At 43.8% G+C, this 50,799-nt stretch overlaps 1 protein-coding gene across 1 annotated transcript; it reads left to right on the forward strand.

Moving 5' to 3' along the window:
• The first annotated feature begins 3,466 nt into the window (after nt 1-3,466).
• Nucleotides 3,467-37,892, forward strand: hpda (4-hydroxyphenylpyruvate dioxygenase a). The gene is made up of 14 exons (XM_078548551.1): nt 3,467-3,609; nt 7,295-7,321; nt 7,420-7,482; nt 12,115-12,219; nt 16,258-16,300; nt 23,085-23,167; nt 24,914-25,003; nt 25,593-25,699; nt 26,415-26,492; nt 27,583-27,745; nt 29,207-29,278; nt 30,746-30,868; nt 32,568-32,684; nt 37,500-37,892. Exons 1-14 carry the CDS (start codon nt 3,607-3,609, stop codon nt 37,617-37,619), a joined length of 1,194 nt encoding a protein of 397 aa, XP_078404677.1. The 5' UTR covers nt 3,467-3,606; the 3' UTR covers nt 37,620-37,892.
• The last annotated feature ends 12,907 nt before the right edge of the window (nt 37,893-50,799 follow it).

Raw genomic sequence — 50,799 nt, forward strand, 5'->3', positions numbered from 1 at the left:
TCCCTGACTCCTTGGGAAGCCTGCAATAGCTGCAAATCCTCTGGAAAATTCTGCCTGGCTGTCCTCGTCTGTCTTGGAATGTATAAAGATGTTGACCTTTCTGAACAATGTATCTGTCACAAGCTTGATGCAGCTGTGTGCTGTGGATTGTGACACTCCACAGAGGTCACCAACAGAATCCTGGATGGGTCCCAAGGTAAAGAAATTGAGGGAAGGAGTCACTTTTAGCACTACTGGGTGCCCACCTACACAGTTGGAAGCTATCTTGGGGCCTATCATCTCATATATTGAGGGTACTGTCTCCCTTGAGAGGCAAATCCTTCTTCAACATTGGACCTCAGAACCCCTCCCGATGTCATCATGCGCTATTGCACGTGATGTCAGGAGTGCCGGGTGCCCATGCAGGTGAAGTAAAATCCTGAATTATTACTAAAACAATAGTGCTGGAGAAATTAATGGGACTGAAAGCCAATAAATCCCCAGGACCCAATAATCTACATCTCAGGGTGCTAAAGGAGGTGGCCATGGAAATAGTGGATGCGTTGGTTGTCATCTTCCAAAATTCTGTAGATTCTGGAATAGTCCTGGCAGATTGGAGTGCAACAAATTTAACCCCACTATTTAAGAAAGGAGGAAGGGAGAAAACAGCAAATTACAGACCGGTTAGCCTAACATCAGGAGTAGGGAAAATGCTGGAGTCTGTTATAAAGGATGTGATAACAGGACACTTAGAAAATATCAATGGGTTTAGGCAAAGTCAACATGGATTTCTGAAAGGGAAATCATGTTTGACAAACCTACTGGAGTTTTTTTGAGGACATAGCTAGCAGAATAGATAAGGGAGAACCAATGTATTTGGATTTTCAGAAAGCTTTTGATAAAGTCCCACATAAGAGGTTAATGTGTAAAATTAAAGCACGTGGGATAGGGGGTAATATATTGGCATGGACTGAGAATTGGTTAGCAGACAGGAAACAAGTCTATTATTTGGCACTTTATCAAATGCCTTTTGAAAATCCATGTACACACATCAATGGCATTACCCTCATCAACCCTATCTGTTATTTCATTAAAAAAAAGTTAGTTAAACATGATTTTCCCTCAACAAATTGCTTTGCTTAATTAATCCACTTTTGTCCAAGTGACTGTTAACTTTGTCCTGAATTACCATTGCTGGAAGCTTTCTCACCACAAAGGTCTAACTGGTCTATAGTTGCTGGGTTTATCCTTATGCTATTTTTTGAACAAGGGTATAACATTTACAACTCACCAGTCCTCTGGCACCTGTATCCAAGGAGGATTGGAAAAATATGGCCAGTGCCTTCACATTTTCCACCCTTACTTCCCTCAGCATCCTTGGGTGCATTTCATCCAGGCCTGGTGACTTATCAACTTAAAGTACAGCCAGCCTTTCTAAAACCTCCAAGTCAATTTTAGCTAATCCTATGACTCAACCTCCTTCTCTTTCAGAATGACTTTGACAGCACCTTCTTCCTTGGTAAAAATAGATGCAAAATATTCATTTAATATCTCAGTCATGCCCACTGCCTCCATGCATTATTGCCCTTTTTGGTCCTTAACTGGCTCCATTACTCCTTTTACCACACTTTTACTATTTATATGCCTATAGAAAACTTTTGGATTCCCTTTTATGTTAGCTGCCAGACTCGTTGCATTCTTTCTCCTTGCATCTCATTTATTTTTTCATTTCCCCCTGAACTTTCTATTCAGCCTGGCTCTCAATTTTATTATCCACCTGACATCTGTCATATGCACCCGTTTCCAGCTTCATCTTATTCTCTATCACTTTTATAATCCAGGGAGCTCTGGAATCATTTGTCCTACCTGGCCGACATTTATCCCTCAACCAATATCACTGCTAGAGATTATTTGGTCATTACCTTATTATCATTTATAGTACCTTGCTGTATGCAAATTGACCACTCCATTTCCCTGCAACGAAACAATGACTACACTTCAACAGTACTGTGAAGTACTTTGGGATGTCTTGAGGCTGTTGAAGGCCCTTTTTAAATGCAAGTTCTTTCTTTATTCTACTTACAAAGCGACTCCAATGCCAAGCACATTCTGATAACATTGTGGGCTAAGTATGACATGAGGAGCATCATCACAATGCCCCTTTATTACTGAAGGTAACCTTAATCAAAGAGATAAAAACAAAAAACTGCGGATGCTGGAAATCCAAAACAAAAACAGAAATACCTGGAAAAACTCAGCAGGTCTGGCAGCATCGGTGGTGAAGAACAAAGTTGACGTTTCGAGTCCTCATGACCCTCCAACAGAACTAAGTAAAAATAGGAGAGGGGTGAAATATAAGCTGGTAAGGTGGGGGGGTGAGGGGAGAAGTGGGGTGGGGGAGTGGTGGTTGTAGGGACAAGCAAGCAGTGATAGGAGCAGATAATCAAAAGATGTCACAGACAAAAGAACAAAAAGGTGTTGAAGGTGGTGATATTATCTAAAAGAATGTGCTAATTAAGAATGGATGGCAGGACACGCAAGGTACAGATAGCTGTAGTGGGGGTGGGGTGAAATAAGACTAAAAGGGCATAAAAGGTATAGATTTTTTAAAAACAGAAATAGGTGGGAAAAGAAAAATCTATATAAATTATTGGAAAAAACAAAAGGGGGGGGAAGAAATGGAAAGGGGGTGGGGATGGAGGAGGGAGTTCAAGATCTAAAGTTATTGAACTCAATATTCAGTCCGGAAGGCTGTAAAGTGCCTAGTCGGAAGATGACCTCCTTCAACACCTCTTTGTTCTTTTGTCTGTGACATCTTTTGATTATCTGCTCCTATCACTGCTTGCTTGTCCCTACAACCACAACCCCTCCACCCCACTTCTCCCCCCACCCTCCCCCCACCTTAAACCAGCTTATATTTCATCCCTCTCCTATTTTTACTTAGTTCTGTTGAAGGGTCATGAAAACTCGAAACATCAACTTTGTTCTTCTCCGCCGATGCTGCCAGACCTGCTGAGTTTTTCCAGGTATTTCTGTTTTTGTTCAGGTTTATATCTAAATTAGGAATGCCTCTATTTGCACACTCACTGACAACTAAGGGTTGTAAGGCAACATTTGTGATGGATTAAATGAAGATCTGAAATTATGACTCTGTGACACAGTGTCGTCTCGCAATGTAATTTGACAGGGTCATACACTTCGCACAAAATTTAAGTTCCAAATCTATTCTACATAATCTTTCTGGCCACACCAGACGAGGGAGGATAAACCGGAGTGAAATTAACATTGAAAATCGGCAGAAGCCTGGGACTGATACTCTTGTTCAGGAGCCTGTGTGGCATGAGAGAAAGCCTTTTCTGATTATGCAACACACTGATTTATTACTTTTCTGATTACTGAGTAACAAAGCACGGTACAAACTCCAAGAGCATATACCTACTACCACAAACACAAATGTGACTGAATTCCATTTGGAAATCTGGGGAGGTACAGGGGGTGGATTCACAGCAGCCAGTGAGCGGCAGAGCTGCATTCCAGCCAAATATTTTGTGCATATAAGATTGAGCCAGGTGGATATTTTGTTCTTCTCCAAATTCACAGAGGTGCCTCTATTAACTCTGTTTCATCATGGTAAGTATAGCCCATTGTGATATATTCAATACAAATGTTCTTGTTAAATGAATTGTTTTGGTAGCTGAGTATAGTAGGAAAGATGGCAGAGAGACGCTGTGATGGTACATTTAGGAATACAATTTCACACAGTGTCTCATCAGCTCAAGGGAAATGGTCATTGTCCATTGTCAAATTCAACTTATTCTATGGTAGAATACATTTCAGTCTCTTTTAAAATAGTGTCTCAGAGATTAATTCATTCCCAAAAACAAAGACGGAATGTGGAAAGCAGTAAAAGGATACAGAGATGGACTGGGTGCAATTTTGAAGTCAGTCCCCAAAACAAGCGCTGAGTTAGCAGAGTGGCCACTCCACCCACCCATTTGTTCGGTGGGTGGCCTCAGCTGATTTAAGAGCTGAGCCCATTAATCAACCGCTGGCACACCGTGAGCACCAAATGTGTTTCCTAGTGCAGCTTGCTGGTCTGTGGAGGCAGAAAATCAGCTGGGTCCCACATTGTGCCAGTCAGACAGAGGTGGGGGTTGGAGGAGAGATCCCCTTGAGGGAGGTATTACGCAGGCCAGTAGCAGGGTGAGAGTTTTTTGGGGAGCTCAGGAGAAGCATTCTTTGCTTGCTCCCATAAAAATTGCAAGTTCCCTGGGCTGTTTGGGGCACAAGCTTCACCCTTTGTACCTGAGAATTACAATATGGGTTCTACAACTGACATAGGACCTACAATGCAAATTAAAACAAGCTCCTGCCTGTTGCAGTGGGCAGGCTGTGTATTAATTTACAGACTTGCTTGAAAATTGTATCAGAAATATCTTGGGTGTCCGGGCAGCCAAGATACCTCGCCAATTTAAATCACTTTATCAGGTGAGAAAGTAGCTGCAGCAATTGAAAATCGCCTCAAAATTCCATTCAGGAATAATTGGATGGAAACAATGTAGAGGATCAGTAAATGGCTAATGTGTCAAATAATTCTTCATGTCAATCTTCACAAATGAAGACAAATTGCATACCCAGTCATTTTGGTTCATAGGTAGACACCATTGAAGCAGGTGTCTGTAAACTTCAGCAAATGCCCACAATGCTCCTGGGCCAGGTGAGATACCACCTGGGTTTCTCAGAATTATAGGGACAAAATAAATTAAATTTCTAACATTTTTAGTGATTCTACAGGGGTTGTACATGACGACAGTGAATGTTATTCTAATGCTCATCTATGGGTAGAAATAAATCCTAGACAGCATTGCAAGGAGTAAGGGAAATATTCTAGACAGCATTGCTCAGGGTATAATGAAAAATTTTGGAAAGCATGCACAGTATGTAAAGAGCATTGCACTGAAGTCTATTAATGCTCATCTTTAGAATACTGTGGCCATAAAGAGTGAGCAACATGAATTTAGAAACACCTTGTCAAATCTCATAAATCTGCTGAAATTCATTGAGGGTTTAATGAGTGAATGAGAGCTAGCCAGTGGATATAATTGATTTGGATATTCAGAAGCTAAATAATAGTGATGATGAATTGTTAAGAAAATTACTCATGGTGAATTTTCACATATCTATATAAATATGTTTATATACCCCAAATGGTGATCCTTGTCTAGATCACTTGACTAAAATGGCTGCACAAAGATACAAGTTTCCTAAAGTAGCATTGCTGTCCCAACCCCCCACCCTGCCCGCCTACAAATAGCTGATAGCAAGGAGCATATTGAGCTACAGTTTAATGTATACAGTTAAGTTTTCCAATGGATTTCCTTCATTTATTCAACATGCACATACAGTGACGGTTGTACAACACTAGCGCAGAAACTGGCAGTGGGACTGAAGGCCCTAACAAAATGCTGAACTATATCGCTAAATCAGTAGTATTCAGTGGAACAAAGGCCAGAATTTTCCGGCCCCAATACAGGCAGGACTTGCCATGTGCGAGGCGGCACTCCAGCCAGAAGTTCATTGACTTGTGGCTGGACCAGAAGGTCACAGCGGTGGGCGGGTGCGGAAACTCCCACCGAAAGACATGGCAGAAGTATTTTAATACCAATTAATGTAATGTCAGGCTGATTGAAACACAAAACAGTAAAAGTGTGCACAATGAAGAAGTGCTATTTTAAACAGGTCAGTGGATATCTGAGATTAGCAAAACCCCACCCCACTGGGATACACAGAAGTGTCTCCCCTAAATGAAGGTAGTAATTATGGAATTGAACTAGACCCAGCGCTACTGGAAGTATAACAAGAAATTGTCTTATTTTAAGGTAGGCTAGCGAGACCATGGCATTGGGCTTGCCCACCACCACTAGGATATATTAAGTGCTTCCTAAATCGAAACACAAGGTCAGTCATGATATTATTGAATGGTGGAGCAGGCTCGAGGGGCCGAATGGTTTACTTCTGTTCCTATTTCTTATGTTCTTCTTATGTTCCTAAAGCGACACTTAAAGTGTCAATATTTTTAGCAGTTTAGGAACGGTTTGAAGGCCACCCAAAATACCACTAATGGGTCTTATTTTAGGACATCAGAATACAAAGGTGGGAGTGGGGCACAATGAAAAGGTGTCCATCAGTAAAGGCGGAGAAAGAAAATAATTTGGGTGCAGTTATCCATCAATTATGAGAGATTTCAATATAAAGGTCTTACAGTTATGAAGGGACAAGACCAAGACTACTAGAATACATCTCAAGGTATTTGATTGGAAGTCAAAACAAACTCATTTAGCCTTTCATAGATTTCTGCTGAGGCCACATTTGTATGCTGCTTTTTACTGGAGAGTGTTCAGAGAAGAGTGACCAGCATGATTCTAGAATTAAGGCCTTGGGGAAAGATTGAATTAGTTTTCAGAAAATATTTTAGGGAGGCATGATTCAACTCATGAAGAGCAAGAGGCAAATAATGTTGATATGTTGGGTTTTTGACTTGAGTTGTCTGTTCAAAATTAGTGAATACAATTAAAACGAACTAGCCTCAAGCAAGTCAAAATATTAGAAGAAATATCAGTCTATATTTTCCATTCATTCATTGTCAATATTGCAGCTACTGTCATACAAAATACAAAAACAAAAAATGCTGGAAAAACTCAGCATCTGTGGAGAGAAAGACAGAGTTACCGTTTTGAGTCCGTATGACTCTTCTTCAGAGCATATGGACTCGAAACGTTAACTCTGTCTTTGTCTCCACAGATGATATTAGACCTATTGAGTTTTTCCAGCATTTTTGTTTTTGTTTCAGATTTCCAGCATCCGCAGTGTTTTGCCTTTATGCCACTGTCATACAGAATAGTTTGGAGGGGACTTCCTGAATAATTGATTGTCTCTGAACAGATCAAAGAGAATATGGAAGGACAACAACTGGCTGAAGTCACATAGGCTATCTCTAATGAATGTGATCAGAGTGCTCTCAATGTTGTAAGTGGGATAGAAATGAAACTGAATAGAATCAAAGAGGGAGTGGTGAACAAGTTGATTATGAAGTTGGAGGGCAATGATATGTTGGCATAAAATAACCAACAACTTATACTTCCATGGAGAGACAAGCCATGGTGAGAGTCCTGGACCTCCAATCAGATATGTCCATCATAGGATGCTCTGCAAGGTGACAGCAATATTGTGACAAACTAGCTACCGAATGAAGGGAAATGGCGTGTACCACTCTTACTTTGTAACACACTAAAACATTTTTTTCCATTTCTTTCAGACATCCTACACTGAAAAAGGGGAGAAGGTATTGTCCAACTGCTAATTAAACTTTCAAACAAATCGTTTTTCTGCATTCTTTCTACATTAGAAAAAAGACAATAACTCAAAACTCTTCTTTTACAGCCAGAAAAAGGTCGATTTATCAGCTTTCATCACCTCACATTTTGGGTAGGAAACGCCAAACAGGTGAGATGTGTAGCAAGGAGCACACCCAAGCACAACTAGCTCTGCGCTCAACAACAATAACGTGTATTCGTGTAGGAACATAGGAACAGGGGAAGGCCATTAAGCCTGTCGAGCCTGCTCCGCCATTCAATAGGATCATGGCTGATCGAACACTTCAATGCTTTTTCCCCACACTATCCCCATAACCCTTTGCGTTATTGTTAATCAAAAATCTATCAATCTCTACCTTAATCATATTCAATGACTGAGCTTCCACAGCCCTCTGGGGTAGAGAATTCCAAAGATTGCAACCCTCTGAGTAAAAGCATTTCACCTCATCTCTGTCCTAAGTGGCTTCCTTCTTATTTTGAAACCATGTCCCCTGGTTCTAGACTCCCCAACCAGGGGAAACATCTTACCTGCATCTACCCTGCTTATTCCTTTAAGTATTTTGTAGGTTTCAATGAGATCACCTCTCATTCTTCGAAACTCTAGAGAATACAGGCCCAGTTTCCCCATCTCTCTTCATAAGATAGTTCCGCCATCCCCGGAACAAGTCTGGTGAACCTTCATTGCACTCTCTCTATGGCAATAATATCCTTTTTGAGGTAAGGGGACCAAAACTGCACACAGTACTCCAGGTGCGGTCTAACCAAGCTTCTATACAATTGAAGCAAGACTTCACTACTCCTATACTCAAATCCTCTTGCAATAAAGGCTAACGTTCCATTCGCCTTCCTAATTGCCTGCCGCACCTGCATGTTAGCTTTCAGTAACGTATGGACAAGGACACCCAGGTCCCTTTGTACATCTACACTTTCTAATCTCTTACCATTTAGGAAATACTCTGCACATCTGTTCCTTCTACCAAAGTGGATAATAACCTCATATTTTTCCACATTATATTCCATCTGCCATGTTCTTGCCCACTCACTAAGTTTGTTCAAATCCTCCTGTTGCTGCTTTATATGTTCCTCACAACACATATTCCAACCTAGCTTTGTATCATCCACGAACTTGGAAATATTACATTTGGTCCCCACATTCAAATCATTGATATATACTGCGAACAGCTGATCTTTGTAGTACCCCACTAGTCACAGCCTGCCAACGCAAGAATGACCTGTTTATTTGTACTCTCTGTTTTCTGCCTCTTAGCCAATCCTTAATCCATGTGTAGCACCCTTAACGTAATAAAGCATCACATGGCACTTCACTGGAGGGTTATAAAACAAAATATAACACCAACCCACATAAGGAGATATTAGGGAAAATGATCAAAAACTTGGTCAAAGAGGTAAGTTTTAACAAGTGTCTTTAAAGAGGAAAGTGAGGTAGAGGGGCAGAGAGGTTTAGGGAGAATTCCAGAGCTTGGTATCTAGGCAACTGAAGGCATGGAGGCATGGCCATCAATAGTTAAAATTGGGGATGTTTAAGAGGTGAGAGTTAGATGAGCACAAATATCTCAGAGAGTTGTAGAGCTGTGGGAGATTGCAGAGATAGAGAGGTGTGAGGCCATGGAGGGATTTGAAAACAAGGTTGAGAATTTTAAAATCAAGTCGTTGCTTAATCAGGAGACAATGTAGGAAAGCAAGCACAGGATGATGGGTGAACACGACTTAATTCAAGTTAGGATATAGGCAGCATAGTTTTGGATCACTACAAGTTTATGGAGGGTAGAATGCGGTCAGCCAGGATTGCGTTGATGTAGTCAAATCTAAAGGAAACAAAGGCATGGATGAGGGTTTCAGCAGCAAAATGAGCTGAGGCAGGAGTAAAGTTGGGCAATGTTAGAGGTGGAAATAAGCGGTGATGGTGATGGTGATGGTGCGGCTATGTGATCTACCACATCTGGGTACAGCCATATCTGCAGACAGCAAGATCCATGCAACTAATTTTGCACACGACATACATGTATGCAAAATGTCACACAACCTTCCATTTTATTGAGCTCCAATGTTTATTCATAAAATTAAAAACCGGGCTACTTTAAATTTCAGAATGCCATTGATATCTAAAGATCTTAGGAATAAACCTAAGGAGAAGATTATATCTAGATATGATGAAAATAATAAAAGAGTGAATATGGGAAAACATGTAAGAAGGCTAAGAAAGAAATAAGGGAAGCAAGGAAAATCATAAAAATGTTGTCAATCAAGAGCTGAGTTTTTAAGCGATCTTTAAATAAGGAAAGAGGGGTGGATGTATGTGGAAAGGTGAAGGTAGGAAGGGGTTTTTCTGGAGCGAAGGTGAGGGATGTAAGCTTAAAAGAGATGTCAAAGAAGCATTACAAATTCTGGAAACACATATTCAATCTGTCAACACCTGAAAGGCGAAAAAACAAGTTCATATTTCATTTATCAGGTCTGTTGGAGAGCTGATACCCAAAAAACAAGTTTGTCTGTGTTTCAGAAGCTGACAGGCCCGTTGAGGATTCTTAGCATTTTCTGTTGTTTTTACCTTTTTGCATGTGTCCTTTCTTTGAGAAAATCTACTGAGCAGCAAAGAAACACAATGCAGGACAACACTAAGGTTTAAAAATGTTGGAGAAAAAGTGGTGTAATTCAAGAATTAGTGGTTAAGTGACAGGATGCTTGGGTTTTCAAGTGAGGTTGTTACAGTAAGATGGGGGATAATGACATCAGAAAACTTGAAGATTCTTGTGGACTGGATAGTGCCACTGCATGCTGCCTGACAATCTGACAAGATTCAGCCCACCCCCAGAAACTTCACCTGATTCTCTTCCCCTAAAGTGCAGAAATTCTATAGGGTCCTGAACCTCGGCTAATCTGACTGTTCCAGTATATAAGTTCATTCACCCTCTGGGTGCTGACATTTCTTTACTTGGAAGCTTATCACGGACAATATGTACACTGTGCAAACATGTCAGAGAGCACACAACATTGCAACACCTGTTACAAACCTACCACAACCTCACAATTCTCTTCAACATTGCCAAATTTACAAAGCTTTTGTTTACCATTCCTAATAAAAAGACAAAAGCTGTATCCACATAGCATCTTTCATGTCCCCTGAATGTTCCAACATGCTTTAGAGTCAATGAAATGGAGTCACTGCTGTTATGTAGACAAACATGCCAGTAAAATTTGCACACAGTAATGTGCCACAATCAGTTATGAGATAAATGACCGTTTTTGGTAGCAATCATTGTGGGATGAACATTGGTCAGGGCAGCAGAATCTTTCATATGCACCTGAACAGGTAGGCAAGGCTTCAGATTAACATCTCATCTGAAAGATATGTCCTACAATGCAACCTTCCTCCTACTGAGGTGTCAGCTTTGATTATGTGCTCGAGTCTTGGTTTGACCACATATTTGATGAATAACGGGCTATCTTGGATTGGCCTGGGTGAACAACATTCCCATAAGTACAGTTAACTTCTGGTGCTGTGGAATAGTTTCCAGACCCTGTTTTACTTTCTCCCACTCATATAATTGTTGGTTTTCTAAATCCCAAGATTCTCACTAGTCTCTGTTTGGCCTCATTCACCTCTAGTTTTTTAAACCTCAGCAGTGCTTTGGCCCTTAATTTTGTCTTTTCAATTTAATTTTTTAATTAAATTATTAGACATTTTATAAATTCTAGTTAATTTACCAAATGTGAAAGGAATCATATTAAAAAGATCTGACCAACACACACATAATAGTTATCAACCCTTTTACCATCAAAGAGCAACAGGACAACACAAGTTACCTCCAGCTCAGTACAGCCTATATAAATTGAAGCCAATATAAAGAGAAGTCAATGAACAGGCACAAGGACAGATTAGAGTAATAGATCTTAGATTAGATTGTCAGAGAAACAGTTAATATTCAATCAAAGTAGCTCTTCTACAACATGATTTGGTGGTCAGGAATACAGTTATAGGTTGCGAGGATAAGTACTGATGACGATGTCAATACCACATGGAACACAAAGGCTGCTGGGACCAGAGGGATGTAAATTGTAAGGCCAGAGTATTCACTCCATCGAAACATTCAGAAGTTGGAAGTGAGTTAAGTACAAAAATCACAAAGTGGTAATAACTGTTATTTTTATATGCATTTTGTAAATGGAAAAAATACTTTGAAAAAAAAATTCACTCTTGGGATATGGGCAGCACTAGCAAGGTCAACATTTATTGTCATTTCTAGTTGCCTTTGAGAAAATGGTAGTGGGCCTTCTTCTAGAACCACTTGGGTACATATAGTATAGGTACCCTGCAATGTTGCTAGAGAAGGAATTCCGTGATGTTAACTCAGCAACAATGAAGGAATGTTGATATATTTCCAAGTCAGGATGGTGCATGACCTAGGGGGGAGCTCAGAGGTGATGGTGTTTCCATGCACCCGCCAGTCTTGTCCTTTGAGGTAGTGGGATTTACAGTGCTAATGATGTGTAGCAAGGCGAACTAATATACTAAAGCAGCTTTAGGTAGGTTGATTCAGTCATCAGGCTATGCAGTGTTATAAGGTGAGTAATTTCCTTTTATATATGTGTTCATAGGGCCAGCTATTGTGGGCAATGTGGAGTGTGAGAATAGGCTCTTATAAATACTGACCTTCTTTGTAATACAACCCAGTTTACTGTAACTAACCTATAGAACTAAACCAATGTCAATCACATGGTGCACATTTATCTGTCACTGTAGGCTGCAGCTTATTACTGCGACAAGTTGGGATTTGAGCCTGTGGCATACAAAGGACTGGAGACAGGGTTTCGTGAGGTGGTGTCACATGTCGTTAGACAGAATAAGGTAAGGATCAGCTTTTTGAGAGGATGTTACTAAAAGCTGCCACTACGTCGTACCATCTTGACCTTGAAATTCTGGGATTGAAAAGGCACCAGATCCAGAGATGGAGAAGAGTCTGAAATCAGGGGTGAAACTTGGATCTAGCAGGAATTACCATTTTGTCAATCCTGTTGGAAATTCCAGTGCCTTAGTGAGTGGTCATATTACAATCCAGTGTAAATGTAAGAAATACATCAAAAGGCTATTTCCTTCATTATGTTCTTAGCATTGCTGCACCTATGAATCCCTGGCCTTCTAGGACTATGGAGGGGAGGTACTGAAATTCTCAGTCTGGTTTTACGGCTCTGTTACATGACTTAGCCCCCGGGGCCTACCTGCTATAGAGCTGATCTTCCAGACAACCTTTCTTAGTGGAAACATTTAACTTTATTTACAAGAAAGCAGTAGCAGCAACTACATGTGTGCATCAAACTCCATAGCTAAAGAAGAATTCTCTCCTAGAGATTCCCCACACTGCTGACACATTGGTTTACACAGATCATGTGATCTTACAACACAGTGGTAATGGCTACCACTGGCAATTTTTGCAGCTGCTGACACTGAACAGTGTTTCACCACTTTTCAATATCGCCGTCCATGCCCGGACACCAAAGATAACTTCATGCTATGGTCTTCATTCAGGAGATCCCTGGATGGGTACTGTGTAGCTTTACTAAGAGTGGTTCCCTTCCCTGTGGGGGAACTACTACCCATGTACCCCATAATAGAATATCATCTTGACTGCTCATCTCGTGTCTTCGGTTGAAAAACGGCTTCATCAGAGACTGGTTCCTGTGACCAACCATGTAACACTTGGTCCCTCACTTGAGACAGGACAGGATCACGATTCATCCAGTTTCTTATCTGCCTAGCACAGACTGGCGAGGAATCTTGAAAATTCATCACTAAGACGAGTTCCTGTGGAACTGGGACATGTTCATCATTCTCTTGCAAAAGAAGGCAACTCAGGGCATCGGCATTTGCTATATGAGTCCCTGGTCTATGTACAAAGATGTATTCGTATGCTTCCAAAATCAGGGCCCATCTTTGTATTCTTGCGGAGGCTATGGGAGGTATAGCCTTTTCTTCATTAAACAGACCCAAAAGTGGTTTGTGGTCTGATATTATTGTGAAATGTCGCCTATGCATGTATTGGTGGAATTTTTTTACACCAAAAATAATTGACAGACCTTCCTTTTCAATCTGAGAATATCCTTTTTCAGCTGTGGTAAGTGTCTTGGGTACATAGCCTACTGGCCTCCTTGTACCGTCATCCATTTTATGAGATTATACTGCTCCCACTCCACAGGAGGATGCATCGCAGGTTAGCACCAATTCATCTGGTCATAATGCACTAACAAATTTGAAGAGTGTAAGAGCTGTTTTACTTTCATGAAGGCTTCTTTTTGGGGTTCCTTCCAAAACCAAAGCTGGTTTTTTCTTAGCAGTGAATGTAGAAGGGCCAGAACTGTGGATAAATTTGGTAGAAATCACCATAATAATTTATCATCCCTAAAAATGATTTAAGTTCAAAGGTGTTCTTGGGTGCAGGTGCCTCTCTTATTGCTTTAACCTTCTCTTCAACCGGGTGTAACCTTGGGCATCTACCTGGTGGCCCAAATAGATGACTTTCATTTGCTTGAAAAGTGCATTTTTCCTTCTTCAGGCACACTCCTGCTTCTAAAAATTGTTTCAGGACTTCCTCTAGGTTAGCCAAGTGTTCCTTTTCTGTGAAGCCAGTTATCAGTGCATTGTCCAGGTAGGCCACAACCTGAGGTAGTCCCTGTAGTAAGATCGCCATTGTCCTCTGAAAAATGGCACAGGCTGAGGAAACACCGAAGGGCAGGCGTGTATATTGGTATAACCCTTTGTGGGTATTTATGGTTGCGAATTCCTGGGAGGCGTCATCCAGCTCCAGTTGCTGATATACATGACTCATGTCAAGCTTTGTGTACATTGTCCCTCCTGCTAGTTTGGCATCGAGGTCTTCAATCTTGGAATAGGGTACCTATCCAGTTTGGCTGCTCTGTTGACCATTAGTTTATAGTCTCCACAGACCCGGATGGTCTGGTCTGGTTTAAGGACAGGGGCTATGGGTGCTGCCCACCCTGAGTAATGAACCGCTTTTATGACACCCAGCCTCTCTAGCCGGTTCAGCTCAGTGTCAGCCTTCTCTCTCAGGGGGCAAGGCAATGGTCTTGCTTTCAAGAAGTGAGGGGTTGCTTCTGGATCCACGTAAATCTTGGCCTGTGGGCCTTGGATTTTTCCCAGTTCATTCTTGAAGACGGTGCCATGATTTTTTTAGCACTTCTGGTGGTCCACCTGCTCTCAACTGGAAGATTTCGTACCAATTTAATTTAATCTCCTTTAGCCAATCACGCCCTAACAGACTTGGCCCTTCACTTTATACCACCACCCAATTGGTAGCTGTGCCAGTTGGTGTCTATAATGAACAGTTGCTCTGGTGATACCTTTTACTTGGATTTCTTCGCCTGTGTATGTTTTCAACATGGCAGATGTTTGTTCCAAAGTTAATTGTTGATCACCTTTATTTAAATATCTGAAAGTGTGTTCTCCTATTACAGCGGTAGAAGCACCTGTGTCTACTTATATTTTTAATGGTTTACCATTCACTTGCGCTGTAACAAATATTGGTTCTGTCTTCCCAACTTCCATGTTGAATAATAAATAAATGTCAGAATTGGTTGTTTCTGGCTCTTCTGCCTATTGACTTTACTGGACTTTGTTTGTTGTTTGGAAGCCTGTTTAACTATCACTTTGCGCTGTCTCATTACGTGTCCACTTCTGTGCCAATCGCCAGAAGACTGATTGTTTCCACATTGACGAAAATTATTTTTTGATTTAGTTGCTAAGCTGTTTCCTCTCATTTTTTGGTTAGCGGGGGCTGTTTCCCACTTTGTGGTGGAGTCCCGGCTTTTTGCACCACTTTCGGCTGACTGTTCCCACCCAACTAAGAGAACGGTGCCATTTTGCACCCCTTAAATTGCTTGTGAATCCTTTACAGCACTTTCCATCGCCAGCATTATTTCTAACGCTTTAAAATCAAGATTCACTTCAGCCAGCAATCTTCGTTGAATAGTGTCTTCCTGCACGCCACATACTAAACGATCCCAGAGCATGTCATTCAGGGTTTCACCAAAATCACAATATTCCATTAGTGGTTTTAACTTCACCACGTAGGTAGAAATTGTCTCCCCCGGGGTCTATTCCGTGAATTGAACCTGAACCTCTGCAGGTTGTGACTGAGGGTTTAGGTTGAAAATGTCCCTTAACGAGGTCCACTAATTTACAGAAAGTCTTTGAATCTGGGGCACTGGGGGCCGTCAAGCTTCAAATTAAAACATAGGTCTTGCTCCCACAAATACTCAGGAGAATCGCTCTCCTCTTTTCCTGCCCTGTGATTTTGTTGGCTTGAAAGTAGAACACAAGACATTCTATAGCCTGTGTCTGTGGCTGGCTCAAAGGGATTGATTATGCCAAACTGTGGCATTTCGGATGAGTATATCTTCTTTTATTTTTAATGAATGTAGATACTCACAATTGCTGTGCGAGGTACAGTACCGAATCTGATTTATCCTCATCGCCAGTCTGTTATAGAGTTGGTCTTCCAGGCAACTTTTCTTAGTGGAAATATTTAACTTTATTTACAAGAGAACAGCAGCAACTACATGTGTGCATCAAACTCCATAACTAAAGAAGAACTCTTAAGAAGCGGTTCCCTGCGCTGCTAACGCATTGGTTTACACAGGTCATGTAATCTTACAACACAGGATTATTCTTGATGCTACTGTCCTATGTTTATCCAAACTATAATTATTACACTATCTGAGATAGGCCCTCCAGTTATGATACCTGAGCTAGGCCTCTACGCCTTGCTTTAACTATTATAGTCCTGTTTCTGTGATCCTTTCTGTTGCTCAGAACTTTTAGAACTTGAGGAAATTCAATTCCAAACTTGATCCTGTAATTTTTTTTCAACAGATTTTCTTTGTTTTCCAGTCAGCACTGAATCCTGATGAGAAGGGTGAGTGTTATACTTGGCATCGGTTTAATATTGGAAATTACGTGGGTTAAACAGTTCCTGTAAAGAGCTATTAAATATGATGTAGATGGAACTTAAAAACCTGACAATAAAGACTTTGCTCGCTGTTGATTTCAGGTCAATGGGCCCTTTGCTGTTTTGTTGATTTACATTCTATACTAGCAGAGTGTTAATAGTACTGGTGAGCTGGGGTACATCTTGTATTAATAGTATTGGTGAAATGGACTACCAACTATATTAATAGCACTGGTGACATCAGCTACATCCTGTGTTAGTAGTACTGGTGAGATGGGTTACAGCCTGTGCTAGTTCAGTGACTTCTAAGCTCCGATATAGCCTGTTTAAAGGTGGTGATGTATTGGGGTATAATGTTGGTGAGCTCAGATATAGCCATGTTGTCACAATGTCAGTAAATTGAGGTACACCCTGTGGAGGTACATTGTTGGTATTTGGGTATGCCCTGTGGATGTACATTGTTGGTGTTTGGGTATGCCCTGTGAAGGTACATTGTTGATGTTTGGGTATGCCCTGTGGAGGTACATTGTTGGTGTTTGTGTATGCCCTGTGAAGGTACATTGTTGGTGTTTGGGTATGCCCTGTGGAGGTACATTGTTAGTGTTGGGGCATGCCCTGTGAAGGTACATTGTTGGTGTTTGGGTAGTTTCAGTGGTGGGTACAGCCTCTATTGATACAACACTGACATCCGCAGTTTTGTGAACAGGGCTACTTCCATGTATCCAGGAGGAAACCATAACACCAGTAATATGAACTGAACATTGGCCTAGAACACTGTAGACCTAGTTCTGTAATCTATATTACCTGTGTGTGCAACTTCCCATTGCAAATGGGGAATTGTGGAATTACTCCTAGTTGCCAAACTGTGAATGAACATGGTCCATTGAATTTCTCACTAGATTATGGGCGGAATCATCCCAGATTTTCACAAAGTGTGGTGGTGGGTGGGAAAAAGGACGTTTTACCCGCCGGCCACAATGGTGGGTTTTTGTGTCATATCGTCCCATTCCGGGCGTGTCCCACCTCATTAACAATGCATGCCCAGGAAACACGCTGGATCGCTGGTGGGGCAGCCTCTGATTCATCCGCCCCACCATCACCTCAGGCCGTCAGTAAGCCAGGTGCCAGAATTAAAGGGTGCCCCTGCACAGAGCTAGCTCTCTCTCTAAGAGATCAGAGCTGTTGCAAAGTCATGGCTGCCAAAGGGAGGAAACATGCTGGCCCCAAACTTAGTGATGCCTCCCTCGAGCACCTACTGGATGCTGTGGAGGCCACCATAAAGTCCTCTACCCCCGCTATGGGTGTGGACTAGCAAGCAAGGTTACCCATCCAGCATGGGAGGCAATGGCAGTGGTGGACAGTGCCAATGCCCTGCAAAAGAGGACAACCACCCAGTGATGAAAGAGAATGAATGACCTCCTCCATTCTGCCAGGGTAAGTCACTCTTCTCATCACACTCCACTCACACGCTCACAATCCCATCACACATCCACAGGAATCTCACTCACTGCCAGTCCAAGGGCCATCACCATTTGCTCTCTCACAGATATTTTCAGCTGCCCTATGGATCGTGACCTCATACCATCCATGGCACCACTCACCACTCACACATGCCAGGCATCCTTCTCATCTGACCTGGCAGGCATCCTGCTTACAATCTCTCCATCATGCAAGACAAGCTGGCACACAGCAAAAAGGAGAAGTCACAGACCGGTGGAGGAATGTCTGACTTCAAGGTCCTCACAGACTTAGAAAATAGAGTCATCCAGCTGGCTGGCAACAATCTGGACCATTCCTGTGCTGACAGTGAGGTCGGCAGTGCTCAATCAAGTGAGGATCCAGCAGTGCAGCATCCATCAGACAACCATGCTGTGAGTGAGTTCCCCTGTTCCGCAGTCCCCTGCCATGTACTAATTATCTCTCCTCGCTTTCGCAGACACATCTGGGAAGAAGCCAAGGGAGTCCATGACCCAGGTCCTCGACTCAAGCCCCAAAGGCACCTAGAAAGAAGGGTCTGATGACACCCTAATTGAAGACCCGTCACAGTGCTCACTCACACTGTCCACCAGTGCAGAGACACACACCTTGGTGGGACATAATTCTAGAGTAGCCTCGGGGTCACAATCTGGTGAGCACTGTCTGATCCATGGCAGGTGGCAGCAGGAACTTCCCAGGTTTCCGACACTCAGGGGACTGCTGGAGAAATCTGCTGAGTCCGAGTCAGATGACGAGCCTCTGGACTTGGTCATACCCCAATTGCTGAAGCTGCAAAGACAAGCTTGGGAACATTGGGAAGGGGTGTCCGCTGCACTCCTCAGATTGCAAAGCATGATCAAGGAGTCCGTCCACCTTCAGTCTGAGGTGATAGCGCTGGCATGCCAATGCACCGAGGTCAACGCTGATAGGATGGTGGCCACCTTGGAGACTTTGGTCCAGGACATCGGTCCTGCACTGCTGCACATGTTCAACTCCATCAATGATGCCATAGCTGGCTCCAACAGTGTCAATGCGAGAGGGGTTCTGGACAGCTTGATTTCACTCCAGCTTCCCTTTCTCCCCAAGGAGTTAGCCAGGGGCCCTTGGGCACCCAGAGGGAGGAGGGTCAGCAGATGCATGTCCCAGGGCCATCCTCCCAGGTGACTCCGGGAGGCGTCCAGCCCATCCGAATCCCCTCTTCCTGTGACCCCAGCAGCTCCAGTTCCACAGGCCAAGGAGGGTATCACTGCCACACAGCAAGACCCCAAAAGCAGGCCGGGACCCTCCAGGTCTCAGCCCTCCAAAGGATGCCCGCCAAGCTCATTGCAGACAGGGCATAGCAGTCAGCAGGCTGCCTCCACCTTTGCTGTGGATTTGGGGGAGCACCAAGAAGTAGCTGCAGGGTTAGGAAGGTTAAGAAGATGTAGCTGCACAGCCTGGGCACGGGTATTAATCACTTATAGATAATGTTCACTATTGTAAATAAACTCCCAAGAATGTCTCCTTGCCTATGGCTCTTTGTTATGATGAGCAGTGTTCATGTTACTCAGTGGTGAAACCTTGGTTCCTGCCCAAGATAAAGGCTGGTGTCTCACTCCAGGGCCTCTTCCCTGTGCTGTGTGCAGCCTTAAGACCAAAGTGATGGTCCAGCTTCACACTCACTGGACACAATAGTGATGCCTGCACCTTAATGGTGCTTGTCATTGCTGCCAGAATGTCATGGACAGGCATCAGAGAGTTCCGACATTCTCTCTGTGTGCTCTCAGCACTTTTAAGGTGGGGCTGGCCCCCATCTCTTCAGCATCTGCGACCAGTGATGCTGTGCTCCTGAAGGGCTCAGGTGCTGAAAGCTGACAAAGGGTCAGGTGCATTTAAAGTTTTATGGCTGTGTCTCCATGGTATGACTCTGATCATAGAGCACAAGTGAGCTTCCTTCAGCCAGACAGGAGTCAGACATTCACAGAGGCAATGTGAAGATCTCTGGAGTGTCCTTACTACATGTCATCACCATCCTCCTGGAATCTAGCGACTACTAGAGCCTCCGCAGCATCTCCATGAGATGAGTCTGAGCACTGAGGGTATGTGCGCTTCCATCAGCCACACAGGAGTCAAACGTTCACAGATGCAGAGTGAGGATGTCAGGTCTGTCCTCACAGCATCTCGTCACCATCCTCCACAAATCTTGTGGCTATGAGAGTCTCCCAAGCGCGCCTGCCTTATCTGGCCAGTGTCTCATCGCCGGCATCCTCGCCTTTGAGAACCTCATCACTGTCCTCCCCTTTGACGTCCTCCTCATCAGAGGAGACATGCAGCTCTTCCATCCCCTCCTCAGTGTCACGACCACGGATCCTATCTCCGAATTATTTATGGACATATTGAACTTTTAAGCAAGACATGTGCTTTTTTTAAAAAAGGGCATACAAGCAAAAGCTGGCTGAGACTGTAAGATAACCATTTACTGGAAAATTCCTATGTGGATTACTTGACCAACTAGTTTGGACAGAATGGAATATCGCACCTAAAAGGTGTGGCACAGTCTGCTTCAGGCAGAGGCACTTCAAAGGAAAGGATACACTGCAAACTGAACTGTAATCTCCTGTGGTTATGGAGATAATGGAAAATGATTACCATCTCAGCCGAAACGACCTCCTGTTGAGTTATATCCCAGACTGTGAACGTGAACTGAGTCAAAAGAAAACAGATCTGGGTGAAAGACATGTTTGTTTTTTCCCTTCCAGGAAAGGGGTCTAAAAAAGCCAACTGCAGCCCTAGTTCTGTGTGCTAGTCTGGTGTTCTGTTCTGGTGTATTTGTGCTGTGAAGGCCACAGCTGAAGAACACCAACTGGGCATTCCTGCACTGGCAGATAAAAAAGTCTTCTCTCTCTCTCATTTCTGAACGTAAATCACAAGTCAGCAAAGCCACAGTCGAAAAGGAAACAGGACAGGGTCTGTTCAGCTAACCTGCAGAACCAAGGATCTCCAAAACCAACTGCTCAACTGCCAAAGTCAGCACGACTGGAATCACCCCAACTTCACGACCACAACGCTTCACCATCTACTTCTCACTGACAAGCCAAAGGACTGATTCGTATCTTTTTAACTTTTATTTTTGGACTCAATTTCTCATTTCTAATCTGTGTGTGTGTGTGTGTGTGTGTGTGTGTGTGTGTGTAGGCATTCTCCTAACCCACACTGTAAGGCTGTTAGCTTAAACATGATGGTCCAAACCTTAATAAAGACATTGCAAGGGGCTGTGAGCACCTCCATCAGTGACTGCGCCATGGCAGCTTTCTGCAGCACAGAGGGATTTGGGGTCTTCGTGCATGAATCAGAAAAAGCTAGCATACAAGTTCAGCAGGTAATAGGGAAGGCAAATGGAATGTTGACCTTTATTTCAAAGGGAGTGGAGTATAAAAATAGAGAAGTCTTACTAAAGCTATACAAGGTGCTAGTTAGACCACACCTTGAAGGGTTCTAAATGAATACTTTGTGTCGATGTTCACAAGTGAGAGGGATGAAGTGGGTATGGAAATCAGGCAGCAGGACTGTGATATAATTAAAGAAATTAGCATAGAAAGGGAGGAGGTTTTCAGTGGTCTGGCAGACTTAAAAGTAGATAAATCTCCAGGCCCGGATGAAATGTATCCCAGGCTGTTGAGTGAGGCAAGAGGGAAGATAGCTGGGACGCTGGCAATAATTTTCAATACCTCTCTGGCCACAGGAGAGGTGTCTGAGGACTGGGGGACAGCCAATGTGGTACCATTATTTAAGAAGCGGGGAAGGGATAAACCAGGGAACTACAGGACAGTCAGTCTAACCTCAGTGGTGGAGAAACTATTGGAAGCAATTCTGAGGGACAGAATTCATCTACACTTGGGGAGGCAGGGATTAATCAAGGACAGTCAGCATGGTTTTGTTAAGGGGAGGTCATGATTGACAAATTTGATTGAATTTTTCAAAGAGGTGATGAGGTGTGTAGATGAGGGCAATGCATTTGACGTAGTCTACTTGGACTTCAGCAAGGCTTTCGATAAGGACCCACATGGGAGACTGATAACGAAGATAAGAGCCCATGGGATCCAGAATTGATTAAGTGGCAGGAAGCAGAGGGTGATGGTCAAGGGGTGTTTTTGTGACTGGGTGCTTGTGTCCAGTGGGGTTCCACAGAGAATAGCGTTGGGTCTCTTGCTGTTTGTGGTATATATAAATGATTTAGACTTGAATGTAGGAGGGTTGATCAGTAAGTTCGCGGATGACATGAAAATTGGAGGGGTGGTAAATAGTGAGGAGGATAACCTTAGATTACAGGAGGATATAGACGGGCTGATCAGTGGCAAATGGAATTTAAGCCAGATAAATGTGAGGTGATGCACTTGGGCAGGACAAAGAAGGCACGGGATACATGATGAATGGTAGGACCCTGGGAAGTACCCAGGATCAGAGGGACCTTGTTGTGCATGTCCACTGGTCCCTTAAAGTAGCGGGACAGGTAGATAAGGTGGTTAAGAAAGCATATGGGATACTTGCCTTTATTAGCTGAGGCATAGAATACAAGAGCAGGGAGGTTATGCTGGAACTGTATAAAACGCTGGTTAGGCCACAGCTAGAGTATTGCGTGCAGTTCTGGAATCTGCATTATAGGAAGGATGTGATTTCACTAGAGAGAGTGCAGAGGAGATTTACCAGGATGTTGCCTGGGCTGGAGAGTTTTAGTTATGAGGAGAGATTGGATAGAATGGGGTTATTTTCCCTGGAGCAGAGGAGATTGAGGGTTGAGGTGTATAAAATTGAGGGGCATAGATAGGGTAGACAGGAAGGAACTTTTCCCTTTGGTGGATGGATCAATAACCAGGGGGCATAGATTTAAGGTAAGGGACAGGAGGTTTAGAAGGGATGTGAGGAAGAATTTTTTCACCCAGAGGGTGGTGGGAATCTGGAATTCACTGCCTGAAAGGGTGGTAGAGGCAGAAATCCTCATAACATTTAAGAAGTATTTGGATGTGCACTTGCGATGCCATGGCATACAAGGCTATGGGCCTAGTGCTGGAAAAAGGGATTAGAATAGTTAGGTACTTGTTTGACAGGTGCAGATTCGATGGGCCGAAGGGCCTTTCTCTGTGCTATAGACCTCTATGACTCTATTTAATTTATTTCTATGCTGCTCTCTCCAAGTCTGGGCTGTTTGGTCCATGTCTGCACCCCTCTGGCTGTGTTTGTTATTCTACTTCTTGCTCTGCCCTGAGCTGTGTCCTGACAGGTTATATGTCTGCTTTAGAAATGACCGAACATTTAGGGAAACACGGCGATGGTGTGAAGGACATCGCATTTCAAGTGGAAGACTGCAACTTCCTGGTGAAGGTATGAACCAAAAGAAGGGTCATGAAGCACCATGTCCATCAGGGGCCACTGACCTTATGCCCATCAAGGAGAGCATTCTCTTTGAGCTGTAGAACATGAATCTGGTAGGGGGTGAGAGCTGGGTGAGTAATGAATTTTCCTTGGAAGCAGATCCTTGTTATAGTGTCCAATCATTTAGGACTGAACTTGATTTGGTCGATTCAGGGTTGGTTGCTCAGTAATTCTGATGATTAAAAGGGGAACAGTAAATGGTGCTGCTTTAAAAAAAAAAGTGAGTACGTGTCTAATTGAGCACTTGTTTAGTTTTCCACATCAGTGCTGTCAAGTGCACAACATTATTTTAAAAATTCCCCTTTCTGTCCACTTGTGGGCTTGGCTACACCAAGCGTCCTTTACAAGCAGGTTCTCTGTGACGTGCTGCCCTCCCAGTCACTCTAAGTTAATGATTTCCTTCTAGCTTAGACATTGCAGAATCTCAGAGTTCATCATCCTCACACCAGATATTTCTCAATCGTTCTTCAAACAACTGCTATTGATTGTGTTGACTATGTATTTGAAGAGATGTAACCTACAGGGCTATGGATCAGGAGCTTGAAAGTTGGGTTAGGTTGGGTAGCTCTTTTTTTGGCCAACATAAACACAATGGGCCAAATGGCCTCCTGCTGTGCCTTAAATTTTTCATATTTCTACATGTGCACTCCACTTTGCCAGTGCAGCCCGAGGTCAGTGTCTGTCCTCATTTTATTTTTAGCCTTTCTGGTGCTGCAAACTGTTCTCCAGCCAATGGAGTCGGAATGTGGAGTTTCCAACTCTGTGCTGATTCATTGCAAATATTCTATCCTTCCTGTAGGAAAGGCATATCTGGATCAGCAAAAACTCTGAACCCAGGGAATTCCTAAGTGGGCATTCTCCGGCTGCTATCATTATTGTGAGATGTAATACTTTTCAAAAACTTGTATTTGTATAATCCCCTTAACATAAAGAAACATCCCAAAACATTTCATAAATACTTGCAATTTAAAACAGGCACTGAGCCAGGAAGGGAAAGATTAAGAGAGGTGTTAGAAAACTTCGCTGAAGAGGTGGGTTTTGAGAAGATTTTAAAAGATGGAGAGAGAAACAGAGATCTTCTGGGAGGGTGTCCTAGAGTGTAAGTTGCAAGTTGCTTAAGGCTTTAGTTGTGGGGATGGTGGAGGGAGCAGCTCGAAAAAGGAAGAAACACAAGACCAGAATCAAGGATTGGAGCTTCTTGGAGGGAATATAAGGCTGCAGGAGATTTCAACATAGGGTGTGGTGAAGACATGTGAGGATATAAAGATGAACATGAGGTTAGAGGGTGGGGAGCTAGTGTAGGCCAATAAGAGCTAGGATTTCTCCCGTCTCTACACACCTAACCTGGAAGCAAAAATCTGGGCCTCTGTGTTTAAACTAATCAGATCATCAGAAAAAGTTATTTTTTTGTTTTACTAGTTAGTTACTTCATTGTTCTTGGTTCCATAATTCCAGAAAATATAGGTTCATTCTTGGGTGTCACTGGCAAAGTCTACATTTATTGCCCATCCCTAGTTACCCAGGTAGTAGTGGTGAACCTTTTTAGACCCTTGTCATTTGATGAAGGTACTGTTAGGTAGGGGATTCTAGGATGTTGACACTGCTGCAGCAAGTTATCCCTTTGTCCTGGTTGTGTAATGGGCCAAGATGATGCCTTGTGTATGAGATTGTCTTATAGTTTACCTCTATTTACAGAAAGCGAAGGAGCATGGAGCCATCATTGTGAAGGAGCCATGGATTGAGGAGGATAACTATGGAAAAGTGAAGTATGCTGTTCTGAAAACTGTAAGTATTGCAGGAAGTTCCTGGTCCCATTCTGGTCAATCTTTCCAAGAATAATACTTCAACAGTAAGCACAAACTCAAGCTCCCACTATCTCACTGATCCAGTGGTCCTGGGATAGGGAAGGGAAACTAAAACAGTCATGGTTCCCATTCACAGCGACTATCAAGTGACTCCTGCCGGCAACTGTGTGGGTATGTGAAGTGAAAGCAGGAAGAGGCTTGGTGGTGATCCCTCCACAGTCAAATATTCTGCTGATACTCACTGCCTAAGTCACAGGAGGAATTGTTACTCTGTGTGATGCACTGGTGGGCAGCCAGCAGCTACAAAACTCTTAAGCCACTTATAGTTGATGGCTCCAGGAGAAAAATTGCAAAATAATTACCTACGCTATGTTTCTTATAGTCAGCATCTGCATATGATTTACTATATAAATATGAGGAATGGTTTATCCACCCCAGTCTGGTATGGTTGTGCTGGGATTTCAACATTAATGATTTCCATACTGCAAGCCTTGACAAAGTCTCTGAATCCGAAGATCATGGATGATACAGTGTGTTTCTAACATCTTTTGCTCTGCTCTTGCTTTCAGTACGGGGATACAACACACACGTTTGTGGAGTACCTGGGTCCATACTGCGGCACCTTCCTGCCTGGATACAAGGAGCCTCTTTACAGGGACCCACTCCTTCCCATACTGTGAGTGGATCAATACATTTGGAAACTTCTACTTTGGGACAGATTTTAAAGGATGGTACAAAGGGTTGGGGCATCAGCAAAACAGGAATCCATCAACCTATGTGGGACTCCTTTTCCTCTAGTGAGTACCTGGTCCTTACTCAGCATGCTGAAGGTTCTGTTTCTGCTACAGTCGAATATCCTTTGTCCGTTCATCTGAAAACTGAGCACATCCAAAAACCGAAAATATCTGAATCCCGAAACGCAATCAGCCCCAAGGGATAAGGGATACATGACCTATACTTCCCACTGGTTGCTGCCAACATGTGTCCAAAGATTCTGTGCTGCATCGTGTTAGAACTTAACGCTAGTGCATGACCCACCCTTGTCTTCTGTTAACTCACATTTCAAACCAAGCCTCTCAGTGTATACATACAGTGTAATATGGCTGAAGCAGACTATAAGGTGAAAGGTTACCCAAAGTCAGAGGAGGTAACCACAGCTGAGATTGCACAGTGGTTACTAATTTTTTGTCCAGGACCAATATTACAGCCAATGCCTCATTCTCGGAAATACTGTAATACACGGTGATGAGTGCAGCTGTATGCTATGTATACCAATATTCAGGAAAGATACATAATGTACTCAGGTGAGGTACTCATGTATATTACAGACTGTGCACTTTATGAAATGATGGTTGCAGCGGTATTGCCTGATATTTGTATCTCTATTCCAGGCCCCCTGTGAGTCTGAATTTCATTGACCACATCGTGGGAAACCAGCCAGACGATGAGATGGTGCCTGTGGTAGAATGGTATGAGCCAGTCTCTCATATCAAATCAAAATGCATCTGCTATTTTATCCCATGTAATCAAAAATGGATGCTAATCCCATATGGGGGTGGGGGGTGGTAGGGGGGCGGCAGTCGGGGGAAGATGGTTTGGGACATGGTCCCTTTGTTGTGAGCATGGGGTGGTCTAGACTTGCAGCTCGGGATAACACCACCAACAATGACAATATTTTTTAATGTAGAAAAAACATTCCATATCGCTTCACAGAAGCATAAGAAAAATAGATGCCACGCTACAGGTTTGTAAAGGAGGGTGGGAGGGAAATGACTGGAAACTTGGTCAAAGAGGTAGGTTTTAATGTTAGTTTTAAAAGTAGGAGAGGTTTAGGAAGGGAATCCCAGAGCTTAGGGCTGAAGACACAGGCACTAATTAAGCAGCAAATGGGAGGGGGGAATGTACCAGGTTGTGAACTGGAGACAGTGATCAACAAGGTCAATGGAATTGGTGAGGGCACAGAGCCTGTGTCACTGCCAAAGACAATGGCTTTGATCTTCCCAATATTTTACCGGAGGGTGATTGGCATTTAAAGTGGATGTGCGATAGTCTGGGATGCGAACTCCACATAGCAAGAGTGCTGCAGTTTAGATGCAGTGAGGACAAAACAGGGCAGTCTTGATCTGGAACCCCCATGCAGTGATGGTGGGAAATTTTCATCTCATGAGAGTAAGGCAATTTGGGTTACAGAACCCATGCAGCAAGGGTGGACAATTTGGATCATGAAGTCCACATTGAGTTCTGGTAAAAAGCCATCGATTAGTGTGAAATCCTGTACACTCAGGGAATCCACACATGTACATAGTATGACAGCAGGAATTATATAGCAAAGTCAGGAGCAACACCCAGAGAGAGAGAACAATATACTGTTACAGATCAGAGGGAGGGCCAGTGTAAACTGGTCAGGTACATTATCCTTTGAAAATGCTGCATTTTGGAGAAGCTCAGAGACCAGACTTTGTCCCTCCCTTAAGTACTGTTCCCTGCAGCTGTAATTTATGAATCTTGTGGTACAAAGTGGCTGGAACTCAGTAACATGAACTCTGACCTTCATCTCAGGTACCAGAAGTGTCTGATGTTTCATCGATACTGGTCAGTGGATGACAAACAGATCCACACAAATTACAGCTCCTTGCGTTCCATTGTTGTGACCAACTATGAGGAGACCATCAAAATGCCCATCAACGAGCCAGCGACAGGAAAGAAAAAATCCCAAATCCAGGTGTGAGCAATTTCTTCTGACATTCAATAACTAGCATCAATATCTGAACTTTCAATACTCAGAGAGGCTACTTTTTGTTAACTAGGGAATTGGAGCAGGGGGTGGGGAAGGCAAAACTGAGATGGACTGGAAGTTGGGCTGCGACAAGCTGGGATGGCTACCTAGTATAGAATTTGATGTTTGATTTGCCAAATAAAATGGATTGAATATCTCAGCAAGTGTGAGACACAGCAGTAAATGGAAAAGCTTACCTTAGTTTTCATAATCAGAATGATGGGGACCAATTTTTAGCTCTCTGATTTGGAGCACAAATGGGATTGTAGAAGTTTGAAAAACAGTTCTGCCAGATTCCTGTTGGATTTAAACTGTGTCCTGTATTCTGGTTGGGCGTGGAGCAGGTATCAAAATCTCCATCCCAAAGCAGGTAGAAGCTTCATTACCATATATAAAAGGAGGCAGGAAGGGCTGCGTACCTTTTCTAACATGAAGACATGCTGGATGTTGAGTTTCTAACATGACCATGAAAACCTGATGGGTCAGACATCAATCAGATCTGTAGGCAGGCTTAGATTTTAAAGGCAAGTGTGATAAGCATTTTAAAGGCCACTGTTGTATTCTTTTTCCAACTGGCATTCGTCTTTTATGAGTTTTTGTGCCACTTGATGTTATTTGTTTATTTTTCCCCATGCACCCTTTTTTGGCTCCAGAAGGTTTGTCATCAGAAATCCTTTGAACTGACATGTTCAGAGGAAAAGGGATCCAGTAGAGGGGTGCCAGCCAGGTGTTCTGTGCCCTCCTACTCCCCAACCCCCACATCTGCTGGAAAGGGCATCATTACCTCATTGGCAGAAGTTCCTGGTGGAGGTTCTTTTTCCCAGTAACGACTGCGTCAGTGATCCCTCAGAGGTATCATAGTGAGGTCTGAATGATTGTCTAGTTCTAATCTTGGAAGATTGTTTCCGGTAGTAGAGGGTCTTACACATGGTGCTGAAGGAAGGCTGCATGACCCTAGAACCTGGGAATAACTGAAGGAATCTTCCCTCTCAGGTCTGACTCAGCAGAAGGGAAGAAATTGAGCTCTGCCTTCTCATGCAAGGCCACAATTCAATTTGGTGCTTGCATGAACAGCAATGGTCAACAGTGACCTGAAAGTTTGTTGCATCATTTTGTAGGCATGTTACACTGCTGACTTATGGGAGGGTGCTATGGACTGGCAGAGGAAAACTCTCCTCACAAGCTTCCCATGCAGCACCACCTATTATGCAGAGTGTGGTAAAGCATGGTGGTGCCTATTATGCAGCCTGTAAAGGATGTCAATTATGCAGAGCATGGTAAGGGGTGGCAGCATGACATGGAATGTAAGTGTCAGGCAGTGAAACACATGTGGCACCACAGTGTTTGAAATGGGAGTATGGTAGGTTGAATGATTTCTCTCATTTTTTTATCCTTCACTCACTCTAGGAGTACGTGGATTACTATGGTGGACCTGGAGTGCAGCATATTGCTCTCAACACCTCTGATATCATTCAGTCCGTGAGTTACATGTTATATTCCCTCTTTAGTCCTTAATTCATCCAATGCAGCCCCAATGTAATAATGTATTACTTTGTATCATGTACATCTTGAGTCAAAGACTAAACTTGATTAATGACATAGCTCTCCCTGAGAGTTGCTCAACAGTAAAGACGGACCTAATGAGCCTTTGTATTAGAACAGGAATGGTTGGCTTTATGATAGGCTTTGCTCTGTAACAGCACTTATTCTATTGGTGCTTCCATTAAAATGCTATCTTGGAGTTCTCCTATTCCCAACTAGCTGCAATTCCAATATCAGCCATTAAACAACTTTAAAAAATACTAAAACATGCAAAGCCACTGGTGCTAACAATTGCTTATGTCACTCGCAACTTCTTCACTATGCAGAGACAAGAGCAAAACTATCCTTTCCCTGTTATAGGGAGTGGGAGTACTTCAGACAATGGGAGTGATGATTGTCTTGGGTGGTGGTAGAGCCAGAGTATAAAGCAGGTTTGAGGTGTCAGCTGTGGCTCAGTTCATAGCACCCTCGCCTTTGAATCAGAAGGTTGTGGGTTCATGTCCCACTCCTGGAAACCAAGAACTGTGAATGTACTCGAAAGAGTTACATGCGATCTGTTGATAACTCGAAAGAGTTACAGCAGATATTGTTCTCATCCATATAAAGCAGGTTTGTGATTCACTGGTTCACCATGTAGTATCCCATCAATAGTGACAGGTGGCGCTATTGCACTTTATGCAGGCATTTTAAAAATGTCTAGGCAAGCACTTCGCTCTCTGTTGGCAGCACCTAGAACAACACACATCCTGCTGAGCCTCACCCATCTCTCTGCTGTCTCTGAGCTTCTCCCATCTTTGTGCTGATTCTGAGCCTCTCCCATCTCTCTGCTGTCTCTGAGCCTCTCCCATCTCCCTGCTGTACTTTAAACCCAGATTAAGGACAGAGACTTCTGAGAGAAGTTACAGGGATGCCTGGTGCCATTTGCACTGTGGTGCCTTGTCTCAGTGGCCATTTTTCCTGTGTGACCCTGGAGAGTGAATGTTAGTTATCTGTGAGTCACAATCATTATGGCACAGCCAGAGGCCATTCAGCCCATGTAGACCATGCTGGCTCCATGTAGAGCAATCTAGTCAATTCCATTCCCCCATTCTATCCCCATAGCCCTGCAAGTTTATTTCCCTTCAGTGTCTATCTAATTACGTTTTGAAATCATTGATTGTGTGAAGAGCTAGTGATACTATGAATGTCCCCAAGTGCCTATCCCTTAGATTAAGAGGTGATGATACTGCGATTGTCTCCCATCTCTTGGACTGTGTGACTATTTACCAGTGATACCCTCTCCTTGGACTGTATGATGCAGTGATTCTGTTACATTCTCACAATTCTTTGGTGGCATTCTAATTATCAAGGGCAGAGAGCTGTGTTTTTTAACTATCACTGATTACTGTTCCCATCTGCTGGCAGATCATAAATTTAAAAAGCCGTGGGATGGAGTTCCTGAATACCCCAGACTCCTACTACAATCAGCTGAAAGAAAAATTAAAGGCTGCAAAAGTCAAGGTGAAAGAGGACCTTAAGAAGTTACAGGTACATCTGAGTGATCCCACAGAGCAGAGACTAAATATAACGCACAGCCAAACAATTAAACAGGCAACCCCAGCAATAGGGAATCATCTTCCATCACAACATCAAAACATGCATGAGGTTTCTCAAAAGGAATTTTATACTTGGACATGTACATTGATGGTGTTTATATTATCCTCGGGTGGCAAGCCTATTATGGAAGGCAAGCCAGTAATGCAAAAAAGCAGCGCTACTGCCTCCACAGAGGAACACCAGCCCCTGCCACCATGGTCAAAGTGCCAACAGTGGTGAATAGAAAGGGTTTCATTTCCAGCCGTACATCCAATGTTTTTCAGGTGGTAGCAGGGCTACAAATTCAACATTTGAGCAAATCCATGTATGATATTATATTCCACCAAACATTCAGCCACACAATGACAAATATTGTCCCTAAAAGCTTTCAATTATTTCATTTTATTGATTTCTGCCTTAACAACATAAAATTGTCCTTTGTGTTCCCACATGTTCATAAAGAAATAAAAATAAACTCATGTTTATTTTAAGCTTCCTGGGCCACACGCAATTGCTGAATTGGTGCCTGGAGGCATGAATTCATAGTCCAGTGGCAAAGAACGTATGCATTGTAGAGCCAACAATCCTGGGAGTATAAACTATCTGTCTGTGGACAGGTCCATCTGCTTCTTGACATCTGCCAGAGGCTGCACTTCTGTCCCCCAACCCTGGGATCTCAACATGTTGGCAACTGGTGCACGTTTTTGATGGTACCAATTCCTGTCAGCAATGAATGTCCATTGGAACATTTCTTACATTGACAAGGGAAGACCTTCTAACTAAACTGTATTTCCAAATGCACAGACACATACCGCCATTGGCCAAAACAGTAAAATACCAGTTTGAATAAGTAATGATTGCACTTTATATTGCTCCACTCACACCACAATGTGAATACCTTTCTGAGGCCCTGGTTGTCAAGACATGAGGGTATTGGGAAATATAGTTGAGAAAGAAAACAGGAAAAATGTCTTGTTCAGTAGGTCACAGAGAAAGAAAATGGGTAGATTTTGAGGAATTTCATTTTGCTTTAACAGAGCAATATTGTCCCAGAAATGGTAGACTGCACCCTTCTGCCATCACAGTGGCCACCACAAGCCACCCCAGGCCAACTGCTGAGTGGACAGATTGCCAGCCTGAGTCACTTGGCCAACCCATTAAAAAATGTAAAAGGGGAGGGGTGGTGGGTGGGGTGGTCTGATGGCATATACAGGACCCTGTTTGCCATTTTAAGAGGGTGCTGGACAGAGTATGAATATCAGTTGGTGGTTCAGCCAACAAAGAGCCAGTGGGTAAGCTACCGTTTATCTTTGTGGGGCAGGAAAGAGCAAGAGTCCTTGTCATGACTCCACCAAACTAGCATGGGACATTGCTGCTCCGGTTCCTCCACCTCTGCTTCAGCTGGCAGTGTTGCCCACCGGAGATTGTGGTGGACTGCTGTGTGGATCTTGTTTTCCAATCACAGTGTGCCAGACGAATGTTAACTTTGCACTCTCAAAGTGGACTAGGTCTGCTATTGGGCACTACCACTCTGAGAGCAACATATCTAGAATAAGTAGAATAATTTCCTTTAGTCTATAGTACAGTAAATAGTCATTGATGAGAGTGAGTGTGTGCAACATTGAAACTGTTCATTGTGTATGTGTAACAGGAACTCAAAATTCTTGTGGATTTTGATGAGAAAGGCTACCTGCTGCAGATCTTCACCAAACCTGTCCAAGACAGGCCCACTCTCTTCGTGGAGGTCATACAGAGATATAATCACAATGTGAGTACAGTCTGCTTGCACCCACCAATGCACATGTAGGTAGGATGACTATTCGTCCAGTTTTATACTGGACAGTTTGGTTTTTAACCAGTGTTGGATGGCTATATGTCTGTGACTTAATAGACTTGCCACAGAGAAGCATTGGCAGGGGCCTGTGATCGTTCCTTTCCCTGTCTACAGCAACCTCAAACTGACTGGGACATGGAAAACCGAAGTTGGTATTCATATTTTTTCCAGACCCCATCCCCCACATCCCCAATCCCCAGCCTCCCCTACATCCCCACCCCCAATCTGTCATTTACTTCCAAGTCAGCATTGTCCACTTCCCATTGTGTCTTTTCCATCTGGAACCGCCATCAGTCTTCATGCACAATGATGTGTGTATGTGTGTGTATGAGATGATGTGGTCTCCACATGTGATGTCATTCCCTTGCGCCGCAGTGGTGTTCAGTATTCATGGCCTCTGACAGTGGCCATCCTAAATGTAGGACACAGCATCAATGCCTCCCCTGCCCAACCCCTGTCCAGTATGTTAACAGAATCTCTTATTTGCAATCATGTATGTTGACCTGTATAGCTTCACATAGCTGTATAGCTCTTTTCCTGTAATGATGTGCACTAAATGGATATGACTACCATCTCCTTTTACTATGTAACTATACATCTATATTCAGTTTGTAAACATGTCAATTAATGCTGTAGAAGTTCATTATGATTTAATCACCTTTATAAATAGTATGTCCATTCATAGAGTCATAGAGTTGTGCAGCACAGAAACAGGCCCTTCAGCCCATTGTGTCTGTGCCAGCCATCAAGCGCCTTCTTACTATAATCCCATTTTCCAACACTTGGCCCATAGCCCTGTATGCTATGGCATTTCAAGTGCTCATCTAAATACTTCTTAAATGTGGTGAGGGTTCCTGCCTCTACCACCCTCTCAGGCAGTGTGTTCCAGATTCCAACCACCCTCTGGGTGAAAAGTTTTCCGCAAATCTCCTCTAAACCTCTTTCCCCTTTATCTTAAATCTATGCCCGCTGGTTATTGACACCTCCACTAAGGGGAAAAGTTTCTTCCTATCCACCCTTTCTATGCTCCTCATAATTTTGTACCTCTATCAGGTACTTCAGCCTTATCTGCTCTTAAGGAAAACAACGCTAGCCTATCCAGTCTCTCTTCATAACTGAAACGCTCCAGCCCAGGCAACATCCTGGTGAATCTCCTCTGTACCCTCTCCAGTGCAATCACATCCTTCCAATAGAGTGGTGACCAGAATTGCACACAGTAGTCCTGCTCTGGTCTAACTAGCGTTTTATACAACTCCAACATAACCTCCCTGCTCTTATATCCTTTGCAAGTCTCCCATATGCCTTCTTAACCACCTTATCTTCCTGTGCTGCTGCCTTCGGGGATCTATGAACATGTACACCAAGGTCCCTCCTCAGTACTTCCTAGGGTCCTACCATTGATTGTGTATTCCCTTGCCATATTAGTCCTCCCAAAATGCTTCTCAGGATCAAATTCTATTTTTGCCACTGCTCTGTTCATCTTACCAGCCCATTTATATTGTCCTGTAATCTAAGGCTTTCCTCCTCACTATTTGCGACACCAATTTTCAGGTCATCTGCGAACTTACTGATCATACCTCCTATATTCACTTCTAAATCATTAACATACACTACAAACAGCAAAGGTCCCAGCACCGATACCTGCAGTACACCACTCGTCACAGGCTTCCAATCACAAAAACAATCTTTGACCATCGCCCTCTGCCTCCTGCCACTAAGCCAATTTTGGATCCAATTTGCCAAATTGCCCTGGATCCCATGGGCTCTTACATTCTTGGCCATTCTCCCATACAGGATCTTGTCAAAAGCCTTAATGAAATCCATGGTGGACTACATCAACTGCACTACCCTCATTTACACAACTAGTCACCTCCTCAAAAAATTCAATCAAATTTGTTAGACATAATCTCCCACTGACAAAGCCATGCTGACTATCCCTAATTAATCCCTGCCTCTCCAAGTGGAGATTAATCCTGTCCCTCAGAATTCTTTCTAATAGTTTCCCTACCACTGAAGTTAGACTCACTGGCCTGTAATTACCTGGTTTATCCCTACTACCCTTCTTGAATATTCGCTGTCCTCCAGACCAGTGGCACCTCTCCTGTGGCCAGGGATGATTTGAAAATTAGTGTCAGAGCCTCTGCAATCTCCTCCCTTGCTTCACATAGCAGCCTGGGATACATCTCATCTGGGTCTGGGGATTTATTCACTTTTAAGCCCATTAAAACCGCTCATACCTCCTCCCTCTCAAAGCTAATTTGTTCAAGTAGATCACTGCCCGACTCCCTGATTTCTACACCTACATCGTCCTTCCTAAAGAACAGGGTTTTTTTCTCAATCTTATACCCTCTCTGAACATCTACAAAAACTGACCTTTCCCAACGTCCTGATTGTTCCATTCTGAGTGTTCAGGGTGCTCCCTGACCTCAAACCTTCATCTGGTCATGGGGTTGGTGATGTTCACCCAGTCACTCACGGAGTTTTAACTGAGACCTCTGTATGGTGATATAATGTGGATTCCTGTACACTGAACCAGGAACAATGTGTCCCGAGTGCAGACATTATTTATCATAAATAACTGCATTCTCCACATCCTTATGAACTACAAGGCAGTTAACACCGCAAGTCTGTGGCCAGGCCCTAACTGGTTATTTTCTTTCCCCGAAGCCCTGACTGAGACATGCTCCCACGGACTGGATTTTAGGGCCGCAAGTCAGCCAGGCCGCACCCCTGCGCTGACGTAAGACACGGCGTGATGATGTCGGCTCAGCTACCCAACGTCATGCTGTCAGCCTCCGAAATTACCGGGGGGGGGGTGGCGAGCGGGCACCAAAACCCGAAGCTCACCTTCATTTTGAAAAGCGCAATGAACAAGCTGTCGAGCTGATTAAAGAGGCACAAAAGCAAAAATAAAAACAGAATTACCTGGAAAAACTCAGCAGGTCTGGCAGCATCGGTGGAGAAGAGCTGACGTTTCGAGTCCTCATGACCCTTCAACAGAACTGAAGTATATATACTTCATATACTTCAGTTCTGTTGAAGGGTCATGAGGACTCGAAACGTCAGCTCTTTTCTTCTCCACCGATGCTGCCAGACCTGCTGAGTTTTTCCAGGTAATTCTGTTTTTGTTTTGGATTTCCAGCATCCACAGTAGCTTTTAGCTTTTTGTTTTTACAAAAGCAAAAATGCCTGGAAAAACTCAGCAGGTCTGACAGCATCTGCGGAGAGGGATACAGTTGACGTTTTGAGTCCATCTGACTCTTCATCAGAACTAAGAAAAAATAGAAATGAGATAAAATATAAGTTGGTAGAGGGGGGGGGGTGGGACGGGTAGCGCTGGATAGAGGGCCAGTGATAGGTGGAGGCCAAGAAGAGATTGCCAAAGATGTCATAGACAAAAGGACAAAGAGGTGTAGTGTTGACGGTGGTGATATTATCTAAGGAATGTGCTAATGGTGACATTAAGGGTAGCAAGCAGGACAAGCAAGTGACAGATAGCCCTAGTGGGGGTGGGGTGGGGGGAAGGGATCGAAATGGGCTAAAAGGTGGAGATGAAACAATAGATCCAAATAAATTTAAAAATAGGAGGGAAAAGAAAAATATATTTGTAAAAAAATCATTGGAAAAAGGGAGATTGGAAAGGGGGTGGGGATGGAGGAGAGAGTTCAATTAAGAGCAACTGGGTGCAATTTTATGTCGCCCACTCCGCTTTTCAATAGTCGGACTGGGAAAATGTTGGGAATGATTGAGGCCAGGTATGAGGAGGCAGCCCAAGGGCAGGTTAAAAGGCCGGCAAATGGCACCACGGCTGCCTAGAGCAGCAAAATCTGGCTGGTAACGGACCTTTAGGCCGACAACAAATGAGAGTGAGCGCGCAGAGCGCTTTTAAATCGGTGGCCGTGACCAAGTTCCAGTCTCCCGCCCGACTGGACCTGAACCCCGCCTTCCCAATGCTCATTGGCCGCCTTCCCGCCGGGAGGCCGCTCATTGGCCCGTCCGTCCGCCCGCCCCTAGATTCTGGATCCGCCGTGTTGAAATGGCGGGGCCGGGAGTGAGCGGAGCGCGCGCACTCCCTGCCTCAGCCCATCGGAAACAGTGAGATCCGCCCTGAGCGTTACCAACCCCCTTCACTGACCAGACCAACGTGGCCACGCTTCAGGGGTGAGGCTAGGTACTGAGTGAGGGCACAGCCTTCAACTGTCGGCTGAGCCTCATCCAACAAACCCCCACCACTTTCTGGCAGGGGTCACTGGAGGGTGATCAGGAGCGGGGAAGAAGCTAATTTAGAAAGATTGGGGCCAATTATGGCATCCTCCCCTGTACATGATAACTGACCACAAAGCAGAGAGTGCATCTCCGCCTTCTGGCTTGTACAGTTCCGTGCTTTTACCCACTAAACCATTGTTGGGAATAGGGTTGGAGGTTGAATCGATGCCTGGACATTTCACCTGACTGTGACTGTCAACAAGTGAAAAAGAAATGTGCAAATACAAGAAGACCGATAGACGGACCTTACCAGACAATAATCAGTGACTCACGGAGAACTCAGTAACACAAGATATTCATTGCCAGTGCATCGTGGAGTGGCCATCATGCTGTCGACTTGGACAGAGGACAGATTCAGTCCTCCTGCCCTCAGTCAGCAACACTGCTCCATCCAGAATCTGTTTAGCTGCCAAGTGTATCTATCTGTAAACATCATCTTTGACTAACAATGTATTTTATACGGGATTCCTTTTTTCTTTGAAGGGCTTTGGGGCTGGAAACTTCAAATCATTGTTTGAAGCTATTGAACACGATCAGGATGCAAGGGGAAACCTCATTGTTTGCACGGCCGATGGAAAAGAACAAACGGTATTATTGAAATAATCGGCCAGCAAATCATAGAACTTGCTTAGAAAGAGCACTTCTGCATCTTCCGTACTGAGGAACTCGTTACGTTCTTCAGCCGTTCCTTCATCCTAGAGTCTTTGGGAACTTAAAAACAACCCGGTGCCACCTAATCATGGTTTTAAATTAATCTTTCATGCACCCACACCCACAATCAGACAAAGCAGAAACAACGCAGGAATTACCTATCCAACAATGGCTGAATTGAACCTGTGAAACGAGTGTATTTAATAAACGTAACCACCTACCTGATTCTTTGGTGACTGTTATTCAATATTTTAACTTTCACAATAGGGATGGATTTGGGAGCCAGGAACACCCACATTTTTGTTGTTCCCTGAACTGGTTAAAGATGAGCCAGGGCACTTTGGTGATACGAACATTCAATGATCCTCTGGTCTATCTATCCTGTCTTACGCGATTGTGATACCTTGTGTATTACAATGTAAACAGTCTCAACTCCACTCAAAACCATGCAATCTCTTCGGTGAGGTGACAAACCAGATAAAAATCCAGGCCAACTGCGGGGAGTGGAATCGAGGAAATTCCTCTCTGACCCATCTGGGCGCTTAAAACTAGTCCAGGAGATCACACTGGCCCTGAATTCTCTCCCTCTTTAAGAGGTAATGTCCCTTTCCGTAATGAACCTTTGACGTCTAACATAAAGGGAAAAAAGTATTTTGTTTGTTATGCCTTTAACAAATTCAGGTCATACCCATTAACTACTTTTTGAAGTGTAGTTATTGTTGTAAGAAACATGGCAGCCAATTTGCTCACAGCAATGGCGATGCAAATACAAAACTGATGGATAGACAATAATCAGTGACTCGCAGAGAACTCAGTAGCACGAGAATCTATCCTCTGTCCAAGTCTGCATCACGATGGCCACTCCACGACGCACCAGCGATAGTGTAGTGGTATTGTTGCCGGACTAGTAATCCAGAAACCCAGGGTAATACTCTGGGGACCTGGGTTTGAAGCCCGCCATGGCAGATAGGGGAATTCAATAAAAATATGGAATTAAAAGTTGAATGATGGCCATGAAACCATTGTCAGTTGTTGGAAAAATCCATCTGGTTCAATAATGCCCTTTAGGAAAGGAAATCTGCCATCGTTACCTGGCCTGGCCTACCTGTGTGTCTGGACCCCCAGCAACATGGTTGACTCTTAAATGCCCTCTGAAATGGCCTAGCAAGCCACTCAGTTGTATCAAACCTCTGCAAAGTCTCAAAAAAGGAATGAAACAGGACCACTAGTCACTGGAAACGACAATAGCAAACCCAGCCCTGTTGACCCTCCAAAGTCCTCCTCACTAACATCGGGGGGCTTGTGCCAAAATTTGGATCTGTCTCACAAACTAGTCAAGCTTGAGCCTGACATAGTCATCATCACGGAATCATATCTTAAAAACAATGTCCCAAACACCACCACCCAGTAGAGGTGGCGACACAGTAATATACAGTCGGGAGGGAGTTGCCCTGGGAGTCCTCAACATTGACTTCGGACCCCATGAAGTCTCATGGCATCAGGCCAAACATGGGCAATGAAACCGCCTGCTGATTACCACATACTGCCTTCCCTCAGCTGATGAATCAGTGCTCCTCCATGCTGAACACCACTTGGAGGAAGCACTGAGGATGGTAATGGTGAGAATGTACTCTGGGTGGGGTACTTCAATATCCATCACCAAGAGTGGCTCGGTAGCACCACTACTGACCGAGTTGGCTGGGCCCTAAAGGACATCGTTGCTACTCTGGGTCTGCGGCACGTGGTGAGGGAACAAACAGGAGGGAAAAACATACATGACATCATTCTCACCAACCTGCCTGACACAAATGCATCTGTCCATGACAGTATCTGCAGGAATGACCAGCGCACAGTCATTGTGGAGACAAAGTCCCGCCTTCACATTGAGGATACCCTCCGTCATGTTGTGTGGCACTACCACCATGCTAAATGAGATAGATTCCAAAAAGATCTAGCAACTCAGGACCAGGCATCCATGAGGCGCTGTGGGCCGTCAGCAGCAGCAGAATTGTACTCGAACACAATCTGTAACCTCATGGCCCGGCATATCCCCCCACTCTACCATTACCATCAAGCCAGGGGATCAACCCTGGTTCAATGAAGAGTACAGGAGGGCATGCCAGGAGCAGCATCAAGCATACCTAAAAATGAGGTGTCAACCTGGTGAAGTTATAACACAGGACTACTTGCATGCCAAACAGCATAAGCAGCAAGTGAAAGACAGAGCTAAGCGATCCCATAACCAACGAATCAGACCTAAGCTCTGCAGTCCTGCCACATCCAGTAGTGAATGGTGGTAGACAATTAAACAACTCACTGGAGGACGAGGCTCCACAAATACCCCCATCATCAATGATGGGGGAGCCAGCACGTCAGTGCAAAAGAAGGCTGAAGCACTTGCTACAATCTTCAGCCAGAAGTGCCTAGTGGATGATTGATCTCGGCCTCCTCCTCCCCAGTACCACAGATGTCAGTCTTCAATCAATTCGATTCACTCCATGTGATATTAAGAAACGGCTGAAAGCTCTGGATACTGCAAAGGCTAAGGGCCCTGACAATATTCTGGCAACAGTACTTAAGACTTGAGCTCCATAACTTGCCGCACCCCTAGCCAAGTGTTCCAGTACAGTTACAACACTGGCATCTACCCGGCTATGTGGAAAATTGCCCAGTTAAGTCCTGTATGCAAGCAGCAGGACAAATCGAACCCAGCCAATTACTGTCCCATCGGTCTATTCTTGATCATCAGTAAAGTAATGGAAGGGGTCATCACTGGTGCTATCAAGCGGCACTTGCTAAGCAATAATCTGCTCACTGATGCCCAGGTTGGGTTTTGCCAGGGCCACTCAGCTCCTGATCTCATTACAGCCTTGGTTCAAACATGGACAAAAGAGCTGAACTCCCGAGGTGAAGTGAGAGTGACTGCCCTTGACATCAAGGCTGCATTTGACAGAGTGTGGCATCAATGAGCTCTAGCAAAGCTGGAGTCAATGGGAATCAGGGAAAACTCTCCACTGGTTGGTGTCATACCTAGCACAAAGGAAGATGGTTGTGGTTGTTGGAGGTCCGTCATCTCAGCTCCAGGACATCGCCTCACGAGTTCCTCAGGGTCGTGTCCTAGACCCAACCATCTTCAGCTGCTTCATCAATGACCTTCCTTCCATCATAAGATCAGAAGTGGGGATGTTCGCTGATGATTGCACAATGTTCAGCACTATTCGCGACTCCTCAGGTACTGAAGCAGTCCATGTCCAAATGCAGTAAGACCTGGACAATATCCAAGCTTGGGCTGACAAGTGGCAAGTAATATACGTGCCACGCAAGTACCAGATAAGACCATCTCCAACAAGAGAGAATCTAACCATCCCCCCATGACATTCAATGGCATTACCATCACTGAATCCCCCACTATCAACATCCTGGGGGGTTACCTTTGACCAGAAATGAACAGGGCTAGCCATATAAATACTGTGGCTACAAGAGCAGGTCAGAGGCCAGGAATCCTGTGACGAGTAACCCACCTCCTGACTCCCCAAAGCCTGTCCACCATCTACAAGGCATAAGTCAGGGGTGTGGTGGAATACTCCCCACTTGCCTGGATGAGTGCAGCTCCAACAACGCTCAAGAAGCTTGACACCATCCAGGACAAAGCAGCCCGCTTGATTGGCACCACATCCACAAACATTCACCCCCCACCACCGAACCATGGCAGCTGTGTGCACCATCTACAAGATGCACTGCAGGAATTCATCAAGACTCCTTTGACAGCACCTTCCAAACCCACGACCACTACCATCTAGAAGGACAAGGGCAGCAGAGAGATGGGAACACCACCACCTGGAAGTTCCCCTCCAAGTCACTCACCATCCTCACTTGGAAATATATCACCGTTCCTTCACTGTCGCTGAGTCAAAATCCTGGAACTCCCTTCCTAGCAGCTCTGTGAGTGTACCTACAGTACATGGACTGCAGTGGTTCAAGAAGACAGGCAGCTCACCACCATCTTCTCAAGGGCAACTAGAGATGGGCAATAAATGCTAACCCAGCAAGTAAAGCCCACATCCCATGAATGAATAACAAAAAAGCAAGCCCCCCAAAACAGCAAGAAACAGTTCTACTTGAAGGGATTTAGCAAATTGATGTTTGCCACACAAGAAGCCCGCCCATTCCAACTATTCATCAAAAGAAGCAGCTCCTGACATCTAACAAATTAAAATTGTGGCCCTTGGGCCTTCCTAATAAACTGCCAAATGGAAACAAGCTATTGCCCTCAGTATCTTTTAACCTTAATCAGATCACCTCTAAGTCTACACTTTGCTAAAGAGTACAATCCCAACTATTTTTCACCTAAATTTTGATAACTAAGATGCTTTATATTGGGAACTAGCCTAGTGGCTGTTTTCTGTGTCCTTTTCAAAGCCTTAATTGTTACTATGTTTGTATTTAATGGAAAATATACCCCCAGGTCAGCCTAGGATATTGTATACTCTTGCTCTACACAATGACCTCAACACCTGCTTTTGTGTATTTGGAGATTTTTCTGTGCAGAATTTTATTGAAGATGCCCTTACCAAAGTCAACAACTTTACGACCAGATCTGTTGTTTCACACTGTAACAGTGCATTCCAAATGGTAACTCCAGCATGGATATTCCTAGGCTATGGGTATATCTTCCCATTAAAATGTTAGAATTTTATATTAAAAATGTTTCGGCTCAATTCAAAAAGAATTTTACTTCATAGCTGATACATTCTTACTGTGGGGGCAGGGTGATGGAGAAAGATTTCTGCCAACTTATTAAATTGATCACCAATATTCATACTCAAAATGATACAGGTCAGCACTCTTGAATTCAATCATTTTAACATTTTCACAAATGGTTCTATCTATATTTTATTGAGAAGCTTTCATGGGCAGTTACAGCACCGCACCACCCCCCAACCCCCCTCCCAGCCCCCTGCTGCCATGTGTATTAATGCTCACTTCAGGGAAGACGCAGCATGCTCCTATAAAAACAACGCATTTATATGGCAGCCTTAATATAATAAAGTATCCCAAGGTGCCTTACAAGAGCATTATAACACAAAATTTGACACTGACCCAAAGAAGGTGATATCAGGGCAGATGACAATGGAAGATTGCTGTGGTACTAACAGCATGGTCTTTCTCAATGACTTCAAGCAATACTTATTCCTCAACCAGCATCACCAAAACAGATTATTTGGTAATTATCACATTGCTGTTTTTGTGAGCAAATTGGCTGCCATATTTCCTACAACAGTAACTCCCTTCATAAAGTACTTAATGGGTATGACCTGAGGTTGTGAAAGGTATAACATAAAGACAAGGCTTTTTCCATTTATGTTAGAAGTCAAAGGTTCATTCTGAATATAGATGATATAGTCCTGGCTAGAAGAAGGAATCTCAAAACAGATTTGCTGCTGGTCCTGATTGCATTCCTCGGAGTCGGCTCAAATACATTGGGACTATGTTTTGTTATTGGCAGATTGGCAAATTGCTAGAAAGGATCATCACAGCTACACTGTACCACCAACTCCAAAAGGGTTAGTAGAGTCTTAACATGACTCCTGGCTCACCAAACTGGCTGAATTATTTGAAAAAATTTTTAGCTTGGTGGCAGTCAGTGGGCAGAATTATCCGTGCTCGTTGATGTCAGGCATCCACTCCGCCTGTAAATGGCAGGCTGTGTTTCCCACTGCCGCACATCAGGAACTTAATTTTCATACATCTGCATATCATTATAAGCTCTGCCCACTGGAATCATCCCCCCACCCTGGATCAGCCGGGTGCGCCGGAGTGATTGCACACCAACGTGTTTCACAACTGTACATAAGTGACGTGCACCTGGCGAGCTGCACTTCGCTTGGGACTTCGAGGTTTGTTTGACTACCTTGCTTTGGGCAGCACTCACAGTCATCGGTGCCAGGCTTCGCAGGCAGCACCACATCATTTTTATGGGGGCTCACAGGCAGGCCTCTACCTACCAGACCATCTGTAAGGCGGGGGTGGCTTTTTAATGGCTGCAGGGCTAAGGCTGGACTGGGGAAGAGGGGTATCCCAGGGTGTTTGTTGGGGCACATGTTGATCTGTGCAAGTGGCCTCAAGATGGCAAGAGCTGAGGAAGCAGTCTCCAGAGGAGATGAGACCAGATGGAGATGTGAGGGTTTGTGTGAGAGAGTGAGTGGTGATGTCCCTTGAGCTGGCAGTGAGTGAGATGCCTTGTGAGTGTGTGAGTTATGAGTGATGAGGTGGCTGCCTTACCCAGGCTGTACAGATAAGATCATTCATCCTCTTTTTGCACTGGATGGCCAACCTCTTGTGTGCAGCATTGGCACTGACCGCTACTGCCACCACCTTCCAAGCTGGAGTGGTGAGATTGCTGAACATTCTGCAGCTAATGCAGGGGTGGAAGACATCACGGCAGGCCTCCAAAAGGCATTCCCGTGATGGGTCACTGAACTCTTCCTGGCCTTCAGGGCAATGTCTTCACTGGAGCAGTCCTGGACTGCAAGGATTCAGAACTGTGTGTGCAGCTGCAGTTTAGATATGGCACCCGGAGTGAGGAAACGGTGAGGTAATGGCATGATGGGCGATTCAGAGGCCGCCCCGCCAGTGAGATGGCATGTTTCGTGTGGCTGCATAAATAATGAGGCGGGAAATGGACAATATGGTGTGAAAAGCCGCCATTGTGGCCAACGGGTAAAACATCCTTTTTCCCACCTGCTACCGCACTTAGCGCAAATCTGGGATGATTCCGCCCAGTAGCTCAGTTGACTTTGTATCTTAATTTTCAAACAAAATCTTCCACAAGTTGCTGTAGGCTACTAAATAAAATTGAATCCTGTGGGACTATCAGGCAGCTTTCAAGTTGGAAAGGAGCTGGCTGTATTCACATAGGCAGCAGTGGTTTTGTCAGGAACTTGTCATAAGTGGCATCCTGCAGGTATTAGTGTTAGAACCATTGCTCTCCATGTTTATCAATAATCTGAATGAAGGTATAGGAGGAACTGTCTGCAGGTTCAAGGATGATACAAAGATATAAGCACCTAGATGAGGAAAATAGATTGCAGGAAGATCCAAATACGTTGGAGAAATGGGCTCCTTTATGACAGCTGTCTTTTTATATGTGTATGAGACACCTGTATAGGTTCAAAACTAAGGATGTACACACTCTACAGGAATGCCAATTTAAACCTGATGAGTAGGCAAAGGAATTGGGTGTGATTAATTATTGGAAGTTCATGACTAGTACTATGAGGCTATTACAAAAGCAAATAGTGTGTTAGGATGTATTGCCATCATGACTAAATATAAAATAAGGCATATGATCTGGTCTCTGGATGTGGCCTCATCTCAAATCAGGTCCAGTGTTTTGTCCCTCACATAGTAATTGATAGAGTTCCTGGAAAAAAAAATTGACAATGACCAACAGAGTGGTTTTCTTGGAAATAAGGTGGGCTAAGTAGATCAAGTGTCAGTGGGGGAACATTTAGGAGACAGTGATCATTGTATCATAAGGTTTAGGATGATGGTAGAAAAGGACAATGGGAAATCCAGAGTAAGAATAATTAAGTGGGGGAGAGCCGACTTCAATGGGGAAAGAACGGAGCTGGGCTAGATAGAATTCAACTAAAGGTTGGCGGGAGAAACTGTAGCTGAAAAATGGGTTACCTTCAAAGAAGAAATGGTTCGGGCAAGGTATATTCCCTCAAAAGGGAAAGGTAGGGCAAGCAAATCCAGAGCTCCCTGGATGAAAAAGGAGATGGAAATTAAGATAAAGAAAAAGTGTGCTTATGGCGGGAGTCAGGTAGAAAATACAATTGAGAACCAAGCTGAATACAGAAGGTTCAGAGGAGAGGTGAAGAAGCAAATAAGAGATGCGAAGAGGGATTGTAAGAAAAGACTGGCAGCCAACATAAAGGGGAATCCCAAGGTCTTCTATAGGCATATAAATAGTAAAAGGGCGGTAAAAGGAGGAGTAGGGCCGATTAGGGGCTAAAAAGGGGGATTTACACATGGATGCAGGGGACATGGCTGAGGTGTTAAATGAATACTTTGCACCTGTCTTTACCAAGAAAGCAGAAGCTACCCGGGCCATGGTGACAGATGAGGAAACTCTGTTACTAGAAGGATTCAAAATTAATAAGGAGGAGGCATTGGATAAACTGTTGGCACTCAAAGTTGACAAGGCACTGGGACTGGGTGAGACACATCCAAGGATATTGAAGGAAGTGAGAGTGGAAATTGCAGGGGCACTGACCATAATCTTTCAGTTTCCCCTAGACTCAGGGGTGGTGCCAGAGGACTGGAGAATTGCAAACGTTATGCCCTTGTTCAAAAAGGTTGTAAAGATAAGCTCAGCAATTACAAACCAGTTGGTTTAATTTCGGTGGTGGGGAAGCTCCTAGAAATAAATTTTCGGGATAGAATTAATAATGGAAAAATGTGGGTTGACTCGGAAGAGCCAGCATGGATTTCTTAAGGAAAAATCGTGTTTAACTAACTTGCTGGAGTTTTTTGAAGAGGTGACAGAGAGGGTTGATGAGGATAATGCTGTTGATGTGGTGTACACGGACTTCCAAAAGGTATTCGAAACAGTGCTGCACAATAGACTTGTGAGAAAAGTTATGGCTCATGGAATAAAATGGACAGTAGCAATGTAGATACAAAATTGGCTGAATAATAGGAAACAGTGTAATGGTTAATGGATATTTTTCGGGCTGGAGGAAGGTTTGTCATGGATTTCCCAGGGGTCAGTATTAGGACCCTTGCTTTTCATGATATATACTAATGATCTAGATCTTGGTGTGCAGGCAACAATTTCAAAGTTTACGGATGATACAAAACTTAGAAGCATTGTAAACTGTGAGGAGGACAGTGTAGAACTTCAAAAGGACATTGGCAAGTTGGTAGAGTGGACAGATATATGGCAGATGAAGTTCAAAACAGAGAAATGTGAGGTGAGTCATTCTGGTAGAAAGAACATGGAGAGACAATATAAAATAAGGGTATAGCTCTAAAGGGTGTGCAGAAGCAGAGGAACTTGGGTGTATATGTGCATAAGTCTTTAAAGGTGGCAGGACAGGTGGAGAAAGCAGTTAATAAAGCATACAGCATCCTCAGCTTTATTAATAGGGGCAAAGAGCACAGGATCTCAAGGGTTATGCTGAACTTGTATAGGACACTAGTTAGACAGTTGAGAAACAACTGGAGCACTGTGTACAGCTCTGGGCGCCACACTTTATAGGAAGGATGTGGATGCATTGGAGAGAGTGCAGAAGAGATTTACAAAAATGGTTCCAGGGATGAGAAACTTCAGTTATGAGGAAAGATTGGAGAAGTTGGGACTGTTCTCCTGGGAGAGGAGGTGGCTAACAGGAGATTTGATAGAGGTGTTCAAAATCATGAGGTGGCTGGACAGAGTAGATGGGGAGAAACTGTTCCCACTCATAAAAGGATCATGAACGGGAGGGCACAGATTTAAAGTGATTTGCAAAAGAAGCTAATGCAATGTGAGAAAAAACTTTTTAAAACAGTTAGTAGTTAGGGTCTGGAATGCACTGCCTGGAAGTGTAATGGAGATGGGTTCAATCGAGGCATTCAGGAGGGCAGTAGATGATTATTTAAATAGAAACAATGTGCAAGGTTATGGGGAAAAGGCAGGAGAATGGCACTAAGTCATAAAGCTCATTTGGAGAGCCGGTGCAGACACGATGGGCCGAACAACCTCCTTCCGCACCATAATAATTCTATGATATTTAGTTTAAAGAACCCTCAGTTATCAGTTATGTCGAGAGCACTTTAACAATAGGACAGTGTACACTTCAAGGAAGCAGGTGCGTGTATTCGTGACAGGCATTCTAAAGGGAGCTGGACGAGAAACTGAGTGTGGCCAACATAACCTCATACATGACATAGGTATATGGTGGAGACTGAGTGCCATTTAGCCACTACAGTTGCCTGAAAATTATTTGACTGCTTGTGAGAGCACAAAGGTATTCTCCAGCATTTTTTCTAACATTAACTTAAGTTTTTTTCCCCTCTGATTTTCTGTGCCTTGAAGAAGATTGGCTGACGGCTGGAAATCATACCATGACCATCTGGTCTCTTCCCCTCCTTCATTTCCATATGTTCGTATATAATTTTGGACACACGTGTGACAGCAAATCAGCAGCCTGTTTTACATTTCTCCTGATTTTTCTTTCCATCAAAGTCAATAAACAGGCGATAGCGAACAAGCTTTTCTCATTCCTCCTTCAATAGACATAGGTTCATTAAGACTCCCATTTATCCTTATAGACATCCTGGATAAAATCCAAGATACGATTACACCTGCAAAGATTCCAGCTTCTTTATGAAGGAAGCATGAGGCAATGGTTGAAAGCCTTACAAAAACCTAAGTGAATTCCAGCATTCTGCAATCCTGGATAAGCCACAAGCTCCCATAAACATTTCTCATGGGTGACAATTCAGTCTGTCCCAGTAGTATCTCTTGGATAGGAGAAACGGTTATCCATTGACAAGAATCCTCAAATGCCAAACTCAAATGGCTGCCCCAGTATTTTTCATCATTTTAAAGTGCAATCAATTGTATCCAGATATGAAAAAGAATCTATTGAGCTCTATAGAATGCCAAAGGGCTGAATGATCTGAGGCTTTTAAATGCTTATTTCCCCATTGTTTACACACAATTTTTCTCTTCTTTACTTATCTGCTCCCATCCCCAGCTATTGACTTTTAATGAGAAAGGGTTCTATGGGTACTCATTGCTCTTTGGACTTTGCCAGTGATAATCTGCTAGACCATTCAACAATGGAGGGCACCTTGGCTGAGCCTAAGCCTGTCTCAATCCAGAAGCTACATACATGCACTTCCAGCAATCAGGGCCACTAACCAAGACTCTCCTTATGAATAATGGGGTCTAAGCAAGTTAGTGAAGAGGCAACACAGTTAATAAATTAAAAGCAAAATACTGCAGATGCAGACAGTCAATAAATTGCTTAGAGGGGTGGGGGAGGGGGAGGGTTGGTGTGGGGGAGTGGCAGGAAAAACGCATTTAATAGAGGATTGCCAATTTCTAGTTTTGGATGCGATAGTCCAGGGGTTTTAAGTGAACTGAGCAGAAATTTCTAAAATGTTAACTGGACACAAAAATCTTCTTTTAAAAAGAAGTTCATCTTTACCCCAGTGACACATTATAGTGTTAAACATTTCTAAGCATTATATTCAAACCAAACATCAGAACCATGATCTCATCTTTTGCCCTGCCCATCTGGCAAGAAGTGGGAAGCCCAGTATACACTAAAAAAAGAAAGTTCTCAAGTTGTGGAGACAGGTTTGGGGGACAAAGATTTGTCTAATTGGTATAAAGAATGTGCATGATTCATGTTTCAGAAAGAATGAAGAGAGTGGATAAAGGTGGAAATGAGTAAAATTCTTTACATTTAATCAATGATGAGAGTCATGGTTTCAACCTCAGGAAAGCTCCTACTCAGGGCTGTTGACTTGTGGAATAAGCTGCCACCTGGTACAGTGAACACAAAACCTGGGGCTTTTAAAAAAAATGAAAGATTTCCACTGTCAGAGATCAAGGTTAAATTTCAGGCAAGAGGGACAAATAAAGTTGAGGTTTTGAATGTTTGGGACTTAACATTACACAATGGATGTGCCAAACTGTAGCATTAGACTCAACAGATTTGGTAGGTCTTATACTCTCCACAAATTCTCCTGTTCCTATGTGAAGGCCACGCACTTCCCAGAATGAGGGGCAACTTAACTCCAGTTGTCTATGTGTCAACCCGTTCCTGTGAAGGTCAGTAATGAACTATCCAGCACAGTTACACCTTACAATTTGTAAGGTTTCTTTTCCTCCAACACTGTAAACCAGTTACTGTAAGCCCTCACTTAAAGTTGTAGTTGCATTCCTGAAAATCACGACTTAAGTCAAACAACTTTAAGTGAATCATGGGTTCCCATAGGAATCAATATTAAAGCTGGAGTTAGGTTTCTTCAGGCATTTGTTGCCTAGGAAATAGCAATGTACAATTGTAATACTGTACCAAACATGTACAACACTGTACATTCATAGCTGGAATAACTTGCAAAATAAAATAAATCACTGAATAGAACAGAAAAGCTGCATAAATTCAAGTTAGATAACACAAAATCACCCAAAAAAGCCCTGTGTTGCACAGCTTCGTCTCACCCACAGCACTCCTGAAACTCAGCTCAATTTTTTGCTTGCTTTCCTTTCCTGTGCTCTCTCTCCATTCCAACTCTGTGTCTGTTTCTCTCTCCTTTCCCACTCTGTCTTTCTCTCTCTTTCTCCCTCTCCTTTCCCACACTCTGTCTCTCTCTCCTGTCCCACTCTCTCTCCTATTCCATTCCGTCTCTCTCTTTCCTATTGCACTCAATCTCTCTCACTCTCTCTCTTTCCCACTTTGTCTCTCTCTCCCTTTCCCATTCTCTTTCTCACTCTCTCTCTCTTTCCCACTCTCTTTCCCAATCCCTCTCTCTCTCTTTCCCACTCTGTCTCCCTCTCACTCTCTCTTTCCCAATCTGTTGCTCTCTCTCTTTCCCACTCTCACTTTGTCTGTCTCTCTCTCTCTCCTTCCTCCATTCTGTCTGTCTGTCTCTCTCTTTCCCCTACTCTCTCTCTTATCCCCACTGTCTCTCTCCCATTCCCCCACTCTGTCCCTCTTGCTCTCTCCTGCCACACTGTCTCTCTCTCTCTCCCTCTGTTTCCCACTCTATCCCACCCTCTCTCTCTTTCCCACTCTATCCTCTCTGTCTTTCCCACTGTCTCTGGTTCTCTTTTACCCACTCTGTCTCTCTCTCTCTTTCTCTCTCATTCTCTCTCTCTCACTCTATCCCCCACTCTCTTTCCCACTCTATCCTCTCTCTCCTTCCCACTGTCTGTCTCTGGTTCTCTTTCATCCACTCTGTCTCTCTCTCTCTTTCTCTCGTTCTCTCTCTCTCACTCCTCCCCACTCTCTCTCACTTTTCCCACCCTTTCTTTTCCACTCTCTCTCTCTTTCCCATTCTGTCTCGCTCTCTCTCTCACTTTCTTTCCAACTGTCTCTCTCTCTCTTTCTCTTTCCCACTTTGTCTC

This window comes from Cetorhinus maximus, chromosome 9 (genome assembly GCF_964194155.1).
Source record: "Cetorhinus maximus chromosome 9, sCetMax3.hap1.1, whole genome shotgun sequence".
NCBI lineage: Eukaryota > Metazoa > Chordata > Chondrichthyes > Lamniformes > Cetorhinidae > Cetorhinus > Cetorhinus maximus.

What these genes read in the sequence shown, in the direction of transcription:
- hpda (XM_078548551.1), top strand. An exon ending in GGGTAGGAAACGCCAAACAG is followed by an intron (nt 7,483 to 12,114) that starts GTGAGATGTGTA and finishes CTGTCACTGTAG; the next exon opens with GCTGCAGCTTATTACTGCGA. An exon ending in ATGTCGTTAGACAGAATAAG is followed by an intron (nt 12,220 to 16,257) that starts GTAAGGATCAGC and finishes TTTTTTCAACAG; the next exon opens with ATTTTCTTTGTTTTCCAGTC.